This window comes from Zosterops lateralis (genome assembly GCF_965231275.1).
Source record: "Zosterops lateralis genome assembly, chromosome: 4".
Lineage (NCBI taxonomy): Eukaryota > Metazoa > Chordata > Aves > Passeriformes > Zosteropidae > Zosterops > Zosterops lateralis.
The window spans coordinates 26,640,455-26,701,136 of record NC_139765.1 but is presented as its reverse complement, the minus strand read 5'-3'; the positions used below and the strand labels follow the sequence as shown (position 1 = coordinate 26,701,136).

Below are 60,682 nucleotides of genomic sequence, written 5' to 3'. Positions count from 1 at the left end.
ACTGTGTCTACACTTTTCTGGGTGACTGGGGAGTGGGTGCTCACTGCTGCTGTCCTCATAAAGAGATAGAAGAGCCTCATCCCAGTCTGTGAGGAAATCCTTCTTTCCTTGTCAGCTCAAGATTAAAAAATGCATCAAAAAAGTAATCACTGGCAGGAGGTGACTTTTGCAGGTTGCAGTTTGAGACCTGCATCCTGTGGGAGCGTGCAGACTGCCTCTGATCTGGCCTCCCTGCTGCTCTTCACACACCTTATGCTAGGCACGGTCACTTAACTGTACATGCCTCAGTTTCTTTGTGAAGCAAGGCTAAACATTAAATAGCAATGGATAAAAACATTTATTAATACATAGCTAAGACCTTTAAAACCTTTAAAAAGTATAAATTACTCAACTGATACATCAAGAAGTACTAATGAGGGAAGGAGAAGTCAATGGTAACAAAACCACTTCAACACAGTGTCTCCACACTCTGCTTAGGGAGGTGGCTCACTGAAAGGGGTGAAGCCTCCTCACGTGCCTGGTGTACCTGGCAGTGCTGGGCAAAACAATAGCGGAGATACTGTTTAGAAATCTTCATCATCAAAGGTCTCAGTGCACCGCAGCATCACGGTCTCATGATCATAGTGAAGATCTTCTTCCTGAAAGCCCCCCCAAAGTCAAGCAGGATTAAAAACCAGAGGAGTTCATTGAATTTCAAATATACATGAGTTGGTCAAGAGCTGATGTACCAGTAAATGCAGCATGAGCCCTCCCTCCTCTCTGATTCACCCACCAGCACATGATGAGTTCCTGAGGTGCCTGATGAAGAATGGCTCAAATTTTCTGCCAATTTCCTTCTAAAATCACAGGATTCCACCCTGTGTCTATTTACATCATCTAGACAGCTGTTACTGTGGTAGCAAGTATGTCACATAACAGGCTCTGAAGGTATGAGAGCTTCTTTGAGGCCTTAACTTCTACCAACTTCAGGCTTTGCTCCACTTTTAGCAACAGAAGAAAATAGTCTTCTCTTTCACCAGTTTACAGAGAACAAGTGGCTCTTGAGAAATCAAAGTCTGGAAGATAAAAGTGTTCATGCCTGCAGTCCATCTAGTTCACCTTCTGCATTGATGAAAGACTCTTCAGTGAAATACTGCTTTTAAAAATAAGTGCTGTTTAAAAATGTATAGCTTAAGGAGCACTAAATACTATTTTCTTGTCAAGTGACTCATCTAAAATCCATAATTTTAAAAGAAAGTGTGCCTTTGATGACACAAAGGTGCTCAGTACTATTTAGAAAAAAAAAAACAAAAAACACTGAGTTTCATTTAGGTAAAACCTTTGGATCACAGTCTAAAATAACTCTTTATTGCCTGTGCTGCTAAGCTTCTCATGATGTGACCTTAGGACAACAACTCTTGAAAAATTACAAGATTGCTTAACTAATCTCATGCTCAGAAATATTTCTCTATCATATACTGTAGAAGCATGCTCCTGTTCTCATTTTGGGGTCCCTGCCCTTTTAAGAACTCTCCCTTTCCTTGTCCAAATTATTTCCCCCCTCCTCTTGTGTGAGTCTTTCTGAAGCTTTTTATTCCAGTGGGGTGCATGCCCTCGGCAGCCTTGAGAGCCAGGGCAGCAGCCCAAGAGGAGCTGTGCTCAGTAGCTCTGTGACTGTGAAACAGTCACCATCCACAATCCAACAGCAGTAGCTGTAGTTCGTACCTGGACAGTTAACCAGAAATGTCAGGACATGGCAGTGGCATGAATGACAGCAATAAAATCCGTCACCTCATCAGCTCTGCAGATGAAAGCAGACCATGGGCTGCCTTTTGTATTTCAGTGGGGTGCACATCACATGCCTTACCTTAGTACTTACTGTACTTGCTACCCACCTCTGTATCTTCTACAAGGTGTATGCACAGTGTACTGGGACACTGTTTTATCCTTGAGATAATTTATGCCAGCACTGCCCAAACTCCTGTGCTAGCATAGTGCCAGCACAGGTCCCACATCAAGGGAAGTGGAACAGTCTGCAGAGGTTCAGTCATACCCATAAGGTAAGCAGGATAGGTTCCTTTCCCTGTCAAGTCCAGGAGTCTCTGATGCTCTGAGTAGCCCAATTTCTGGGGTAAGGTGAGTAGCCTATACTGATCTCTCTGCTGCTGCCTGAGTTGGTGTGTTTCAAGCTACTGGAACATCTTCTATCCCTGCTCTGCAACCACTTTCATAACTGTCTCAATCTGTTTGCTTTGAGATGGATCCGAATTTCTGCTCTCAAAACAAAAAATATCTTGTCAGTCATATTTTCTTTTTTCTCCTTTTTTGCCTCTTGGCAGTACTGTCTAGATGTACTGTTCTGCACTCTAAACCAAAACAGACTGTGACCCTCATATTATCTAGCCTGATAATATCTAGATGATTTCTGCTCAAACTCCCTTTTTATTGTCTTATCACAGATACCTAGAAATTCCTATCTAAAAGAAGCCTATGCAGCTTTTTATTTCCTTTTGGATTCACACAGTACAGTCAACTGCCAATTTGCACTACTTTGGGCTCTTTTGCTGCTTGTCTTCCCATCACTCCCATTCTCTGAGTCTTATTTTAATGTGCCTCTTTAAACCTTGAAAGAGACACTATCTCTTCCCATACCACCTCATCTGGGAGCTGTGAGATGGACTTGAGCTCACATAAAACAAGGCAGCCCCAAGCAGAAGGACAAGATGAGACCATGCCAGGCATGACACTCACAAAAGAAATCTAAAACAAGAAAATGCAATATCTTGCCTAAAGCTTTTATTTCTTTTCTAGGCCTGCTGAGTTCATAGTAATTAACTTAAACACAAGAAGAGCTCTGCTCTTACACAGAACATAGCTATCCACAGACACACAAAGGGCTGTGTATCAGTGTCTGGTCTCTGATAACAGTCAGCAGGGGAAGTTTAGAAAAAAGTGCAAGAATTGGGCACACATTGTACTTTGTTTTACAATCAATGCCTGTACATTATAGAAAACTGTGCTGTGAGACCCACCTGCACTGGGAATTGAATGTGGACCTTCAGATTTAATAATTGCCTATGGATTGATGACCCTGGAGTCTAAATGTGGCAATTTGTACATGCAAATATTTTTAATATGTTGTTTGTTCATTTTATTTAGTGCTTTATAGTTCTTCTGGTGTTAGATACAATGAGTAATCATTCCATGTACCAAATCCACACCACGTACAAATAAAATGGTCTTGCAGTACCCCTCAGTCATTTTTTTGTAGAAAAGTCCTACTCTTAACAGTTTCTATTCAATGACTTTTCCTGTGCTTCTGTGCTTGCTGCCGTTCCCTGCTCCTTCTCTAGTGCTACTGTCTCCAGGATGGGGGAACCAAATGGCACACAGCAGTCTCTCTGTGATAGATTCAGATAGTGGTGCAACTCTAGTTTCTGCTTTGTTTTCTGTTGCAACTACCCCTCATCACAAACCTTCTATTTTCAGTCAAAGGGGCATCTGCTCAAGTACCAAAGACCAGGAAGGAGCTAGGAAATATAAACCAGCAAACCAATGGCTACTGTGGAGGTACCACTGACTCTGAACCAAAACAAGCACGCTCTGCCTGAGGAGCCCTTTCAGTCCTTCACCCACGTGCAAGCTCTGAGCCACCTCCATGGCAGGGAGACAAGAAGGGGAGGAAAAACAATGCAAACGCAAAGACTTCTGGCTCAGCAAACCTGCAAGAGTAGGCTGAAGTTAAGGGGAAGCTCAGGAACTTTTCATCAGCTCTTTCAAGAACACAAATGTCCTGCTTCTAGGGCCTGCCAGTGGAGGGCTCAGGGCAGGGAGCCTGGCACCCAGACAAGCAGAAGGTGGTTCTAAATGAGCTCAGAGTGAAGCAGCTGGGGGTTGATGGAGAACTGGAAAGTGAGCTTTATCTGCTCATAGGAGATCACCCAAGCTTTTCCACAAGGAAATTTAATGCAAATAATAATAATAATAATAAAAAATTCTTCATGTCATTTGCCATTTTGCATAATATTCAAAGCAATGTTCACTCACACTCAACCTCTTACAAAGGCAATCCTACTGGCCTTTTGGAATGATGCATCTAAAATGAACCCTGAGTTCTTATTTGTAATCATTCTGGAAAATATGATCAGAAGCATTGAATACAAAAATCCCTTTCTGACATTGGTCCTGAAATACATTGCTCCTTCTATAAGCAATTCTTTGGCAAGGCTTACCTGGCAAAACTGTGTATTAGTGAAGAAGAGGTGTTTTAGGAAGTCAGTGACCTGCAGATAGAGTCTCTGATGATCCTCTGGATTTTCAGAAGTGGAGCTTGCAAATGCTGAACTGAAAATGGAATCAGATACTGTATTTAATTTTTTGTTCTGTTTTCCTTATTTTCTCTCCTCCATATTTTACTTATAAATTTAAAAAAATAAATACTTTTAAGATGGTTCTGATATTAAAGACAATAGCCAAGCAAGACAGGGAGGAGTTGTGATGGATGTATTGATGAGATACTGCTTGCCAAATGCAAGGTAGATATGTAAGAACAGAGAACAGAAATACAAGAAACTGGTGTCCCAACAAGATCTGCTGATACATTACAACATAGTAACACTGCTTTGGGGAAAAATAAATATCCATTAAAACAGACAGCAACAATGGTTATTTGGGAGTGATTTTGGTAAGGTTGCTCAGAGGAACAGCTTTGACTTCTCCTGTAAAGTTTTGGAGTGAATGCAGTAACCTGTGGTCATGAAATGATGTGTTGGTTATAACTGGCAGGTTTATTCTCATGTAACTGTTGCACAAAGCTAAGCTTTTCATTCTGGACCTCACCTCTGTATTCTTCCTGGGATTTAAAAAGGTTCTGCCATCACACCTCTGTCCAGAATTACAAAGTGCAGAACAATAGGCAAGAAAGAGAAAACAATAAATGTTGACTATTGAAATACCAAACTGATTTGGGACCTAAAACAGACTTTAAAGATTATAGTAATATTTTGCAGTATTAAGGAATACCTAATTTTTTTTTTAAGCAAATGGAAATTGTGAGCTAATAAATGTTATTTGTTAAATAAATATTTGTTAAGCTTTTTCATCTATTCAAATATATTCTGATCATCAGCCAAAACAACCTTATTTTAATTTATTCTCTTCTGGAAGTAAAACCTGCAATGGTGGTAAAAGGAAGAGATTCTCATTAAAGAGCACTCTTAATGTTGAAAAGTAAGTAGAAAAGGGGATTAAAACCCCACAGATTCAAAACATTATGTGCAAAGAGAAACAATCCTGACAAAGACTAAGTAGAAAGAATACATAAAAGATGAATCCTAATGTGATTTTCCTCTTGAGGAAAACAACACTTTTCTTTCTTTGGTCTATTGGGAAAAAATCAAAGGCAGTGCCGGCTTTGTATCTGACGTGTTCTCTTCTATGTAACTCATCTGAACTGAAGAGGAAAGAGGTGTTATTATTTAAAAGGTCCTGTGTTTCTTTGGTGTTACTGTTCAGGTCAACCACACTTTAACCTATCACCTCTGCGTGACTGCATTAGGGTAAGACAAGAGAGAAAATGTTGAAAGATTTTCATTTTTGTCTCATTAAATGAGAGTACGGTTTATGATTAACTGATTTATCAGGGAATGCATCTTGGTCCTCACAGGCCTGGTAAGTGACAGAGAGAAAAAGAAAACATTATGAGTATTGCAAATTGAAAAGACAGAAAGCTGTGCAGAGTGGCAAAGAAAATCAGAAGGACCCTAGTTATCCTGAAGTGATGGGCTGCTCTTAATAAGTGATTCTTACTGATTCTGCTGTAAATGACCATTAGTCATTTTACTTTTTCCCCTTAAAATAAAGTATTATTGGGAGCACAGTTTCTGGAGGCTATTCTGACCATTTATTTAAAGAGGGATGTTTTCTTACTCCACAGAGCACTTGCCTTGGAGTACTAACAGTGGGCTATTAACGTACCGTGTCTACCAAAAGGGGGGAGTTTGTAATTTACCTCTGGCTGGACATTCCCTGAGCCTTGCTTCTGTCAAGGAAACCAGCAGCAACGTCAAATGCATCTTCAAACATCACCTATCAGAGAAATCACCTCAGATATCAGCATATCCAGCCAGCTAAAAGTTTTACCTAGGGCATAATTTTTAATAATGAAGTCTTTAAAAGCATGATATTCTTTCTTTACATTTAACAGGTATGGTAACAATTAGAGTAAACCAAGAGGTTTTGTGGAGACAGGAATAATGTGGAATAACTGTATTTCATGGCTAGAAACACAAGGTCAGTCTATGCCCTTAAGCCTGTGCTTTGACTCTAGGAATTAGACTTCACATTACATGTCCCAAAAAATCAGTAAAAACCATGAATTGTATCAGTGCTTTAGAGACTTGACTGTGGACTGCTGCTTATGGCTGGAGATCTCAGCTGTACCAGCCAATCTCTCCAAAACTCCTTTACAAAGGAGTTTGGATGCTCCTTGTGCCAGACCACTAAACTCATTAGTTCACTCTCTCATAATGCAGTTCATACGTTTTCTGTGCCAGAAATACCATACAGGGAACATTCCTAAGGAAATGAGCAATATGAGTTGTGTCCTGTGACTCAGAAAGAACTTGCCAATGCATTTTACTTGTATGCTAAAGGTAAACATCTGTCCCTTCCTTACAGCTAATGAAATTACACATACGTCTTTGAGCAGCTAGTTACTTCAGCAATTGGTGCTCCAGGAACCATTTATAGAACTGGCTGTTATTTAATCAATCTCTTATTAATAAATGCCCTGGTCTACTCAGTCACTGACTTGGCTCTGCAGAGGTGCAGGGTACAGGCAGTCATTGGCCCTGTACTACTGGGACTGGTCTGAAAATACTTTCTCTTTGCTACCAAGTGCTTTGATGAAAAAAACCCCATCCAACCCAAAACACAGCAGTCTTTGGCAAACTAGGTATCCCTTCTGGATTTAGATCATCTGTGCTCTTTGGAGTGTCTGTAGAACACAGTAACTGTATAATTCTTGTTCTTGCTCCGTGTCCCTGGAGCAATGTAAGAGCAAATTTGACTGTTATTAAAGCACAGAAACTCCACAAGTCAGTGGAGACTAGCAGGATTACTACCACTGCACTACTGTAGCTTGTTCAGTATCTTACCATGGGAAAATTTGGTGCAGACATTTACTGCAAGACTCACTTATGCATTCAAGTGATCTTGAGGAAGCTTAGTTACAACTATTGTATGTTTGCAACTAAAAGCTGCAGAACCAATTAGCATCTGAAGGCTTGGAGTTTCAGAGGCAGACTATAAATGTTGCTGAGCACTTACTTCCTCTGGTGTGGAGACTGAGGAACCACTGGCTTCCTCACTGTTACCTCCGCTGTCCCTCACACTACCTTCAGTGCAAGCAGGCTCTGGGCAAGCAGCCTTGGGTTCCATGAGGAAATCTCTCTGGCTACAGTACTGCAAGATGCTGTCCCTGCTCTCTTCAGAAAGCTCTTGCCAGAGATGGGAAATAGCTGTTGAGACCTCAGGAAGAGGCACCTCTCCAGTGCAAACAATTCCGTGCTCTATCAGCAGGTCCACTGTGTGCTTATAAAAATACAGGTATCTGGAAGGAAAGGAAAGGGAGTATCTCTTAAGAGCAGGCTATAAGGCAGCCATCTACTGAAAATTAGCTGGACACTGGGGGGTAGCTCTGATCTGTAACTACTTCACTGACTCTGCCTCCCAGACTTCATACAATTACTGAATGACGCCCAACACTGAAGATTTCACCTGCAAAAAGCAGGCTCCAGCCTCAGCAGGACTGCCTCACAACAGAAGCTCCAGACACTGCAGTTTGTAAGAGTTGCATGGGCAAACCTCATTCTGGAATTCAATAAATTTTCAGTTACTTGCCTTTGTATCCTGAACCTTTTGCACTGCAAGTCACTTTTTATACATTCACTGGCATCGCACTACACTTGAAACACTACACTACACCACACCTGGCTGAGGTCATATCCTGATGCATTAAGTATTGTACATGTAGACAGAAAGACACAACCTCAGGTCTGAATGCTCTGACTTAAGCATAGGAGCTCCATTTCCTCCATTTTACATCTAAGGAAACACATCCCTAAGACTGACTTCTATGCAGTCTGTAGTGAAACTGGTGGTGGAACATAAGGGTCATAATTTTAACCCAGTGACTAAATCTCAGAACAAGCCTGCTTCTTATGTTAGCACTGTGTGGCACAGTGAACCAAGGATAATAATGTCTACTTCAGAAAGCACCACTGAAGGTTATTTTACATTAATTAAATGCTTAGAGAGTCTCAGATGAAAATGAAAAGATCAAAGGAGTACAAACCCAGAGTTCTATAAACAGCAGTCATTGTTACTATGTTTGGGCTCAGAACGATTCCTTGGAAGATGTCCCAAATGAGCATATTTCCTGATTAATGGAACAATATTGCATGAGAAAGTAACTCAAAAGAGATCATTCTTTTCTTTTTTATTTGTAAATATTTGTTCCAGCAAACCAATATTGAAAATATAATTTTGCAGGCAAGCATAAACCTGTTTAAATTCCAGTTTCCACACTCTGGAGTATTTTCCGCGACTGCAGGAGACAAAATACCAGAAGGGGAATAAGCATTCTCATGTGAGGTATTGCACTCACTAAAGTTTCTGGATATCCAGCTCCAAACAAAGGACCTGGAATTTCCCAAGCAGAAGAACATGAACCACCATTAGACTGCTCTGCTAAAGAAATTAAGCTTGAAGCATGACTCAATTGTTTCCTTCCCAGCTGGAAGGAGACAACCACATTTTGCATCGGACAGAGTACTACCAATGTGAAGTCCTACCAATTTATCTCCTGCTACCTAACATGGGAAAAAAACCCCAGCCAGCTGAAGCTCAAAGCATTTCTTATGCTTCCCAAATAAGGTGATCAAATGATCACCAAAAGGGTGTTGTATTCTTTGCTGAAGAGTTCTGGTCGTTTTATGCCTGTTATAAAGGGTCATTTTTTGGACAGGAATTAGCTATAAACCAAATGCAATCTGCCCTAGGACTACAGGATAAGTGCCAGAGTCTACACAGTACAGGCCCTGGTCTACCTCGTCAGCAAGGAACATGAAAGTCAGGTGTTTATGGCTCTGTCGTGCAGTCTTTGATGAAGCAGATTTTTCTAATCCTGAAAATCTTGATTCAGCACATTTCAAGGTCTTCTAAATGATAGCTTAACAACAGCCACCTCCAATTCTAACAGGAGCAAAAGCAGGAGCAGGTGCGGAAAGCTGCTGCCATCTGCTGGTCCAGCTGCAGTCTCCTTTCGAGGAAAAACCCGGTGATCGAAGAGGTTTTTAGAAATACACAGCAGTTCAAAGCAAAAGAGAAGAAGCAACTGCAGAAGTGTTTGGTTACAGTGGTGATGCCACGGAAGAGGATGCCAGCTGCAGCTCTGGATTCTCCTGCACTGCATGTTGTTAACTGTGGGATAGGTTAGGGTAAAATCGACTGCTTGATGGTACAGGATAGATTGCACATGCATCTATTTCTCATATCCTGGCAATCAATCGTTTATCCTGTTGGAAGTGCAGAATAAAACCTCTATGTACCTCCTAGTGTTGTCTGACAGGAAGGGGAAGAACATGGAGTATAATACTCACTTTTAAGGTGTCAGTAACTTTGGAAAAAACCAATAATTTTACCATTACGACTTCCAAATAAAATACATGGACAACTGACATGAGAACACTGGTCTTTGACTTTTAGGTCCTGCATCAGGCATGTAGCAGTTTAAAGGGTTTACAGACTCACATCCACTAGCTCTAAGTGTAACACAGAAGTGTTTAGGTTCTTCCCCTACCCAGTGATGCAAACAATTTTGCATTGTTGCAGAATGCCTTCTGGTATCTTCCAGACAACTGCTATTCTGCAGCCCAGAGGCTGAGGACTACAAGATCTTCTTTGGTTGAACCCAGCCTTACCCTACTCTGATCCCACTAAAAAAAGTACTCCAAGCTGGCAGGAGCTAAGGGTCTGTTTCTGGAACAGTTCAGTGTTCAAGCTCCTCATAACAAAGCCACTGGAGGAAGGATGAGTATCACTGTGAGGAAAAGAATGTGCCTACCTCTGGTTCCTGCCCTTCCCTGGAACACATACAGCTAGACTCTTGGCAAATTTGTCTGGTGCATCAATTCTTACCCTCCTAAAATCTAGCTCTGTGGCAGGGATACAGTGGTAAAGTGTGGCAACACAGGGACTGACACACTTGAAAGAAATGTTCCTCTTCTTAAGGGGTGAAAAATCCTCAGGGATTTACCAAGGCCTGAAAAGCTGGGGACTGCTACAACTCTAAGAGTCCACTCATGTGCAAGTTGCAGGGACTTAGGAAGTGATCAGCTTCATCACAGCAGGGCCAAAGTTGCTGGCACAAGGCTACTGTGAGGCAGATGCAGGCTCCAGAAGGGCTGCATGGATGGCAGTGCCTGGATTCACAGTGATAATGCAAACAAGTTAAAAAAACTGAAGGTAATGCGGGATGCACCTACCGTTCAAATTCCACTAGATCTGGGGATAAAGTGTCTGAAAACTGGATCAATTCTGGCTTCCCATATTCTTCCAGTGTTTGTTTTTCACATTCTTGAAGCAAATACCAGATGGCAGAGTCACATTCACTCATGTCTTCTGAGGCGGATGTAGTGCTAGAAAGAACACAATGGAAAAAAAAGCCACATGAATAATTTCATAACTGGATTAATAACACCTTTGTCATGGTCACTCCAGAGCCTAGGGCCATTCTTCCCAAGCCGTGTTTTCCTCCTTCCTTTGCTTTTCAGGCAATGGGAAATCCTTGCCAGATATCAGCTACATAGAAGAGAAAAAAAATACAAGCACTGACTGGATGTGAGACCAACAACACGCTTAGAATGTCTGTGCACTGCATGGGATTACAGTGGTCCAGGTGAAATCTTTTTGTCCTCTCCTCATGATGAAAACCTCTCCTTGGAAATACAGTAGCAATGACAAAGAGTTTCAGAGATGTTGGGATGGAAGCAAGTGAAAAATATTATCATCTTTTCTTGACTGGTATAAGCCCTTACCTGTGACTGCCAAATTGCCTCCTGACATACTCCTCCCTGACTTCCTCCAAGCTGGATGGGCTCCCATCCTCCAGACTGCAGCTCGCTGTTTTCAGCAGAAAGGTTATTGTCACATCAATTGCACTTTTGGCTTCTCTCTCACCCTCAGCCCCAACCAAGCAGAATACTGTCAACAACGGGTTCTTCACAAGCCAGAGCTTTTCATCAGGCAAAAATTATGTGAAAGAAGAAACATCTGCCTCTCCTAGCACTACTGGGAGTTTATGAACACTGAGGAACTTAGAATCAATGCCTTCTTCCTAACATAGATTTTACAGAACTGATGGTGAAAACAACCTGCAAATCAAATTCTGGGCATGCACTAGTCAATACAGTAATTTTTTGATTACCTTGTAATGAACAAATTGTATGTGAAAAACCCTGACACCCAACCTGTGATTCACAAGCAGTACAGATTTTACACATATGCAAGTACATACAAGGGGAAGCTTGCCTCAAACTTCCCTCAACCAGCCTCACTTCTTGTGATCCTTTCAATTTTGCTCAGTCAAAGTATTCTTTCTACCTGTGACTTGCTTTTATGGGTTATCCAAGCATGTGGGGTCAGATGAGGTTGTTCATTTTAAGCACTGAGACTTCTAACTGATGCAAATTATTGGAGGTGCAGGTGACATGAATAGCAAATTTTCTTCTAGCTGACAGGAATCTGGACACTTGAAGGGACAAAAAAAATATGTCCAAAGCCTCTATCCTATCAGCCCCTAGTCCTGCTTGCTGCCAGCAGAGGCAGTGGCCAGCAGCACTATACAGAAGGCACGTTTTTGGGGGTGTGAGGCCCCGCAGCAGCAGCTGCCACAAGTGCAGACAGTACCTGCTGACCAGTGTGACTGACGTGTCACAGGCTGTAACAGTGCAGGGCGTAAGGATGGCCTGCCAAGCTGAAAGAAAACAAAACTGTACCACCTCTCTTAACCATTTATATCAGAGTACACTCTTAACCAGAGGGTTCCATTTCCTACCCATGGGAATCCTTTTACTTCACACCACTGCATGCTGTTGTGCAGTTTAAGCTCTGGCAGGGCTGGGTGCTGGTGACAGCTGTGACTTGCACTGTGCCACACTGCTGCAGCCAGGAGCACACAGCTCCTGCAGGCTCCGAGGGGGAGCCCAAGGATCCAGCCTTGGGACCCATGCCAGCACCACGCCTACTGGGATACTCAGCCTGAATGGCCTGCTGCCATGGGATAGCAGGAATTGCTTGTTTCCTTTCTTCACCTAGGCTGGGGAGGGGTAGGAAAGACTGGATCAGAGGGAGGTTTCTGAGATACAGTGCTCAGTGGATTGACAGACTTCTCACTATCTGTTACTTTTTGCTACAACTAAAGCCACAATTGGCTTCAATGCTTTAATGGGCTCGGCTGTGTACCTCTGACTCTATTTAACAAATACATAAAAACCAAGTCCAGGCTTTTTGTCCAAGCAAATACTTGCAAACAGTTACCTTTCATCTTCAGCAAAGAACACAAGGTTTGCTCCAGCTTCTGGATAGATGTCTTAGCCTTATGCAAAACCTGATACTAAATATAAGAAGAAAACAGAACTGATTGTTCTCTGCTCTAACTAGATTAATGTTTTAACATGCCTTCATTGCTTTGCTTTTCCTTCATTTTTACCTTCAGTAATTTCCATGTCTCTGTGAAAACAACTGTGTTGTTTCACTAGCTACCCTTATACATATGAAAAGGGGAAAGAATTAATAAGATAATAAACTGCAATACGGAATGTAAATATTTGGGTATATATTATGCAATACATACACATAACACCCAGTCACACAGACATTTGCTACTTAACTCTGATCTTTTTTCATCAGCAAATGGTCTTGTTTGGATCGTTCTCTTCTTGGAGCATATCCAGAAATACCATGCTGTGAAGTCTTGGATGCCTACCAACTTAAGGCATAAGATTTTACTAATGATTTACCATGAGACTTTTGCTAGGAGAAGCCTTTTCCATGTTCTACATTGCTGTAATCTGGATTACAGCAGTGAAAAACATGGCAAAGGCTTCTCCTAGCAAAAGTCTGGATTAACAGGATTAACTTCAGTGCTGCACATCATTCCTTCATCATCTGTACTAAGCACAACTGAAAACATGGCCAGTGCATTTAAACATATGCATCTCCAAAATATTTTGAGATTTTTGTGCGTGGTGATGCCATCCACATCTACCTTGTAGAGCTTTCACACTGGACATTTCAGCCAGACACCAAGTGTGGTGGTGCAACCAAGCACTAGGATTACAAGCAATCTTCTGTAGTAAGGCTTTTTAAGATATCAAACTTCCTTGTCTCCCAAGAGTCACAAGACACTATGGAAAAACAATTTCAAGAACTGGCATGTGAACACAGTCCCCTTAGACCAGGCAAAGGAGGTAGTTGTTTAGTCTTGGCTTCTGAGATTGTGCTGACTTCAGGTGAGATTGAATCTTCCTCAGAACATGGCAAACTGAACTCTGACCTCAAATTACATGAGGGCTAAGGGACTCAGCAGGCACAAGCCACATAAAGTGGTATTTAGCATATTCGGGGGACAATTCCTACTAAACAATCATTACTACTTCCAAGTTACAAACTGAAAAATTGAAGGTAACCAATGCAACTAAACAAATCAGTGGCAGAATTGAGAAAATACTCCTGATGTTTACTCCTCTGCCCTAAACATGGTAATTTCAGTCTTTTCAGTAGTATTTTGAGTAAATTTCACCTTTATAAACAATTTTACTTAAATAGTTTCTTCCTTTAGTAGAGACCAAGAAACAGTACTGGTGCTTATTTTTATTCCTGAACTTATTTTTCCAGTGTCTTGAAGACAAAGTGCACCTCATAAAGCTGAATTAATTACTCCTTCCCCTCTAACTCCTTCTGTCCCTAAACTCACTGTTCTGATTTCAAAACAAAATGCTGTGACATCATCTTCATCATGGGATCCCTTGGTTTGCTTCCAAATATCATAAAAGAAAAGCAAAGCCATAAAAATGCTGCAAAAAGTCTGTAAGAAAAGTACAGATAAGGCACATGATAAACCCATGACCCAGCAACTACAAACTGGACAACTCGCTTAGGCTGAGTTGGCAGCTTTAAAGAGATCCAGGAAAGGTGCATACAGTGAAATTACACACATCCTGGCACCCATAAAGACACAGTGATAATCCTCATAGACTGAACCTAAAGCTGGTTAAATTTGAACATACTCCTGTGCTATAATGATGCAGAGAAATAAGCACTGTTGCGCACCTTTGAGGCACAGTTGTCTGACTGGGATAAAACTCTTCCCCGCAAGCTGCTGAAGAGTCTTGCCAGAGGAACCCAGTGGTGTGCCTGTGGCAAGTGCTGCTTTGCCATGCAGTGTTCTACCTCTTGCAGGTGTCTCAGGGGATTGAGACTCACTTTGGCATATGTCTTCCTACAATCTCCAGCTGTGCCTGTTGAAAGCTGCAATGCAACATTTATTTATACTGAATAAATATTTAAATGACAAGAAAGAAATCTCACAGCCTGAATAGTGGATAGACAAAAACTGGCTGACTGACAAGAGCTTATCTCTCTGTAGAAAATCATGGAGTTTGAAATATTCTCTTTGCCTGACAGATACCTGCCTGTTAAGTACTTACTAAAACCTAATTCACCACTAACAATAAGCAGCAACCCAGCTGAAACCAGCCTCCCATCTCCTGCACCCTTCCCTATAATGATTTATGTTTCATTTCCATGGAATATCAAGGGTTTGCCTTCACAAAGCACTGAGACTCCTCTGCTCCCACCGATGTTGCTAAATGACAGGCTTCTTTACAACATTGACTTTTTTTTTTTTTTTTCCCAATAAACTGTGACACAGTGGTGTGGGCAACGACGACGGACATACTCTTGCAGGAGAGGGCCAGATCCAGGCCCAGCAGGGCCTACTGCAGCTGCCCCGCGGGCCTGACACAGCCTGAGGCGTCCGCCTGGAAAAGCCCTTCCCGGCCTTCCACTGGATTAATGCCCCCTGCCTCGCTACCGACCGCAAGCACACCCTAGAGGTAAGAGTGCCCGCCCCTGCTGCTCCTTTTGAGGCCGGGAGGGACAGGCCGGCCGGGGGAAGGCCGTGAGGCGCCGGAGCCTCCGCGCTCGCTCGCTCTATCAATCAATCCATCAATCAATCCATTGGCACCGCCCGGGCCCGCCCCCGCCTCGCCGGCCGCGCCAAGCAACATGTGCCGGGCGGCCAATCGGCTCGCAGTCGGCGCCCGGCGGCGGCCAATCAGAAGGTGGGATAAACGCGGGCTGGACGCGCCAGCGGGGTGGGGCGTGGGGCAGGGAAAGAGAAAAGGCGGGCGGGCAGGCAAGGCATGCTGGGAGTTGTAGTCTCCCTAGCGCTGGGCCGGGCCGGGCCGGGCCATCCCCGCCCCGCCCGTGGGCGGGCGGAGCCGCGGGGCCCCCATGGCGGCGGCAGCGGAGCGCACGGACGAGTTGGTGCGGGAGTATCTGCTCTTCCGCGGCTTCACTGCCGCCCTGAAGCAGCTGGACGCCGAGATCAAGGCGGACCGGGAGAAGGGTTTCCGGGTGAGCGGCGACTGCGTCCCCGTTCCCGGCGGGGCGCTGGGCGCGGGTGCCCCCGGGAGGACGCGCTCCCCGGGCGGGCCGCGGGCGCCTCTCCGCGCTCCAGGGCTGGGCGAGGGGAGCGGGCCTGGCGGCGGGCAGAGCCCTCGGAGTGCCCGCACTCCCCCGCCAGAGCGGCCGCCCCGGCCCGGTGGCTGGGCTGGTGCCGGGCCCGGCCGGCCGTACGGGCGGGATCCGCATCCCGGGGGCGCTTTGGGACGCGCAGCTCCTGGCGGGGGCTGCAGCCGGTTGGAGGCTCCCCTCCCTCGCGGCCCCGGAGCTCCGTCAGCGCAGGACGGGGCGCTCCATCCCCTCCCCTGCCTTCCGAGCCGGGGGCTGCAGGTCCCAGGGCCAGCCCGGCCCTTTGTGGTCCCCGCGTCAGACCTGTGACCGCCAGCGGATTCTCCGCTTCCAGAGGAGACCTGCTGACCGAGAGGGCAGGGAGATATTCCTTTGCCTGCATCTTTTCTCGGTCATGAGATTTTTATCCAGCGGCTTTAGGGCTCAGCTCTTTAGTTTGTATGTCTTGAGTACTAGCTGCGCTGACTAACGTGTGGAGATCGGCACGGAATCTGCCAGTCTCAAAAATAGTTTCAGTCCTTTGTGTGAGCTTCATATTCCTTCGCTAACAGTTTTGGACACCAAATGTAGTGCTTTGAACAGTCCGATTTTTCTTTGACCAGTGTCTTAAGCACTACTTTTATCATTAATAAAGCATGTTGCTTTTATTTTTTAAAACACCAGCACTTGGCTAATGTTTAGAGGTCGGCAAAGAGCTGACTTAATCAGAATTGTTGTCCAAGAAGGGTCTGCTGGGGCCACAAACTTCAGTTTTCTATATCTGTAGGAAGCCACAGGAATAAAACTTCGGTATGTCCTAAGATGCTAACTGATGAGAGGAGAGCAAACCACATATTAAACAATCTTTGGTTTTATACAGGATGCAGTTTTTTCTTTTTCTAATGCCTGTCTTGGCCATCAGAAACCACTGAACAAAACATCTATTCCCACACCACCATTCTGCCTTATTCATGTTGTGGAAATGATTTCCAAAGAGATAAAAAGACAAGAAAAAAAATCCTTTTGCAAAATTTTATGCCTGCCCTGTTAGTAGATGATGTTATAAAGATAAAGGTGCTTCAAAGGTTGCAATGGAGCAGAACTGACTTGCTCTTTCTATTGGCTAAATGCAGTTATTTTTCCTTTTAGTCTAAAAATATTTTTTAGGTGCACTTGAGTTTTCAACATTAAATCACTTTTTTTTTATTTATTATCAACTGACTCTTAAAAGAGGTAGAAAGTTTTGCTTACTTGCAAGAAAACCCATCAATTGGGTTCAACAAAGTGATATTTCTGTCAAAATCTGGCTATGCTCTGTCATATTTCTTTTTCCTTCATTTGCAAAGTGCTGCAGAGGGAAGGATGCTAATGCAAAATGCAGAGTGTTTCCAGCATTAGAAAATCACTAATGCATAAGGATTGTACCATACTACTTATGCAGCTAAAGCTTCTCAGTTACAGAAAAAAAAGCTAAGTTACAGAAAGTCTTGTGCCTCGAGAGCCTTCACATGACTGAAGTCTTCCCTGTTTTGCCCTCTCTAGGTGGATAAGATAGTGGAGCAGCTGCAGCAGTTTGTTCAGAGCTATGATCTGGCTGCCCTGCGGGATTACTGGAGTTATCTGGACCGACGCCTTTTCAGCCGTTTGGAGGACGTGTATCGGCCGACAGTGAACAAGCTCAAAACCAGCCTGTTCCGATACTACCTTGTCCACACTATTCAGGTAGTGTTTGGCTTTTAGGCTTCTACTGTATAAAGGTCTTGGTCTTTGGAAGCAATAAACTACCCTTGTGAACCTCTGCCAGGCCTGCTGGATTAGGAACAAGCAGTTAATGTGTCATGATTAGGAGTGTGGTATGGAGTTTGATGCAGACTCACGTGACAAGCTTGTGTGCAGGATAGGGGAACTTGGGCAGGAGGGAAACATGGTTTGCTGGGTGCAAGATATTTGCACTCACATAAAGACGGGTATAACAGTACTGCTAACTCCAGCAGTCCTACTCAGTCCTACTCAGTTAACTTAGATACTGGCAGAGAACACAAGGTTCAAGCCGGAACAAGGAAATGTGGGAGAGAAAATGAATGTCTTTTTGCTTGCTTTGAATAGAACAGAAAATAATGAGCTTAAAATGGAACAGATTTTCTGTTCAAACCTTGGAAAGTCAATGGAGTATATTCTCCCCTTGGTTCTTCTTGGTTCCATTCCCCAACTGAAGATCTGGGTATTGGTGGAGGAGGCAAAATCTAATGCATCTTCCTGAAGCATGTTTTTTCATAGTTTGTTTTACCACGTGCTTACCCTGAGGCATGACAGCCCTGTCTGAATAATGTGTCAGATGGAAACCTTTTCAAGCAGCATCTGCTGTAGAGTTGAGCAGTTTGAATTATACTTTGGTCCTGCATATGAATGCTCATGTCTCACTGATGTCAGTGCACTCTGCACTGTTTAATTGAAAATCAGTGTGTTTGGTTTGGTTGATCTCAGCCTTTAAACAGGATTGTGGTGACTAGAAAGAAGGTTGGATTAAGTGCATTTGTGAGCTTCTCCTAGTGTATTTGGGATTCTTTTGTTTCCTGGTGAATCTGTAACCAACCACTTGTTGTGTCAGGGTGGTGAAAATAGTTGTTATTGTGTTCATAACAAAAAGCAAATGCTCCTAGACCTAATCTGGTGGCATTAATGGAACTGTGAGCTCTGTTCTTCTTGCTGTGTTTCAGAATGGCCGCAATGACAAGGCACAAGAGTTTTTCCTCAAGCAGGCCTCCGAGCTCCAGAACCAGGCGGAGTGGAAAGATTGGTTTGTCCTGCCCTTCCTCCCTGCTCCAGACTCCAACCCCACCTTTGCTACCTATTTCTCGCGCCAGTGGGCAGATACATTCATCGTGTCTCTGCACAACTTCCTGAGCGTCTTATTTCAGTGCATGCATATCCTTTTTTTGCAACTAATAGTTAAATCTCCCTTGCTCCGGTGTTATACTTTAAACAATCACGCCAAGGATATAGTACTAATGGAACTTCCTGCTTTCAGGTGATTTTTTTACAGCCAAGGCTTAGTAGAAACTTGATGTTTACCAGAGGATGTTGGAATAGTTACTGCTCAGTTATCTGATTATATGTTGTATTCCCTGGGCAAAACAGTTGTGGTCATTGTTGATGTTGAATTTTCCTGATGTTAGTGACTAGAAATCTTGTGCATATCTTGTTCTGCAATGGTTTTACTCTTTGCTTAACATAGTACAAAACAGGCATACAACCTTGGGTCGTGATCCATAACTGTACTCACTTCTTCTTTTAGATCCTTCTTTGGGTACATTATGTTCACAACATTGCCTAGTGACAGCTCATTATAATAGAGCAGTTGATTGTTGGCAGAAATAAGTTTTTTGCCCTACGCTACAGAGTACTATCTTACTTGTTTGGTGATGGGCAGGCTTATGCTGCAGCTGGAATACAGCTTGTCTTGAACTGTTTCTTCTGTGTACAGTAAAGCAGTAACAGAACCTGTCTTGCCCTCCACTTCTGACTCTAAAAAGAAATAATCTAAAAAGCCTTGCAAAGTCCACGTGAAATAGTTTGTGCAACAGCAAAGTAAAAAGTTGACTTAAGTAGTTCAGCTGTTGCTAATCTTCTGGTCATGCACATACTTTTTGCTTATTGTATGGACTGGGGAGCTTTGTTTTTACAGATAAATGGCCGGTATGGAGTGCTGGCTTTTAGAATTAAGCCAGGTGCACACAAGTTATTGCCTTGATTTTCTTTAACATTGCTTACCAGTTCCAGTCATACTGAACTTTGAAGCTGAATGTCTCAGGAGCAGTCTCATACAAGAAGAAAATGAATCGTTGCGGCATAAGGTCAGAACTGAGGTCACTCTTTAGCTGCTGACTGTGTAATGTGAGTTTTGTAAAATTGATTCCATTCATTTGAGAATGTTGTAACAGCTCAGTTTGGTGCGGTTATTCTAAGGCAGATTCTTTCAGTCTTTTGTTTTATTTTGATTTATATTTCAATTGTCTCCAGCAGACTTAGGGTTGTGATCATATTGTGAAATGTGTGTTTAGGATATTCCTGTCCCTCTGCTGGAGGTGATTATCTCCCCTCCTTCTGCTGTCTGACAGGTGACTGAATACTATACAAACTCCTTTTCAGTTACACTGCAAAGTCAAAACAAGGTGAAACTAGTGGCAGGTTAAGGGTATATGTCGTAGAGTTATAGAATGGGTTGGAAGGGAGGTATGGCTGATTTTGTGAATAGTATTCAGTCACTTCCATATTTTAGCTGATAGAGCACTAAATTCTGGCAAAGAGACAGAAACTGTTACTTCTGAGATGGCCCCTTCACCATGTTTGATGTGCTCTTAAAACAATTTAGACCAACTAATGGAAATGTGCATGTCTGTTTCCCAGCTCTAGATCTTACAGTAAACTGTAAGAAGGGTATATTGGTTCAGACAAAATGTTGCCCAGGTCCATGTCTTGTGTTTGACAGTATCATAAGCAGATACTTAGGAAAAGGGTGTAATAAGGGTCAGTCATTTCCAAGTGTAGCTTCCATTAGAGAAATTTGTGAAATCTGCAGCTTAAGAACTTTCTAAACTGTAGATTACATGTGGATGATCACATACAAGTAGGACAGCCTGTTCATGTAAGGAGAACTTTAATTTCACTTCCTCAACCATATCAGGAAAAGCTCTTTCTATATGAATACTTCAGTAAAGTTTGTTACAAAACATTGTTGTATGTTGTGTTTCCCGTTTGTACTGTTTTAATAGCTGTTCAACACTGTCCTAAATATTGAAGTAAAATAGAAAAATTGATTTCAAAAGGGAGGCAGTTTTTGGGGAAAAACACCAAGATTTGTCACTGTATATGGTATGGAGTTAGTAGGTCAATCAAACATTGACAGGAGAGTTCTGCAAAGATGGTCAGTGAATAGAGACAGAGGATAAAGTATGTTTTGAAATAGAGCTCTTTTATTTCCTCAAATTTTGTATTCTTTACTTTTAGTCAAAGCTATGGTTTGTGTTGCATGTTGGCTGATATCATTTGCAGTCTGGATAAGATTTTTCTGGCAAATCGAGAGAAGTAAAACTAGACTTTCCCATTTAGTCAACTATTCAGGTCAGAGGGGGAGCCAGCTACCTCTAGAATACAGGTTTTAAGAAAGGATGTCAATAAATAGCTAGCTGAAATTAAGTAGTGATTCTGTTTTATGCTACTGAAACAATGCAAATACAGAAATAGCAAGATAGATTTCTAAAGCTCATTTTTCTTCCTGTATTTTCTTTCTTTAAATACTATGTTAAAAAAAGAGAAATATATCTGAAAAATAAATGTACAGTAACAGAAAAGCTGGAGGAACTCTTTGTATGAGTAAGAGTCACAAACATAAACCTCATCTGTTCCAGAAAGCTGTGTCCTGAGGTTCCTCTCTGCTACAGGGAAAAAGAGATGGCTTCTTTCTCCATTATGTGGGAAAAAATCTCACTGTCATGCTTGGGAGGGGGTTGCACAGGGTATGGAGCTGGAATTCAGGGTGACCTGGTTTCACTGACCTTGGTGCACCCTGCCAGTTCAGCAAGCCCTTGGCTGTGGGAAGAAAATTACCTTCTAGGCTCCATGCCTGCATTGCCCTGGCCTCAATCTGCCTTCGCAGAGAGGGACTGGTAAGCTCTGCCCTGCCCAGCTCTTGTTTTCCCAGCACCACTTATGTCCCCACAGGGACAGCCTGAGGAGAGAAGGGTTTTAAGTAGGCTCCAGTTTCATGTGAGTGAAGTACTGATTGTTTTGAGTAATTGGACTAATGTGGTGCTCAGCCAGTCCACAACGTTTTTCCTTCCCCACCCTTCTAGAGCTGTTGAAATAAAAGGAGTAAACCACTTCAGTGAGTGGGAAGGAGGTAAATATCAGTGACCTTGTGTTTACTTGGCTCTTTTCTCTTGTGGTAGCTGTTTGCTCTGCAGGCTGAATCCTCCCGCATGAAGAAAGAGGAACTGGAGATGGAACAAACAGTTATGCATCACAAGTTGCCTGCATATGTGGCCAACATGGATCGACTAGGGGACTCTGAACTGTGAGTGCCTGCAGGAGAAGAGCTGGGGACAGGCCATGCTGCTTTTGTTGGGTCAGGGAGGTTCCTGGAGGGTCATTTTCATGTTCCCTGCCCTGGGATTCAATGCAGAAGGACATCCAGGTAGAAATTACCTAAATAAGTTTAATGGAATTCATGACAGGTGTCTCTGCCATCATTTGGGGGGTTCTTGCAAACCAGTGAGACCCCAAGCACACATGGAAGTGATTCTGCTCTGCTGTCAGCATTGCACCAAGGTGTTCTGGGCACCTAGGGCACGGGTATTGCTCCAATGAAATGGAGTGTCTCTTGATTCCAATTTACTTGAGCACCTGCAGTGCCATAGGTGAATGCCCTGTGTTGTTTTGTAGATACTGTTACTGTATGACCCTAAGGGATTGTTACACAAGGATGTTTTCTTGCTTTTGCGAAGTTAAGGGAAAAGGAGCTTCCCTTCTGTGAGGCTCAGTTATGTGCAGAATTCTGCATGAACTTGCTGCAATTAAAAGTGCATTTTTTTGGCTACATCTATTTTATTCCAGAAATTAGGCAACATACACAGTGATACAGCTTCTTTAATTGTTATTTTTTTACCCCAGTACAGGATAGGAATAGGATTGATTAAATTATCCTGTTACCAGTGCCAGATAGAAGTTGTACTAGGTATACACACAACATATTTTAATCTGAAATTTGTCTGATTAAATAGAGTTAAGTGCTTAATGTCTATTGAACTGTCTTGATAACTGCTCTGCAATCTTTGCACAGGACAGGCTACAGAGTTTAGTTTGTGATATGTTTTTTTTTTTAACTATGTGGAAAGCCCTGATGCTATCTGCATGTATGGAGAAGTGTGACATGAGGGATGGAGTAATTTATTCCTGTATTTATTTTTGTCCATTTGAATTAGAAAAACATGCCTAAGAAGTGGCATTTCTTGTATGTGCAACTTTTCTCTTAGTCTGTGGGCCAGTTCTCGTGGCTTATTTTCATGTCGCTGCTTAACACAAAGCCCAGCTTTGGTAGAACTTTTGAAGAGTGGATAGAGACAGTGAAGATTATTGTATTCCCCTTGCCCTTACTGCCACTCTGCTCTCAGAGGAAGCTGTAGCAAAGTGAGGTCACACAGTTATGTTCTGGGAAGCAGCTGCTGCTCTTGTCATTGTGGACTGAGAAGGGAGGTGTTTATAATCACAGAAATGGGCTGTAGCTCTTTTAGTTTCTTTTGTACTGGATTTTGAGATATTGAGGGCCTGTGCTGTAAAATTGTTGCACATAACTTGCTCATTATAAAAGGGTGTTCTGTGAAACATTGGATACTGAATGTCTCTCAGAGTAGGTCTGTTTTATTCTTTGAATTGGGAACCTCATCTGAGTAAGTTCTACAGAAATCTGACTTCCCCTTAGGGTTTTTCTAAACAAACCAGATGGAGTGGAAGGAGTTTTAGGTGGCCCTACAGGGGATTTAGCAACAGTTTGAGCTCACTGTCTCAGTGGCATCTCTGAGAAGTGAGCTTTTGGTTACAGTAACTATAATGACTTGCTCCAGGCACTAACAGGGTATTTTCAAGTAGTTTTTGAGTACATAGTGGTTCACTGGCTTGGAAATGAGCATCTGTCTTCCAGTGGTTCAAACAGCTGTCACTTCACTTAACTGGGTGGTCTTTGATCAGGTTGCCTTGCTACACTTTCATACTCTGGTGGTGTTTTGTTTTTCTCACTAGTGATATGACCTGCAATCAGAGGAGTACAGCACATTCTCTTCAGTCCCGGGGAGGCTTTCTGTCCTCTTTTCTCTCCCAAAGCAAAAAGGGCCCTTCCAGACCAACCCATTCAAGTGGGGCTTCTCCACTGCAGACTGGCAGTATGCTGCTGGGGAAGAAAGAACCAACAAATCACCAGGTAATTCTCAACTGAAAGTTGCTCAGTCTCCAAGGAGTTAACTTGCAGCATGGCACTGCTCCAAGCTTTTACTTCCACCTGAAAAATTAAATGTCCTTTCCTGCCTTGCAAATGTATGCTGCGCCTGAATGCAGCATAAGAACAGCTGTTGTTTTCTAAGAGCTTGTGGAGCCCTTGCAGGTGTTTGGTTGCTTTGCTGCTTCTTTTGCTCTTTGTTCTATGGCCTACTAGGAGCATGACTTTTCCCAGTCACTTCTCTGCCTTCCAGAGTGCCAAAGGAAAAGAAGGAACAGTGAGCTGTAAGGATGGGAAGAGCCACTTCAGTGGTTTAGCGGCAGGCGAGTCCAGTTCCCTGCAGCAGCGGCAGAAGCGCCTGCAAGAGCATGGGAAAGAAAGGAGGGAACTGTTGTCGAAAGGGACCTTCCAGGTACTGCACTGCAAGGCTGGGAAGCAGAAGGCTTGTATTTCTGTAAAACTAAGTGGTAAAACACGTGCAAGTGTTTCATTTAAGCTTTAGAATTGCTAGTCAGAAATAACTGTATCAAAGGTTAATGTCTGTAGTTAATCAGCTCCTTCTGCACTTGGTTTATTTATGTCCCTGGAAGTTAATCAGTATTGGTATTTCAAATGGAGGAAGAGTTATCTTTTGTCTTCATGTTTTTCAACGGCCTGGTCCTGAGGCTTCATTAAGGTTTCATTCACTTTTAATGGTTGTGTTCAAATACCCTGTTAAAATCCCCATTCCTCAGTGGTAATGGACTTGGCTCACTCATCCAGCCGAAGTGAGTTCTCTTCCTGTAGGTTCTTATGCTGATTTATGCAGGCTCTGTGTGGGGCAGTGATAACTAATAGAAAATTTTCCTGGATAAGGAATGGGAATTGCTTTCCTAGCAAGATTTGCTCTTGGGAGTGTTTTGTACTTATTATTGCAGTTTTGCCTGGGGGTGTGCCCTGCTTTAAAGTCTAATAAAATAATAAAACTGTCCTGGATTTTAACTGCTGAAGGTCAGCACACTACTTCTGTTCACCAGTGTGTTGTCCTGCTTTCAGCAGCCATGTTGTCAAAAAATACATAGCACAGGCAGCATCTCAGCCATTGTTGTTTTGTCTGTATGAGACATTCTGCCCTGTGGAGAGACAGTGCTGAGGGACTGTTGCCTGTTGGCCAGTGTGTGGCTGTTCTGTGTGTGGGAGCGCTGGTTAAAGAGATGTTACTCTATCACTGCGCATTTAAGGCCTTGAGAGAACGTTTTTATTCATGGTTCATCTAAAACACTTTCAGCATTGATTGGAAAATTGCAAAGCCTGATTTCCCAGTAAGTTTCCTTCGACTTTTCCTTTTTCTGTGATGTTCCAGGTTAAGGCAGTGATTTTTGGGCTGTGTAAAGATTGGTCCTTATACTCTTGGGGGCGCTTCATACTCTAACTTTCTCTTGTACTCAAAGAGTGTGAGCAAAAAGGAAGCTGAAAGGTGGCACTGTTCCTTTCACATAGTGTCACTGGTTGTTACCTCCCCACATTAACTAGCAGAATTCTTGGATTTATATCCCAATCTTTTCCAGCTCTGTAAGTTCAGATGATTTGATTATGCAATTCTTGATCCATGGTCCTGATGAGAAGCTACTATAAATTAGGCAAGCATGTGTTACAGAACAGGAATTCATAACCATCAATACCAATACCATTTTGGGGATACTTAATTTTCACAGGGTGGTTTATTAAAAAAATGCTAGCAGATGATTTACCACCTTATGTGCTGCATCTGCTTCTTGTTCAACTTCTGGTGGCAAGGGAAGACTAAGCTGCTTCCAAATATTTCTGCAGTGCAGATCTTGTCTCATCCAGATACTGTCACCTCCTAAAACTGCATTTGTCCTGTCTGCCCTGTCAAATTAGATTGTCAGCTTTTGGACTAATGTGTTGGCTCTATTGTTGTCATCAGTCAGTTTGCTGCAGTGGTAGCTCCAGTGTGCAGTCTAAATCTCTGGCAGATGAAGATAATCCATCCACTGGGGCTTGAGAGCCAAGCTTTTGTGCAGGTTTGCTGAACTGCATATTATACAGGCTTAACTTATATTGCTGAATGCAAGAATTCTTGAAATATGTTGATTTACTTGTGAACTTGTGCTCTAATGGCATGTAAATGGGCCTCTGATGTTGGCTGAGGTATGCTAGAAATTTTGCCATACTTTTAATTCTTAGAGGAAATTGTATAGGCACGTGGAGGGGGATACAAGGGACTCAACAACTAAGCATATCATATTAAATAGCGCATTTGTGCAACACAAGGTCCTTGTACTCCTGGCAGGAGTGTTGGTCTGACAATGTTTCTGTTTTGTTGCAGTTTCTTTTGTTTTTCTCCTAGCAGGCTGGGGTAGCTGAGGAGCTTGATATGGAGCTGCTTCCTTGTATTTCACACAGGATTTCTTCCTTCAGGGACAAAGTGCTGAGAAGAAAACAGATACTAGTGTAGCTGAGGCAGAATCATGCTCAGAGCTGCATGCTGAGCAAACAGAGACTTCAACCAAAATGCCTGGCAGCAGTGCAGAGGCTGTGGGGGTTCGGCAGGAGCAGCCTTTCATCGTCCTGAGCCAGGAAGAGTATGGGGAGCACCATTCATCCATCATGTACTGCAGGTAATGCACTGGCAGAAGAGGGCTGTCTTGTAGAAGCCTCTGCAGAAGGATCAGCTGTGTCTGGCCTCTTTTTCCCAATGTTTGTTCTGTCCAGCACGTTGGATGTGCACTCTCAGTTGCAGGGTAGTCAAGTCGGTGTGACTGAAAATAGCGTGTAGCTTGTGCAGTGAGAATGGACAGAGATTTTTTGGACAGACATTTTTGTGATTGGGCAGTGCTAGCCAGGAAGAAACTACTTTGGAAAGCAGGTATTGCTTAAGGGTATTATGCTTTGCATCTGGAGCTTAGTGTGCTTCATTGTGCCAGTTACTGTGAAGCGAGCAGGAAGTAGTGCAAGAAGTTCTAATTCCTGCAGAACGAACTGGTGTGTGGCCAGGACAGGAAGGATTAGTGGGTTGCATCTAAGAATTTGAGGGAGAAAAATATCCCATCAGTTTCATTCTACACCCAGGGTTGATTGTTCTGGACGGAGGGTGGCCAGCTTGGATGTGGATGGGGTCATCAAGGTTTGGTCTTTTAACCCCATAATGCAAACGAAAGCTTCCTCCATTTCCAAATCTCCACTGCTGTCCCTGGAATGGGCCACCAAGCGTGATCGGCTGGTGAGTAGTCTGCGTGTGGAAGAACAGAAGATGATTTGGGGCTGTGTTGCTACATGTTGCATGTTCACTTTTAGACAGCTGCACTGTGGATAAAACTGGGGCAGCAGTTAGTTTCCAGTTTTAGTGGGACACAGGGAACCAAAGCCTCTAAGGTCTAAGAAGAACCAGAGTGGGGAGTGTATGCTTTGTATTGAGCAAGGACATCACCACCACTTGCCCTGAAACAGAAATTCCCAAGCTGCAGTGTGGGTACAGCTGCAGGATAGAAGTAGTGCCTTTGTGGGAAATGCCCATCTTGACACAGATCAGACAGCAACTAGTAAAATCAGGCAGAGGAACAGCCTGTGGGAGGCCTGCAACAGAGAGCTGTGGAGCTTTACTCATACCCTGAGCCAGCAGCAGAAAAGAGGTTGTGGGGGTGTCATTTTACTTGTGTAGGTGTGAAAAAAGCTCCACAGCCAGTTTTAGGCTGGACTCTTAAGAGCTGAGGGTCTGTGTGTACATAATGAGCTTGGAGCTTTTTTAAATAACATGGCAGTTTAAATGTTTCCTGTATCCCTTTTTCTCTAGTTCTAGTATTAGAGAGGAGCCTTAAATTATATGCATTCCTCTGAGTCCTAGAACTGTTGCTAGTGTTTCATGCCCTCCCTTGGCAGATACGGGGTTGTATGAAGAGGCTGGCCTGCAAATGAGGCAGTATTTTTCACATTTTGGCACTGACAATGTGTGGCTTGCTAACCCCAAAATGCCACCTGTGAAAAGCTGGTGCTACAGCTTGTCTTTTGCTTTTAGAAAGCAAGTTGTAGATCCAGTTGTAGTGCTTTGCTTATTGTGATGATGTTTCCTTTGCTTTGTGGAATTTATATACTTCTTGCTAACGGAAAGATTCTTCATTCCCAAGTACATGTAGGATTTCACCAGCAAATTAAGCACTGAAGTGACAAAGATCTGGCTTGGTCAATTTTCTTTTATAATGCATCTCTCAATACCTTAAATTTTAATTAAAATTGTAACACCTCTGATAAAGCATGTGTGAGCTCTTCTTGATGATTTCATCCTCCAGTGGGTGAAAGGAGTTGGCTTCTGTTTGATTTTCTCTTTAGCATGCAGTTAGCAATCTTCAGCTTCTCTTTCCTTGGACCCCTAGATATTGAGACTCCATACATGTTTTGCATCCTATAGTGTTCGAGCTATGTTCTAAAAAGCAGTGTTTATGCCACCTTGGTGCCTATTAGATCTTTTTCTCACTGGGAAGCAGGGTTTTTACTCTGTCTTCTGTGGCTTTGGGGTTAGTCCTACTCAGTGTGATTGCACAGGAAGACAGGATGTACCATAATGGAATAGTATTTAGTCTGAATGCATAAATAGAAAAAAATTACCAAGTCTTGGTGGCTGTTGGCCAGCATCATTATACTGCTCACTTACACTCTTTCCATCTACTTCCTTGCTGGTTTCAAGCTATTGCTTGGCAGTGGGGTTGGAACAGTTCGTCTTTATGACACAGAAGCAAAGAAGAATCTCTGTGAAATCAGCATTGATGAAGACATGCCCAGGTAACTCTGGAATACTGATTTCTGTATATAAATATAAATAAATGTTGTTGGTTTTAATAGTGAACATCTCAATGTTCCTTCTGCTTTTCTGCAACTGGACTATCCAGCCTTCGTCTAGAGGGCAGTCTCTGCCTGAGCAGCATAAAACTGCTCAGTTAAATGGGAGACACTCAAAACCAAGCACATGAATCCTGCCCTCCTTTAGAGTGCACTGTGTCTTGCAGGGTCTTAATAGGAGAGCTCATATGTGAATGTTTTGCTTGAGGCAGCTGCAGGAGAGAGGTGATTCAGACCATGTGCCTGTGTTTCAGGATCCTCTCGCTTGCCTGCAGCCCAAGTGGTGCCTCCTTTGTCTGCTCTGCAGCAGCCCAGAACCTCGTCTCCCACATTGACTTCTCAGTTATCAACTCCGGGGGCAAAAGCATGAACCAAGTTCCTGGGAAGCTGCTACTGTGGGACACTAAGACAATGAAACAGCAGGTACTTGCTGGGTTTCTTTCCTTTCTCAGTCTGCTTGCTAAGAATGAGTGAAGACACTCACTTCTGTTTCAATGTGTATGAGCCCTCTTTCTAAATTATGCTGACTTTCTTTCCAACACCTTTCTTTATCCTCTTTCCTCCTTTCCCCTCTGTCACATTCAGGATAAAAATAATGTAAGTAGCTGCTGGATTGGGTGAAGTTTTTTTGTTTTATTGGGGTTTTTCTGAGGCATTCTTCACAATAGTCCACAGGCTTGTTTGTATCCTGGCTGCACAGTTTGTGACAGGAAGTATCCCAAGTGGATTGAATGATGCTTTGCTCAGACTTTTTCCAGTTGAACTGTACTGAAAGGTTTTCGTTGCTGCTCTTTCCCTTGCCTTCCCTGTTTTTAAGTGAAGTGCTGTCCCTGACATGTAGGAGAAAGCAATGTACTCAAGCTGATGCCTGCCAGAGGCTGGTTTTGCAACCTTGAGGCCATTGCCAAGAAAGCTGTGGCTTGACTGAGGTGAATTGCTGGTTTAGTGTCACAGTAAAATGCTGCTGCCAGACCTTGCAGTCTGTAGTCATTAGAGGTGTAGGGCTCCAAACCAGAATTCTTGTTACTAAATACCATCTTTCTTTCTTCCTTCCTTCCCCTGGAGTTCAGCTCTTCAGCACCCCCATCTCCATTTCTTAGCATTAATGTAGATTTTCCCTTCCAGCTGCAGTTCTCCCTGGAGCCTGAGCCGATCGCTATTAACTGCACAGCCTTCAATCACAATGGCAACCTTCTGGTCACCGGGGCTGCAGATGGGATCGTTCGTCTCTTTGGTACGGTGGAAAGGGACCTGAGGGTATTGGTGGATAGCCATTGGTGAGGCCAGATGGACAAGACTGGCATCTGGGCTCGTATCACAAATAGTGTGGCCAGCAGGATGAGGGAAGTGATTGTCCCTCTGGACCTGGCACTGCTGAGGTTGCACCCACCTCAAACAGCGTGTTCAGTTATGGGCCCCTCACTACATGAAAGACATTGTGGGGCTGGAGCATGTCAAAAGAGCAAAACCAAAGCTGGTGAAAGGTCTGGAGCTGCAGGAGCTGGTGTTCTTTAGCTCATGGAAAAGGAGACTGAGGGGACACCTTACTGCATTCTACAACTACCTGAAAGGAGGTTGCAGCCAGGTGGGGGTCAATCTCTTCGCTCAGGTAACAAAGATAGGAGGAAACAGTCTCAAGCTGCATCAGGGAGGGTTTAGATAGGATATTAGGAAAGCTTCTGTCACCAAAGGGATTGTCAAGCACTGGAGCAGGCTGCCCAGGAAAGTGCTGCAGTCACCATCCCTGGAAGCATTTAAAAGATGTTACAGATGGGGCACCTAAGGGTATAGTTTAGTTGGCAGTGTTAAAGTAGTTGGGCTTGATTATTTTGGAGGTCTTTTCTAACATAAATGTTTCTGTGAAACTGAGTAGTGAGGTTGCCCCCAGCAGGGAGAACCTGACTGGCTGCCCCTAGCAGGGAAATAGCTGTAGAATATACTTGGAGACGAAGGTGGAAGGCACTGTCTCCATAGGAGCTCTCAGGAGTGAATTGACATAAGCTTTTTCTGGAGGACATTGGCTGGAGTGGTAGTGCTGCTGGATTTGTTGTTTCTCTTCTGCTGAAGAGGAGAGTGAATTTGCCCTTAAGCCATGTGGTCTTATGCTGTGCCAGATAGCAGTACCACTAGAGGCTAAGTCGTGAGGAAAGCAATTAATGTGAGACCTTCCATTTAAGTGCAAGGGCTTCATATCAGTCCTCCTTCTGGGAGCAATTTCTGTTTCTCAGGTTTTTGTTCTCTTCAGCCTGTTCTTGCAATAAAGGCAGTTCAGGCCTCCTACTTTGAATGGGGAATCTGCTTCTGGCACAGGTGAAGGCTGCAGTCCCAGGTCTTTGGGAGGACAGAGCTGTCAGCAGCTGGGAGGATGAGCAGGATAACAAGGGGAGGAGGAGTGCCAGTGGTGCTTGAATGCAGAATGCCTGCAGTTGACAGTGGAGTGTGTGAGCAGGCCTGTAAAGTTGAGTAGTTACAGAGAATGATTTTTGTGGCCAAAGTGGAAGTGGGAGTATAGGCACAGGGTGCTGGGACAGGATTGGGCTCTCCCAGGCTGGTTTGGAGGGCTATCAAGGAGACCTCAGGAACATAAAAGGTCTCTTTTATGTCTTTTTATGAAGACATAAAGACACCTTTTATGTTCCTGAGGTCTCTGTGTGAGTACAAGGAGTGTTCAGTACTGGTTCTCCCCTCAGATATGCAGCAGCATGAGTGCGCCATGAGCTGGAAGGCACATGATGGGGAAGTCTACTCCGTCGAGTTCAGCTATGATGAGAACACAGTCTACAGCATAGGTGAAGATGGCAAGGTAGGCTATAGGTGACCTCCTACTGGTCAACTGGCAGAGAGATCACTTCTGGAATCTTCTCCATATGGTGGAGACAATTGTAAAAATACGCTCAGATTCTGGATGAAATGTAGGCTGCTAATTGCAGTCTTAGGTGTGCAGTACCACCCTGCTCCATGCAATTTGCAGAGAGAGTGGCTGAAAAAATGTGTTAATAGTTGGAGCTGTCTTGGACCTTGTGTGCAAATCCTACTGTTGGTGACATCCCTTTCTTAGATAGTCCATGTGAGGATGGCCTTTCTCTGCCTCTGACATCACCACATTTGAGATCTGGGATTCACAGGGAAGCATATCTTTGACCACTTTGCATAAATCTCATTAGCAGCTTCCTGTTGTTTATAATAAACACTCAATTTCTGCAGTTCCTCAGTCTTCAGCAGTAGAGGTGTGGCTCAGGGAAGGACCTTGGCTGAGGAGTTAAGTAATTCTCACCAGAGTTCTGCATGCAGTGTGGAAGGACACATAGGCAGTAGTGCTTGAGGAAGACAGGGCATATCTTTACCTGGATAGAAGGCACTCTTACAGCCTTTGCAGCCTGTGTTTTATTAATATAGCCACTTAGATATAGCTACCAAAATGCCATCTTCTGTTTGTGAGGAATACCCGCTATTTTGCTTAAGAGCAAAAAAAGGCAACTCTACTTGCATCCCAGTTAATTTCATTATATGCTTTCATCATCTGTTTTTCTCATTCTAGTTTATTCAGTGGAATATCCATAAAAGTGGCTTGAAGGTGTCTGAGTATGACCTTCCCAGGGAAGCAACAGGTCCTTTTATTCTGTCTGGGTACAGTGGCTACAAGCAAGTCCAGTTTCCACGTGGAAGGCTTTTTGCTTTTGACTCTGAGGGCAATTACATGTTGACATGTTCTTCTACTGGGGGAGTAATTTTTAAGGTAAGTCTGAGAAGTGATGGGGAGTACTCTTAAGTATGTATACAAGCTCCTGTTAATTACAAGGGTGCAACAGCAGCCACTGTAAGTTCTTAAGCAGCATGTACCCATCCTTGCTCTGTCAAAGTTGCTGCTCAGTTTCACACACTGTGTATTTTAGCAGTGTATGGTGTACAGCAAGTGTTTGAGTCCTGTGTATGTAGCTGGAGTATTTGTGCTCCTTCTTAAAGTTTAGTTTTTAGTGTCCAAGTGCGTAAGACAAAGTTTTAATTACATTTTTAATATATGGATGCATGCCAGTTCAGTGCAAAATGACTGGTGCTTATGTTCAGTCTGCCTTCTGTGCTTGCTGATTCTATGTTAGACCCTGCCTGATTCTCTTCCCTTACCATCTACTGAAATGAAACAAAGGGTAAGGCTGAATGGTCCTGAGTGCCCAAATTTCTGTGCTTCAGTAACAAATTTTACTGATCACATGCCTATGCTCTTGCAAGGCACATTAGATGGAATTTTTGCTTTGTATCTGGGGCACTCAGAACACCTGAACTAACCTGAGCTATAGCTTAGGCTTATGTAATTCCCATCAGTGTATGCTCTTAGCCTGCCTTGTTTAATTACTGCAGTTCAGCTAATGTCAAAAGTTGAGCTGCTTGAAAACACATGCTTCTGTAGTGAGACTGGAAGCTTCCTTTCATGTATCTGCTACACACATGTCAGTATCTCCCTGATTTTCTGCGTACTTATGCATGCTCTTAGAGATACAGAGTCTCTATCAGGCTTTTGGTTGTCTTGTCGGGTGCATTGCCCCCCACTAGAAACTTACCTCCTTAAAATCTTATGCTTTCCCTTTTTTTAGTTAAATGGTGAGGAAAAGGTTCTGGAGAGCTGCCTTTCCCTGGGAGGACACCGAGCTCCAGTTGTCACTGTGGATTGGAGCACAGCCATGGACTGCGGGACATGCCTCACTGCTTCTATGGATGGAAAAATTAAATTAACAACCTTACTGGCTCAAAAGTCTTAACCTGGACAGTACTGAAGGGGGAAAGACCAATAGATTTGACAAAACCAGTGTTAACTCACAGGAACAAACTGCATGGGAGAGAAGACAAAGTCCCTCTTCACATTGTAGCTTTTGCCTCTTGATAAATACATTTGCCAAACCACTGTGCAACAGAATGCCAGTATGGGACTGGATCAGTGGCAGCACTGAAAAATAAGTCTTCACTAATCCATTGTGGCAGCTGGACTTCCCTCTGTTAGGGACTCTTGAGTAGCACGTGGCTAAAAGGCTGTGGTCACGTCAGGCTTCTGCAGAAGAAGGTGAGGCTGAAGGAAGCAAACATGAGGCAGCACAGTGCATGGCCATAAGATGACTCGAACTGGAAAGGCTGGTGAGAAAACAGAATATTCTTTGGGTATAACATTTGTTGTTATGATTTTGTTAGTTTTTTTTTTTTTCTTCTTCTTTTTTTTTTTTTTCCATAAAAAGAAAATATTCCCTTGCATTTGAACTCTATGCTTTGTTCAGCAGTTGCGGCAAAACACGGAGAGTGGTGAAGGCACCCTCATGTGCCAAGTCTCTTGCATGCAAAAAAGCCCTTGTGTTTTTACCAGGTGGTTCCACCACACCTGCACACCAGGGTGAACCCAGACATCCAGGAACAAAAACAACTGTCTTTGCTTGGATGTATTTTGTTACCTTGCCATATGTATCTGGCTACCAACCAGAGCAGAAATCCTGAGTCAGACTTTGAAATGCTCATGCTGGAGTTCAGAAGCTATGTAATGCCTAGCAGCTGGTGGACAGGGGGAGGGAGGCCAAGACTAGTCTGGCCCTGCTGTATAGGGCTCTCTGTCACTGGAGCTGTCTCTCCCCGTAAGCCTCCCAACATCAGGGCAAGTGCTGTGCTCATAGTCTTTCAATGGACTAAGCAGATACATTTCACCTGTTTACACATTGCCATGGAACTTTCTCCTGCTTATGTCCTTGGCCTGTATTGGGAGATTATGGTACTGTTGTTCCTTGGCAGAGCATATGCTGCTGGAAAATAAACAGCCATTCAGGAGCTGTATGGGTAGCCATGCACATAGACAGCTGTTAAAGGGCATCACTGCTGGAAACTGAAATCCTCACTACAGGCATATTCATGCTACAGGTACCTGTTGTCCATGGAGTAACTTGCTCCTGCTGGCTACACTCATCAGATAACCTCACCTTCCATTTCAGGGGCCTCCAAGGTTGACAAGTCCCCTGCCGGACTGGCATCGAAGTACAGGGTTTCCACCTCAGTTGGATGTGATACTAAATGGTGCAGCTGTTCTTCATGCCAGTCTCAGCTAATGTCTCCCCAAATACAGTGCTGACTTTGAACTGGCTTCAGGAATTCCCAGGGTTAGTCTGTGAGTTTAGAGAGCTCTCAAATGGGAGCCTTTGTTGGCCTCTCAAAAGGCCAAGAAAGATTGTGGCTGTATTCTGAGCCCGGCAGGGTTGACTACATTGCATAGGTGTTTTAGAATTTAAAATCAGAAAATTATAGAATGGTGCGGGTTGGAAGGGACCTAAAGCTCTTCTAGTTCCAACTCTCTGCCGTGGGCACGGCCACCTTCCATTAGACCCGATTGTCCAAAGCCCCATTCAGCCCGGTCATGAACACTAACATGGATGTTACTTTTTTCCAGATGTTTTCTTCCAGCCCTCACAGAGGGTCGGTTGAGATTTATGGGGAGAGACTACTTGCAGGTTTGCTTCATAAGTAGGACTGAAGCAGAACAAAAACTCCCAAACAGGGGAAGTATAAAAAACGTGCGCTACCCAAAGGCTGCTAAATTATGCATTAGCCTAACATTGATACCGTGCCAGAATCCTGGAGGGAAGGAATGAACATGTTGTTTTGCTAGAACAATGCAGTATTCCCGGAGGGGCTTCTCCTCCATCCTTGGCCCAGGCTCCCCTCTCCTCGCTCCCCGGCACAGTCCCCGCGGCTCCGGCAGAGGGCGCTGCCCCGGCTGGGGGCGCCACCGCGGGGCCCCAACGGAGCGCTGGGGGCGGCGCCGGGCCCGGCAGCGAGGCCGCCCCGGGGGCTCGGAGTCGTTCCAAACGACGTTCCGAACGACGTTCCGAGCTCCGCAGCTGGCCCAGAGCTGTGTTTACTTCTTGACGGAATCTCGAGGGGCGCGCAGCCTCACTCGCCGCCCGCTGCCTGATCAAACACGGGGCTATGTCGTGACTTGGGTTTCAGGGCGGCTAGGGGTGCTTTTCCCGTTCCCGGCACTCCCGGTCGGGCGGGGAAGCGCTCTGGGCCGTGACGGGCGGACGGCGGCCCCGCCCCTGGTGCGCATGGCGGCGGGCGCGCGGCGGCGGCGGCTCCCGGCGTGGATGGGAGCGGCGGGGGACGGGCAGGCGGCCCCGGCTCCGGCCCCCAGCGCCGGGCGGCGGCGGCGGGCGGCGGGGCGCAGGTAGCGCCGCTGGGGCGGGCGGGGAGGCGGCCGGGGCGGCGGCGGGAGGGCGGGCCCGGGCGCTGCCCGCACTGAGCGGCCCCTGTGCCCTGCCTAGGCCGGCGGCGCTGTACTGCATGAACGAGGCGGAGCTGGTGGAGGTGGCCCTGGCGGTCCTGGCCGAGGTGAGGCGGGACCTCCGAGGGTGGGCCCGGGCGGCAGAGCTTGGGAGGAGGGGCGAGGAGCGCTGCTGCCCGCGGTGCCTGGAGGGGACAGGCGGGAGGGCCCGCCGGGTGCCGCTCGGCTGTCTCGGGCCCTGCTCTCCGTGCCGGCAGCGCTGCCGCCTTTGCCCCCTCCCCCGGGCGCTGCACGGCCGGACCGCGGGCCGGGGCCTGGCGGGGGATGGGGCCTCACGGGGGTGGCGGGCTGGCCTCCACTCGGGGCGCTCCCGCCGGGAAGGCACGCACTTGTTGTGTTCCCCCTGGTCAGAATCTGCAGTGCGAGGAAGGTGAAGAGAAGGCCCGGTCCAGGAGCGAAGAGGAGCAGGAGCTCCCGCCAACACCAGACGAGGTTCCTGGAAGCACGGCCAGCACGGATGGAGGCACTGACCGCGGTCCGGCACGTCCATCCCCTCCCGGTGCTGGTGCTGACGCGGAGAGGACAGGCGGGAACGACTCTGAGGACGATGTCCTGAAATACGTTAGGGAGATCTTTTTCAGCTAACAAGTCTTCTGGCTCCCCAGAAGAGGGCATAACGGGGAGGGTGTCCCCTCCCGCGGCCCCGAGAACGGTGGCAGGAGGCCCTGGAGGGGGCTGTGGGTCTGTCTGCCGTGTTGGTGTCCTGTGTAGCTGGTAGGACACCCATAAAGGCCAGAGAGGGAAAGGAAGGAGGTACTCAGTTCTCCCACTCTTTCCTGAGCTCAGTGGGATTTGGCTCTAGATTACGATGCATTTGTTTCTGTTTCACATTTCAGAGCACGGACAGATTAAAGAGGACGTTCAGATTTCTGTGAGTATCCCTTTGGTGGGTCGGTGTTGGGCATGGAGAAGAGCAGGGAGTTGCTGACCTGGAAGACCTTTGCTGGCAGAGCGACATGGTTATGGTTCAGCCTTGAGGGTTCCCTTGTCCTTATGGTCCCTCTGTCACAGCTGCAGTGGCAGGCTGTTCCCTGGTGCTGAATTTGCCTCCAGACTCCAGCAGTCCTCTCAATGCTGAGGAAGACGTGCAGGAGCAGACTGGCAGGGGCCAGGACTGCCCCGAGGGGGCAGACCCCATGGCAGCGTGCATGGGAGTCTAGGAAGCGATGAAGATGGCTCAGTATCCTCTTCCCAATCCAAAAAGGGGATGAACAAACCACTTGAGGCCAGGTGTGAAAGCATGTATTGAAAAATCAGTCAAATCAGCATCACCAGCCTCATCCCCACCATGGCTGAAGCAAGAGAGAAAACAGACCCTCATGTCCCTTGAAAAAAATTCACTCATCACCAAAGGATATCACTGTTAAGCAGGCATTCTTTGTTTACACAAGTTTTCCCAGCCATTGGATGAATTCATGCAGTGTATATTTACAAGGCTGTTGCATATTCACTACACAGACAAATCAGTAACATAAAATGCCTATTTTGAAAAATGATTATACAAACAGGACTTACCCATTTCCGTCTTTTCTGCCATCTAGTATCCTTTAGGGATTATTACAACCCCTTTCGGGGTTTTGGTGGTCGTTCCATTGTCTTCGTGACTTGTCCATTTATTGCACCTTCTTAATTGGTGCATGTCTGTTACCTTGTTTCCAAACTACAAAACTGATTCTTTCTTGGTGTTATTTCTCTATCGTCCTAGATGGCTTTCTAAATAGCCTTGAAGGTTGCTTGTTAATTGGCTGCTTATTTAAGTGATATATATCCTGTCTACTTACAAAGAAATTACGTATTTGGTTACATTTTCCTGAACATTTATTCTGTTTTTAAACTCCCTTTATCTTTGTCATATTGTAGGGCTAAAGGTATTAAAAGCATTTTGTTAGTTAATTACAGATTTAATACATACTATGAAATACTAGCAACATTTTTTACTTAGACTAGGTATGGACTGAGGGCTATGCCTACTCTGTACTGGTTCTGCTACCTTCACTGCTCTTTGGGGCCAGAAGTGCTGTCACTGATGCTGTGCCCCAAACTGAGGAGTGTTACAGAGTGTACCTGGGAAGCTTCTGTGGTGTGCTGTGGCTGTTGCTGTCTGCTACCAGCTTGATGCAGGACTGCTGCACACAGCAATGTGCCAGAGCATGGCTCGACATGATCCTTTGGACTGGGAATCAGATTTTTTCTCGGCAGTAAAGCTGTATTGGGATTACTATTTTAAATCATGTTACTGATAGCTCTTGCATCTTCTTCACTGTCAAATGTTAGTGAGCAGTACCTCCTTACTTAAAGGCCTTGACACATTTGTGTGCTTGGCCCAGCTGAGGTACACAGTGGCAGTGACAATCTGGAGCAGTAGCAGAGCCTGAGTCCCAAGCAGTGCCAGGAAGCCTCCAGTGAAATCAGAGGGATGAATCCACTGTGAGGTTTGCAAAAGAAACATACCCAGGCCTCCAGACAGTATTATCATCTTGATGAAGGATATGATGCGGATCATCTTCCATTCCTCTCTCTGCCCTTCACAATTCCCAGTTAAAACATAAAGGAGGTAGAAGGGAATGAAGACGAGGCAGATATACACACAAACTCTGGCTAGAGCCATTTCTGGTAGACTGATGCCTATTGCCTGTAGATGCTCATTGTCCAGGCACTGTAGCTCCCCAGCTGTATCATTCCACAGGCAGAAGTTGTAAAAGCCAATGCATTTGTCAGGGAGGTTCACCAGGTTTCCCGCTTCGTACAGCAGTGCATAAGACATCAAGACCAAGGTCCCAACAGTCAGCATGTGGAGCAGGTTCTTGGTACATCTCTCTTGCAGCAGACCCATCCTGATGCCTACATGCTTTCTTGCTACCATGGTGAAAACTGCTGTGGGGATGCCTGTGGCAAAACACAAAGGGAGGACTCCTCAGTTATTGCCTCTTATGGCACCCTTCCCAAGATGGGCTCTGAGCCTTATGGCTGGGGTCTAGGGATTCCCCTTGCAAATAGGCGTTGTCTCAGTCCTACCTAGGACTGTGCTACACATGTGTTACTGGGTTGGGGGGGGGGGTGCATTTGGTGCACTTCTGGTAACAGCAAAGGAGGCTTAATGATGTCCATGCTCGGACCAGTACTGGGAAGAGAGTATGACTCAGCCCCACACATATGCCCTTTGCTGTTGCCCATGGTCTCGCTGGAAAAGAGGCATTTGTCAGCAAACTGCAGGGACACGAGGAGAGAAAAACTGCTGTCTGGTAAGAAGCAGGATAAGAGCTTTTCTAGAATAATGCATTTCTTTCAGTTTTTATGAGACATGGACATCCCTTGTGATCTTTGGACTATTGAGTAAAAGAAGTAGGGGTTAAGAGCTATTCTGGGAAAATGCTTTTCTTTCAGTTGTGATTAGACATCCCTTGTGATCTTTGGACTACTGAGTAAAGTGCAGACATGACAGGATCTGAACTGCAGGGCTGCCCTTGCCTCCCTGCCCTTTTCCTATAGCTCTGGGACACCCAGTGGCATTGATACCACCCATTTCCAGCATCTGAGGTCCACATGCAGGTCCTTGCATGCCTGTAGATTTCTGAACACAGCAGGACAATACATGCAGCTCTGCTGCCCACTGAGGCTGGCAGACATGGTGTCCTGAGGAGCAGTGCCCTACACAGACAGGCAGGTGCCCAGCTCAGAGGGGCACCCTGGATCCACCTGCAGCCACTCACCTTCCTCTGAGGCCTAGGGACATGGGTGCTACTGAGACACACCTGTGATTGCCATTCACCTTGCTCCTCTCTCAGACTGGTTGGCAAATCTGACTCTGCTCCTCTCCCCAGAATGTATACTGTCCTCAGTGCCGTCTTGCAGGCTTCTGCTTCACGCTGTAAAACAGGGAAGTGGCATCAGGAAAGAGTATCACTAGCTGCACAGCCACCTGGCAGTGAAGCACTGTTCACCCAAGTCTGCAGAGAGGCATAAACACAGGATTCAGAGACCTTGGCTTCAAGCTCAGCCTCAGGCCTGAGTCTTTGCAAATAACTCTTCCTCCCTGTGACAAGCTTTATCTGCTAAGATTAATTTACCACTTTCCTTCAAGAAGTTCACATTGGCCCTACTGTCCCCTTCCACTGCCTATTACCCAGTGGTATATCCTTCAATCCTATTGGGCCATTTACTTAAGAATTGGACTCTGGGTCCCTTCCAGTTCAGAATAGCCTGTGAATCTGTGATACCTTGGATGTCCTCCTAGACCATCACCCAAAGCTGATGGTGAATTTGGTACAGCCTCTGAGTTTTTAAAGTGCCAGGAGAGACTCCACTCAATCTGTACTCAGCACCTGGTGGCAGTGCTGGTGATCTTTCAGCATCCCTCTCCCACTCCTCATCTCTCCTTGGAAACTTGGAAGTAGAGCACCTCTGTTGAATGAGCACAAAGATGAAGCTTCTCAGTCCCAAACTTCTCCCAAGAGCAGCACACACACAGCATGGAAGGGGGGGTCACAGCGTAGACACCAACCTGTCCACTTCCCCTTGTCACTTCTCCCTCACTTCTTGTAGCATCCCTTGGAGGGCTTCTTCACAACGGGCTTCTGGAGAGACTGGAAGGTCACATAGAGGGTGCCCATTGTTCTGAATCTGCAATGAAGACACAAGCAAACAGGAAAATATCTATGTTTGGGCACAGACTGTGCTGCAGAATGAGACCTCCATTTCACCATGGTTTGTCTTGCCCTTAGTATTGCCCCTTGATTTGTCTGTCTTACACATGATCTCCTGCACCCAAGCATTGCTTCTCTTCCTCTCCCTGTTCCACAAGGGCTCACACCACTCATTGTTCTCCCTGCTGTCCTGCCTCCCAGCCCTCAGAGGAAAAACAAGCTGCACTTGGAGGGAGTTCTTGGCTGGCTGACCTGGTCTCCAGGGATTTCTGTTAGACCTCAGGGCTGGGACCACTACAGCCCAGCTGACTCTTGTCCCTGCTCTCCCACCAACCCTTGCTGTCATATTTCTTTAGGCAGGTTCCTGGGGAAGGCAGGCTTGTAGAAACATGACTTTTTGTTCAATCGTCTCATGCTCACCCCCTCAGCATCCATAGAATATAAAAGCTATTAAAAGTTGTCCTATTTGCACATGTTTACTAGAGAGGGGGCAGAGAATTAAATTCCTATCAGGGTTGTGGTAAAATATGGCAGGGATGGAGGACAGCCACCTGAGAGGCCCTGTGCTGCTGTGTGATCTCTGCATGTATGAGGACATGGGGAAAGTCCATGGTATCTCCGCCCTCTCCCAGAGGGCACATTTTCCCAGCGATGTTCCTCTCTTTACTGCCAAATTGCTTGCATCTTTGCCTCCTGTTGCCTCCCCTGCCCAGCTCAACCCAGTAAGTAAATCCCTGTCCCTACATGTGACTGGTAGGACCAGAAATATGCCTAGGATGTCCCTGTGCCAGCTTGGATAGAGAACTCGTGACTAGTCTGGAGGCAGTGAAGGCTGAGACTTGGCACCCTGCTACAGTGCAGCCACAGATAGGACATTTGTGAGCTCTGCAGCTCATCACTGAGGCAGGTTTGGCAGCAGGTTGGCTGAGAATCAAGGGGCAGACAGGAAAGGGCTCTCACCCAGTGTACAGCTTGGGTTTTTCTCAGACAGTGCCAGCCTCGCTGCCTCGAAGGAGGTGTCTCTGCCTTTGGATGGGAGACACTGAGGCCTTCCTCAAAGGTGCAAGAAAGAGGAACCTGAACATGGCACAGCGAGCCCTAGCCTGGATTCAGCCTTCTTGTTCCTGGACTGGAATTGATGAAAACACTGTGTTTCACCATAGGAGAGCTCTATGTCTCAGTCTCCCCAGCAGAAAGTGGCCCTGTGTGAACAGCTCAGGCACTCCCTGAGGTCTCTGTGTGGGAAATAAGGCTCCTAGGCACCCTCTGTGTTTTGGGGCTGCACAGCCCTTTCCTCTGCTGCTCACAGGCAGGTGGGCAACCTTCCCAGGCTGGGGCTGTGCCTTCCTCCAGCAAGCACCTGGCGGAGCACCTGGCTAAGGGGACAGGAAGGCACACAGCTCTGGCACAGAATCTGGCCTCTGTGCAGGGACAAGCATCCCTGTGAGCCACCGGATGCCGTTTCAGTGGGGCTGAGTGCAAAGGGGCAGGGGAATGGGCATTTCCTTTTGCAGTGAAGAGCCCCCCAGACAACGTGGACTTTCCTGCATCCTCTCTCCCTGGCTGCTGAGGAGAGAAATGCTGTACAAGAGTGATGGGAAAGTGTCAAGCTTTGGACATGACACTTTTCTTTCCAGACATCTGTCCTGTCCCTTCACCACTTCCCCACCCCAGCTAGCCAGATCGTCTTTCCCCCTCAGGCAGGATCGGCTGCAGACAAGCCATGGGTGAAGATAGGCCACTGACAAGCTAAGGATTTCTGATAAACAGAAACCAACTAGTGGCAAATGGAACTAACTGGGGGAGAACTGCCCTTAAAGCATCTTACAGCAGGAGAAGGACCCTACAAGACATCTGCACCCTACAACACCACTTCTCCTAGCAGTTCCTCCCAATGCCAGTGACATTAAAAAAGTGGCGGTCTCTGGAGGATACTTACAGGCTGCCCATTTGGGTGGGTGTGGAGCTGAAACGCGCTGGAGAGGGCTGTGGTGCCGTTTGAGGAGCCAGGTCGGTTGGTGACTGCTGTCAGTCCGGTGCCGGCTGGTGTCTGTCACCACAGCCTGTTTTGTCATGTACAAATAGAGTTATCTGCTTTCTCTTTCGGTTCTGAGGGCCGTGCTCTTTACTGAGTCAGCTGCATATGACCACGTAAACAAGCCAAGCCCAGCTCCACAATCTGAGCCAAGGTCAGGTTTGGATTTGCTTTCCTTCTCCCTGCTGTGCTAACCAGCACAAATAACTGACCAGGGTAAGCTCATAGATTGTTGTGCTATTAGAGTAGCTTGGGTGTCCAGGAGGGCTTAGATGAATTTGTTTAGTTTTGTTTAGACACTTCTTTAGAGGTGACTGTCCCAGCACAGACCTCAGTACCTCAGCAGTGCCAGAGTTCACTGCCAACATGGCTGTTACTGCACTTTGGACACTGATCCCCTCCCTCTGCTTCCCAGACACAAGGCCACCCAAGTTCCCTTGCCTGCAGCCACCATCCCTACACAGTCACAGTGCAAGGTGCCAAGGTGCCTACTGCTACAGGGAACCACTGAAACCTCAAGTTATGTAAGGGGCAAAACTCTCCTTCCTTTAGTTCTCCTGGGCAGATTTGTATGTCATACTAGCAATCTTTGTGGTGGGTCTGTTAGGAGGGCTGTGTGTTGATGCATGTGGGACACCTAGCCACGAACCTGTTCACAGATTTTCACCTAGTAATTCCATGTTTAGGCATGGTCTAGAAATCTCCATGTGGTACAATGTATTGTGAGCCTGTAATACTGGCTCTCACATCCAAGAGCACAAAGTAAGTGGAAAGAAAAATGGGAGGAAGTCCTAAGAGAAGCTTAGTGGACAGAGACATGCAAGTGGCCGTGGGGCATTGCCTTCCTATGTGCCTCTGTGTGTGGAGGCATAACTTTAGCATGGAGAGGGACAAAGATCTGGATCAAGGGAGTTCAGATCATGGGTGGCTTAGATGGGTTCTGGTGCGTGGGCACAGAAATCCTGCAGCAAATGAAGCCCAGCAGTCCAGGGCTACTGAGCTGAAAGTGGAGGAGGAAGCCTTGGAACTGAACATGGCCATCTTCTAGCATTGTGCCTGATGTCTGGGAAATTAAGGAATAAAAGACTTCTGAGGCAAGACCTCTGTTCCAGTGAAGTAACATGCTTTGGCAGGAGGCATGTTTGTGGTCCCAAGAGGAGGGTCATGCAGTTCGGCAGCATGCTGTTCATTTTTCTGTCATTCAGGAAGAAAAAGGGTTTATAATTTTGATCTGGTGATCAACAAACTCCTTTAGCTGATCTCAGCACCACAAGTGAAGCTGCTGTTTCACTGCTGTGGGCAGAAGGCACAAGCAGCTCCTTCAAAAATATCCTTGCTTCTACATTGGGGTCCTGTTTGCTGGGGTAATCAGGATGACTGTCACAGTGGGCCTGCTCCATCATGCCAGAGCATTTCTCCCTAGAGCCACTGTCCCCGCAGAGGGGCAGCTGTTCCAACACCATGTAACCTGACATTGCTTCCACTGAGCACACACCTTCCTTTTTTGGCCTTTTTCTCCAAGAGAAGATCCCTGTTCAGCCAAGCTGGTTTGCTGCCGCACTTGCTTGACTTCCAACATTTTGGAATTGCTGGCTACTGTGCCCTTAGGAGGAGATTAAATAGTTTAAATGTTTAAAATACACAATTTGGGAATGTTACTCTTGGAGTGTGACATCCCATTGGCCAGACCTGGTAGCTTGATTGTGCACTGTGGCAGAAGCACTTTTCAGTGTTTCCTGACATGCCCCATGTCTCCTCCCCAGCAGGGTTTCATTCTCTGCTGCTTTTAATGCCTCCTGGGATGCCATAGCTACCAAAAAGGAGAAGTACAGTCAAAATTCGACTCAAGACTTCCCCTTGATTCCAGCTGACCTTCTGATTCTGGAGGCTTCCTTCCACACCTTTGGCTGCTCCTTTAGCAGGTAGTTACCCTTCCTTCTCCTTCCAGGTATTTGGGCAGAGAAGATTGTGCCCAAAGGCTGGGCAGGATGCAGTATGCCTTTCCATTCTCCTTCCTAGGGACATTTTACAGGTATGCTCTGACTGCCACTTGGGCTTTCGCTGCCAAAGTCTGTCTGATGGTGGAACGGTTAGAAAGGGTAAGTCTGATGGGGATAGGGTAAGCAGTGGAATGATCATCAACATGTATCATGGAGAAAGAATGGGAAGGGAGAGGATAAAGAGAGCAGGGCTTGTACTTGTATATGCCTGGAGATAGAAGAGACTGGATGGAGTGCTTGGGCTGCTGGGTCCTGTTTTCTGTGGGTGGGAAAGAACAGCATGTTCCAGGAGCCAGACTCTACTAAATTCCTGTTGGGAGTGTTGCTTCCTGGAATTGTTTACTGAAATGGGCACCATTTTTTGCATGCATTAAGAGGGTTAATGTGGCTTTAAAGTGGAATTAACTGCTTTTGGTTTTGATTCTCATTGTGCAGTTAAAGCAAACACTTAGCAGTTTAATAATATTAACAGTCACAAGGAAAGCATGAGATGAACTGGGACTTCCCAAAATTTTTCAGTATTTAACCCTCCTGTTTTAAAAGTAAACTACTACACCTTATCCCACATATCATTCTGGGGGATGATACTCCAGTTTGGCTATAAAACACAGAAACAAAATATTAAGAGCCGGGATAGTTATTTATTTGTTTGTTAAACTTCTTCTAAGCAGTGCCAATTCCAGGAAAGCCTAGCAGAATGTGGTTTGTTACAATACACATTATCTAGGAATGAAATGCGCAGCTGAGGAAGGAAGTGCCAAGCCTGCAAAAACATTTAAAGAGACATTCTTTGTTAATCACCTCTTTAGCAGCAAGCTCTTACTGATCATAACGCTGCAATGTACTCAACTGTACCACACCTAAACTGTACTTGAACTCAACTGTCCCACAGAAGACAATTACAGCTGTAATGATCTATGCCCAGACTCAGAGGCTGGGAAAAGGGGACTCCCTTTTAACTTCATTTCTTCCTGCATACTGTGGGTGGCTGATTTGTCTTTTTTCTTGAGACCTGGATCTCCAGTGCCTTGGCTGGCATGACAGGCACAGCCCCCACACTGATGGCAGGTGAGCGCCACATGTCCTCTAGTGCCCAAATCAGTGCTGCAGGCCAGGTCTCTGGGGTCTCTCTCAGCATGAGCTGACCCAGCAGATGTGTCTCACCAGCTGGACATGGGCCAGGTTAGCTGCAGCTGCTTTAGTGCTGCATGGCATGTACCTCCCCTCACAGAACTACTGGGTGAGGTCCATGATCAACAGGTGAGATGGACCAGATCTGACAGTGTAAGTGGTGGTGTGTCCCTTGAAAAACAAAGAATAATTACAACATTTTTAAACACCTTTTATTCTAAGCAAGGAGGTGGCTTTTACAGTTGATACTGAATTCCATTATTAATATTTAACCCAATGAACACATTATTACAAATACATACCCTACTGCCAATAGGGGAAAATATTTTTTAACCTCTCTGGAATTTGCCCTGGGTTAATTTTTTTCTCCAGTGAGATTATTGTCAATCAGTAAATCATAGTGTAGCAATGTGATGAAGACAGTTTAAATTACAGAAAAATGAGCTCTTCCAAATGCTGAGATTGAGGGAAATCCCAGCCAAAGAACTCCATACTTGTCTTTGTGGAACATAATCTTTAATGAGGTTTGAGATTACAGAAAAAAATGGCTAATCGGTATTTAAAGAATTAAACAAACCTGTAATGTTTATGTTTTTTCACTGTGTGAAAAACGAGGTTCACTTTTTGGTAAATTTTAAGAAATATGTTTAATAAAATAATTAAGACAATTAGGAGATAAAAAAAGCCAAGTACGGCCGGCATTCAGCCAAGCCTACACTTTGCTATCTCAGAGACATTTTTAAAATACCCTTCTTATCACAACAGTTTATGAATATTCATATAATTCCATAAACTAGTTTCCATATTCCAGGAACTGTTTTGCATGGCCCCTCCTTGGGTCGCCTTTTTAGAGCACGCGTGTTTCGTGGCTGTGTCTTCATAATCAGCTCCAGCTCAGGCCTTGGTCCATACTTTCTTCAGGTGGTAGATGCTGATAGTTGGTATATCAATAGCAGGGTCTTCTTTACATGTTCATTGGATGTTTTCCTAACCAAACAGACAGTTTAAGCATACTTACATCAACTACTACCACTATGCCTAATCTTCTTTTACTAATAACAGAAATAAACTTATATCCTGTATCTTTACTATGTTATTAATCATATAGCACACATCTTGTGAAAAGCCAATTTTATAATACACAGTTATAACAACTGGCTCAGGTACCTGAAATATCTTAGGTTGAATATCAGTGCCTTGAGTCTGTGAAACAGAATAGTTCCTGGAGTTTCTGAAAGAGAATAGAAACAGGAATGAATTATTACTACTAACAAGTTCCAGAAGACTGGTTGACAAAAAAGTATTATCTATCAGTCAGCCTCTTTAGGGGCTGTTCAGGGAGTGTACACCAGGCTGGGAGAGAGGAATCTCGGTAAGAGTTCAATAACTAATGGGAAAACGGTTATCATGTGAAGGCTGACAAAATTGTTTGTGTAAAGTTACAGTGATTAAATTAAATTGTCATATATTTGTCTCTCGTCAGAAAAAAAAAACCAAACATGTTCCTCCTGATGTAGAGATGTAATTCCCACACCCTGCAAGTATTTTCCATATAGAGAAAAGTTTAAGACTCACCCCTTAAGGTAAAGAAACCAGAAACTTCAATACCCTCCTGACAGGGATTGGCTGAGCACCAGCACAAGGTCATGGATTTGGCTCTGAGAGTGCAAGTCAAAGCCTCTTGGTGATCTTATTGGCAACAAGTCAGATGGTCTCCTAGAACATTCAGTATTTCGGAAGGAGCACTAAAGAAGTAGAAGGGCTTTTTTTGAGTGTTTGTAGCAGGGTGTCTGAGGTTTTCTCTGACATCTGTGCTTGGCTTATCATTTTGTTTTCTGTAAAGTTTGTTGTTATTTTTCCTTATTAAACCTTTTGATTTACAAAACACCTCCAAGTAGCAGTCTCGCTCAAATTAATAATAGCCAATTCTCTGCAAAGGCTGGACCCTTAGAGATTGATATATTAGCATGTGGTTTATTAGACTCTGGCCACGTGTTAATCTGTATCAAATGGCACCAGAACAGGGATGCTTACATTAAGTGGACTTGTTTAGGGTTTTTTTTTGCTGACAGAGCCCTCAAGTCAGTTAAGCCAAATTTTCCCCTTTGTTTTCGTTTTATAAATCTGGCCCATGCCGAGCTTTTTTGGCCGTTAAAAACAACTTGGACTTTTGGGGCTGAGTGCTGAAGAGGAGGTACTCAGCTCGAACTCCTCATGCTGGTGAAAGGGAGTGTTAGCCAGAGCACCGATCCTGGAATGCGGAGAACAAGCAGTCCCGGGGACTGGCAGAGCCAAGTCGGACAAACAACTTGGGGAAACCAAGGGAGCTGGGAATAATCATAGAAAGTTTCTGGTGAGTGAAAGGCATCCCCAGCAGTTAGAATAAAGTGAGACTTTTTTTTTGTTTTAAGTACTTTAATTTGAGAAAAAATACCTCAAAAGACTTTTAAAAATGTGTCTATTAAAAAAGTTTTAAGAGAAGCTGACACAGAAGTAGCAAAAAGGGCTCCCTTTCCCCCACACCCCACCGGCCACAGACACCAACCCCAAGCAAAAGACCTTGCATGCAACGATGAGACAGCACCAAAGTGGCAGCAAAAAACCCAACCCAGCGATCAGCCCCAATTCCCACAGTGAAACAAAAAGCAGTAATTTCTCCTCAAGCCCTCCAAGAGAAAAAAAAAAAAAAACAAAACAGCACCCCAGAGCCATCCCAACCCCAGAAGAGAAAAAAGACACAGTCAAGTCCTATGCACCAAGCAAGAGAACATGCATTTAAGTCATCACAAGAAATCACCAAAGAAGCAGCTCAAACATACTGTTAAAACTCTAACCTAACCTTTTTAATTTTTTTACACCTTTAGGACAAAATCCCACTTTGTAATTTGATCTTTCAGTGAAATTTGGAGAAAAAAAATCTAATAATTTTAAAATAAGGCTTTTTGTTTTGTCAATTAAGTGAAGTTGTAGTAACGTACCCCAAAATCCATATTTCAAGCTAATTATAAAGGCTAATTCTTAAATAATTTCTCCTTTATAAGAAAAGTTTTTGCAAAAATAATTTGCTAGCCCATATATCTATTTAGAATAGTTGCTTCAAAATTCAAAAAGTTTTTGCAATTACCCTTATAAATATTATAAGAAAAATCTCGAATTATCAAATTCATCTTTTAAATTAATTTGAAAACCTTTTAAAATTCATACACCCCTAAACCCAATTTGTTTTTACAAATAGGTCATAAAAATTTAAAAACCTCATAGTCATATAGCAAAATCCAAATATCAAAAGATAAAAATCAGATTTTAGGAAAGTCTAAATGCCATATCTCAAAATCAAAACAGCAGTTGCAGTCTGCATGTTTTTTCAAAATTCATATTTCATATTAACAAATTCTTAATATGTTACAGGTAATAGAAAAGACAAGAACTCTCTACTCAAGAAGAAATTCTAATAAATTGTAAAAAATGCTAATATTTTTTCTTTTTCTCAACAGCAACTCTGTTTTATCAAATACTAAATTCCTAAGTTTTATAACAGGTAGTAATGCAATAGCAAAGTTCTAACCATGCATCTGGCATCAAAATACATAAGCACTTGTTGTAAGTATCTCACATATCTCTAAATCAGTCGAAAGCAACCATGCCCAAACTATTAAAAATTAGCTGTGCCATCAATAGCAGCAAAAGCTAATCTCCAACATTAAAATCAAGCAAATGTAGCACAGTGTCAGTCATTTGAGCAATTCAAACAAATTTGTTTGTCTAACTACACACTTTTAAAAGTAAGTTCTACCCCAACACATAAGAAAAAAGACCAAACATACTATTGAAACATTTCTTGTAAACAGTACAGTTTTCAAAATAACACAAATGTCTCATCATGTAAAACATCAAATTTACCACACAATGTAACTATTTCATTCAAAGACCAAGCTATTGTAAAAACCCATTACATAAAAAAAAATGGAGGAGTCGGTACTTCTATAACCTGGGATGAAAAATCGGGTATTTTTGCTTTTATGACTTCTGTTCTTAGCAATGCTGTGGAAATAGTCTCCTGATATTTTGGGGATTTTTTCTGGTGTCTTGGTAACCATTTTGATTCATACGGGAATAATGCAGTTACAAATTTAAACAGCCCCCGCAAACCAAACCAACAATTGCAAATAAACATGATAACCACAATGCCAGAAGCAGTACACGTAAGAAAGCTGCTCAAGGTTTAATCCCTTATGCTGTTCTTTTTAGCAAATATTTATGAACCTGGATACAAACATATCATATTGACAAGGGAGCTCACTTCCTACATGGTTTGTTTATTTTTAGTCTGAGAACCTGGACAGCTATGCTTTCTCAGTAGTATTAATTGCCACTGCTCTGTTTTTCATATGTTTGGGCTTCTGAAAAGACTTGGTGTGAAATGCAAAAAAGCTTGAGAAATGCTGGTCTACTTCTTGTACCAATGAAAGCATTAATAAAGCAGTCAGCATTATAAAGTTTATGTACATTAAAAAAAAATACTACCCATTGAAATATCAGTGTGACTTCTTTCCAAATAACAGTTTGCTTTCTCTAGGCAACAATAACAGCGCTCCTATTTTACATCTTGGGGCCATGTAATTTTCTAGGCTAAACATCAGCAAAGTGTCATTGAGGGCTATGTTCAGCTCCAGCATGAATTTCTGTCAAAAATTCTACTGCAGCTGTGATATTCCTTCCTATTCACCCTTTTTCAAATGCCTTTAACAACTTTCATCAAGATCAACAACAGAAATTTTGTTAAGTCTTTTGATCTAATAAACTTACTTAGTCACTGAAGTAGATCCACATGGGAAAATGCATATAATCATGGGAGGAAGATAATTAAGAAGATTCTTGAAGGGATTGTGATCCATTTGAAATTGTTGTTTCTTACTTTACATGGTAATAGCATCACCCTGACAAGTTTTGCTTCTGGTACACAACCAGCAAAAGAACTTTATTCCTTGCATGAAAGATGTGTGAATGCAATCCAAACAATTTCATTGCATGAAAGATGTCTTCATATATATTTTAGCACCAAACTGACTGAACAGAACCTAGTGAAGCTCAACCTGACAAATAGTTTTGCTGTGTATACTGGTGTTTATAGGTCTTGGCAAACCTAGCCTTACAGGGTCAGGCTCTTAGGTGGCCAAAGCGGTGTTCAGTCCTGAACATCTTCTCCTCTGCTAAGTTTACCCTTTTTTTTGTTGTTTATTTACAGTATTTATGTCACAAACAGGAAGCAACAATTTACAGGAACTATTATTGTTGGCTAAATTTCATCCCCAAGCTTTCTAAAAGTAGTTCACTCACAAGAGTTTGCGTGTCTATGGGAAACCTCTTGAGTAATAGTATGTCAATCACAGGCACCAAAGAAACAAACACCAAGTAAACAAGGAGAAAAACATGCTTCAACCCTTTTTTCTCAGCAAAACAGTTAAATATAGGTCACAGGAAAATAAAATGTCTTTCTGTCCTCCTGTGAAATCGCTCTTTTAAATCTGAGGCTACATTTGTCTATGAGCTTAGATGTAGGTAATAGGCCCGTAATGACACTGTGATAACTCTTCTGTATGTGTGAGAAGAGGACACAGCTCCTCAACACTCTGAACTGGGTGTTGCAAAATATGACACCAGAGTACATGAGCATGGTACTTCTTAGGCTTAACGCTAGTGCCCTCCCCATCCCTGTGACTGCTTATTCAGCTGTACTGCAGAAGCTGACAGGTGAAAGCCCCCTTCTTTGGAATAAAAACTGCCTTCTGGATGATCAGGCTTAAGCTACAGGGACAAGAAATGCTTCTGGTCTGCACTGCTCATTTGACCTAGTTCTCTGATAGTACATCAGGATCATAGAACCATCATAGAATCACAGAGTGGTCTGGGTTGGAAGAGACCTTAAAGATCACCTAGTTCCAATTGCCCTGGTATGGGTAGGGATACCTTCCACTAGACCAAGTTGCTCCAAGTCCCATCCAAACTGCCTTGAACACTTCTAGGGATAAAGCATCGCCAGCTTCTGTCTTCAACCTGTTCTGGTGAGTCTTCACCCACTTAGTGAATTTTTTCCAAACATCTAATCTTATGCATGTGTCTTTTTATTTCTTTGCATTTCAGCACCAGTTGTGTAGCTCAGATCTTGATTTCTATACAAAGGACATCTTAAATTTGATGAGATAGATCCAACCTAATAATGTTTTCCCACAAAAAGAAATGTACAAAAGTTTTATTCCCTAATAATGACCACATTAGGGCCACAGCTCTTCATAACACACAATGCTCATCTCTCTAAAATCACATGCACCTCTGATCTCCCAGTCACTCACAGTCTACATAGGTAAAGCTGATGGTGTTTCGTAGGTATATTGTTTGGTTGGAGTACAGATCCTTGCTCTGCTGTCAGTTACCGTGAACATAACCACTTTGGCTTAAAGCAATCAGTGTCTTCCATGATTAATGAAATGAGATTTACACAAAACCAAATAATACACCTTTTATTGTGCCTAGATTGATCTGCAAAAAGTAAAGCTACAGAAGAAAAAAAGCATATTGATTCAATGATGCAATAAACCAAACTCTGTATCACCACAGTTTTTTTCTCTACAGAAAGACCACCTGGTGTTGATGCAGTGTTTTGCTTCTTCCAGTGAACTTCCAATTAAGATTCGACTCTAAGGTTTGTGTACAATCTTTTAAAAAGTGTTAAATTAAATAGTGTGACTCTTGTAAATCTAGTTTAATAACATTTCTAACATTTAATCTAGTGTTCTCTATTAGATACAGAGAAGATATAATAAATTGTGACATATCTGAATAGTTCTAAGTTAACTGGAATTTCAGTTAAACACATCAGAATTCAGGACCTTGGAATTTACCCTGGCTTGTTTCACTACCTTCTCATATTCCTTCAGGTATAGATAATAATAAGAACTACCACAAATTTTGTTTATTGCTTAGAGAAAACCATTATCAAATTTATTATTGCTGTAAACCTACAGACTATTATGTTTTTCACAGCTGGACTAACGAGGCAGGAGAAAAGGCCTAGGGGAAACTTCCATCACCTGTTTGTTATTTACACAGTAGTCCAAGAATACCTTGTAGAAATACTGTCCTATGGATTCCAAGGCTTTTGTATTGAAAGGAGTGTTTTGTCTGCAGCCTGAAGCATCAGTCTCCTATAAGTTAGGGATCTATAGGCCAAAACATTCATTTGAAAGAACACAAACATTATTTAACACAGGCTGTAGCAATTTGAAAAGCATTAAATGTACTAATTGTGACAGTGGCTTTCTGTACAAGAGTCTTTTTTTGTGTTAATTTGTTATAGAAGTTAAACTGGAGGGATTTAGTTTACTGGTTTAAAGTTTAGTTTCATACTCAAAGGCTTAATTTTATAGTCAAAGGTTTAATTTTATATCCAGTGTATCAATGTCCTTGTGAGGGAAAGTCTGCACAGGAAATCAAAGCCATTTGTAGCAAAATATACAGCAAACTTTGCTGTGAAAAGGACATCTGGGATCTATTCTGAAACTAATTTCATTCTCAAAAGTGGTTGTATGCCAGAAAAGAAGAAAATGAAAGAAATAAGGAATTTGATAAGTAAATTTTTGCAGAGGACATGGGGAGAAATATGGTGAAAATGTCTTGAAGAAAGCTCTTTTACTTTGAAGATATTACTAGAAAGGAGAAAATATATTCAAGGAAAACCTGCACGATATTGAAGAACAAAACAAACCACTCTGAAAAGAAACTTAACCTCAAAAAAGCAATCAGAAAGGCTTGGATGCAGTGCAAAGGTGTAAACAATGCTGAAACAATAAGGGACATAGAGACATCAAACTAACAAAGATATAGTGGAAAGGAGAATAGGGTATTCTAGAAGGAAAGAAAATGAGGTTACCTTTTGACCATGCTTTGGTTATACCAGATGGAAGTGGAACAGTTCTTAACAATAGATCTGTATCTGAAGTACAGCCTCTGGCCTGTTAAAATGCAGTTGTGATTTCCCACAATCAAACCATCTGGATTCGACGTAGGCTATGATCAGCTTTCAAGACAAAATCGTCCTGCAGGGGTTGAGCTTTGCTTGAGTCACCAAGAATGAAATCCATAAAGCCCTTTGTTATCCAGGAATTTTTAGTTTCTGCTGGATGAACCCTCACCATCAGTATCACAGCCTTCTCAGTGCCCTTGCCACTTTTGGAGGGAGCTAGTGGTGGTGATTGTTAAAACATACACTGCGTTTCACAGCGAAGGGTGTAAGATGTGAATCTTGAAGAATTTAGACACCACTGGACCTTTAGAGGTGGCTACCAGCTACTCCTGCAGGTTGTTGTAGGTGTAAGGACAGTAATGGGCAAAGTGGCAGATGTCTTGGTCAGGGAACTGGAACATCCACGTGAGTGAGAAATAATGATGTCTGTCTTGTCCCACACTGTTTTTGTAGTACTTGATTTATTTCCAGTCCTTCCTTATGCTGTTCCTTAGTGCTGGTTTCTGAGTACAGCAGTGTCCACAAGCCATGTTTATACAGGGTTTTTACTTGCTAAAGTTGTCAGTAGTGTCAATATCCCTGCCTGCATATTGCTTGGAAGTAGTATACTGTGTGTGTCTGCTTGTGTGAAGCATTGGTATGGGGTCAGCCAGTACTCAAATACATAATTAGTAGAGCAGACAAACAGTGTGATGCTGGTTAGCACTGTAGGATGAGGTAGTGTCAAATAATGTGCAATGCCATGAAAAGGCACCCTGCAGTGAATCAGGTGTGAATCTGATTCACGGTGTTATAAATCAAAGTCTAAGTAACTGCCAGGAAAAGATGCCTAATCTCACCAAGCATGTCAGTAATGCAACTGGCATCTTGGTTAGAACTCCTAGTAATAACTAGAGCTTTGTAGTAAAGCATGCCCCACCACCTAATGAGCATCTCTGTATAAGGAAAGAGTTTCATTTTACCTATAGACATTTTAGGAAGTTTACTGAGAACTTTCAATACCCTTCTGACAGTGATTGGCTCAGTACCAAGAGAGAAGCACCTATTGAACCTTGTCACTGTTCCTCAAATCCTGTACCTCTCCATGTTGGCAGCAAGCCAAATTGTCCCTCCTACAACATTCAGTATTTAGGAAGGAGCACAAAGGAAATAAAGGGCTTTTTGGAGTGTTTCTAGCAGGGTGTCTGAGGTTTTCTCAGACACCTCTGTGCAGCTTTTGTTTTCTGTAACGTTTGTTATTTTTCATTTATTAAACTTTTTACTTTACAAAACACCTCAGAAGAGCAGACTCGCCAAGATTATTTTAAACCAATCTGCAAGGGCTGGACCCTCAGAGATTGATACATTAACATGTGTCTCATAACACTCTGGCCACGTGTTAAACTGTATCAGAGTTTCTTAATACATTCTCCACGCTATGCTTTAAAGAGAGGTGCTTAAGAAATGTGTTGAGTTTGTGTGTTTGATTATCACCTGGAGAGCACCTTCAGTGCTAGGCAAGCACACATGTTTTACAGCAGCTTGATGCTTGCTATCCCAAGAATTGCTAACTGCTTTTATCTGCCTGCATGTCATTCCTCAGGAGCAGGAGGGACAACTGGCCACAGTTAAGGCAGCAGTTTTCTTCTCCTTGGTTGGAAAGTTTCATTAATGAAAGCTGAGAATCACAATACCACAATGCCCACTTTGCAAGAGAGCTGTACAGGCTGAAATAAGGCAACTTCCAGTTGCCTGTGCATGAAGTTCAGGTCAGTAATAAAAGATATGCAAAGTTGCATTTTTAAAGAACAGCAACTAAAAGACTGTAAGAGAAATCCCTGTCCTTGTATACAAAAAGGCAGGGAGCTGGGATTCCAAGTGTTCCTCCACATCTTATCCCTTGCAGTAAATTAGCATGTCTTGTTGCAAAGGACAGAGGTTCTTTCCTACATAGCAGTTATCAGTTCTTCTGGCAACCTACTCATGACAGGTAATATGTCCATACTGCAGAACTAATGTCAAATTGTACCAGTGCTTTTCTGTGTATTAACAAGCCTTTACTGTGTTTGCCTCAAGAAAGGTAGCAAACCCCTTTCAGTTTTGTGCTTCTGAACATTTTGTGGCCACAACTAGTTATCCTAGGATTGCAAAACTATTATAATTCTTTCTTATCCATGTAAAAGTATCCCAGGACCAAAATCAATGACTGCCAGAAGTTCCAAGTTCATCCAAGGCAACTGGATCAACTTAGCAAACATAGGAAAGAATAAATAGATCTGATACTCAAGCAGTGACAGTGGAATAAGGCAACTAACTCACTTCAACTCTGTCCAATTAATCCTTACCAGACAAAGAAGCCTGTATTCAAGAACTGATCCAATCTGACCAGGTTTTGTTTATAGATTTTGATAAAAACAAAATATTCTTCCAATGAAGACTTGAGTGTTGATGTTGCAGTTACACAGCTCTCATATTTTTCTCTTTTGGCTCTTAATTTTCTTTGCTCATATTTTCTTAACAAACTCATTTTAAGCGGGTTCATATTATTTTTCACTGAGAAGAATGGCTTGAGCTGAGCTGGACCTCTGGGATAAGTAACAGGACAAGCAGAACTTAAAGAAGATGAGGCAGATGTGTAACCATGTGGCTAGGTTCTTTCTCCATCTATAGGATAATAATTTATTCCCAAGTGCTTTATAATTACATGGAAAATCACATTGATTTATCAGGCTTTGAATTATATTTGTGAAGGAGATCAAAGCAAGTGCTTAATCCACCTACATCTGACAGTAAGATTTCTTAGGCTGTCCCTGTCTTCTCCTAGATAAATCACTTCTAGATAAAAACTCCTTTGTCAGGAGCTATGGCAGCTTTGTTTCCAAACATGTGGTAGTGTACAATGATTCAGGGGTAGTGAGTATCCACTCTGAAAAAAGCAGAAGAATAAGGGCATAGATGTATCAGACCCACCTCTATGCATTTCCAATTTTTTATTATTTCTGAATTGCAATTTGTTGTATATATAAAGGACACAAACTGCCTTAGTCTTCACTATCTCAGAATAGGCTTGCACTAGGACTTCTGTACTGACTGCATAAAATCATTCATTAGCTGACATTCCTATTTAGCCCTATAGCCCTGAAATATAGTGCTGACATTGCTAATAACCGGACATAAGATTTGTGCTGAATCTGTAAGACCTCAAGACTGAAGTCTGAACTTTATCTGCCTGCACCTTTGTTTCACTTAATTTAACTATGACTGCAATTTCTCTAATTGATATGTGATAGAGGTTAACATGTGGCCAGAGTGTTATGAGACACATATTAATGTATCAATCTCTGAGGGTCCAGCCCTTGCAGATTGGTTTAAAATAATTTGAGCGAGACTGCTCTTCAGAGGTGTTTTGTAAAGCAAAAGGTTTAATAAATAACAAAATAACAAATGTTACAGAAAACAAAAGAAAAGCTGCACAGAGGGGTCTGAGAAAACCTCAGACACCTTGCTAGAAACACTCCAAAAAGCCCTTACTTCCTTTGTGCTCCTTCCTAAATACTGAATGTTGTAGGAGGGACAATTTGGCTTGCTGTCAGTAGGGAGGGATACAGGATTTGAAGAACAGTGACAAGGTTCAATAGGTGCTTCTCTCTTGGCACTGAGCCAGTCACTGTCAGAAGGGTATTGAAAGTTCTAGGTAAACTTCCTAAAATGTCTAGAGGTAAACTGAAACTCTTTCCCTGTTTGGAAACACCTGCTGGGTGTATTGGGTGCATGCCAACAGACGTGTATGGCTAATTTGTTTTATTTTGTTTGCCTTTGTGTGATACAAATATAGGCTTATACAGACAGTAGTAACAAGGAGGAGTTCTATATAGAAATGCAAGCCTACAGCTGGACAAAACATGTTTTAGGAGTAACAAAGAGACATCTGAGGCCAGTGGGGGGGTTAGTTGCTTGTCAGCAAGGAATTCTTCCAACTTGGGAAAAGCCACTCTAATGAAAACATGATAGGCAGAGAAAGAGCTTTGAAAAAAAACTATTAATTGGATGATTGGGACTGCTGGTACTGTGCACTGACTGCAACACTGCTCAGAGTTAATTACTTGTCATAGGATCATAGATATGAAAGGATCCCCTTTCAAAGCATTCCCTATCCTTCCTACTGTCTCCTTATATCAAGCCAAAAGATAGAAGCTTGGTTTCATGCAACTTTTTATTTGCTTTGGGTCTGAATCAGATACCAGTACCAGTAGTACTTTTTTTTTTTTTGCTAGAAAAAGAATTCTCATTACTTTAGGCCTGATTTCTAGATATAATTTTCTTCACAACAGACAAAACCCCATAATAAATAATAGTTTTTCATCTGGAGGATCTGGTTTCAAGTGAAGATGACATCATATATGAGAAGTAAATGAATTAAACACAAAACTGATGAACCCATTTTTAAACTGCAGTGGATACCTAACTGTAAGGGATGCCTGGGTCAGTAATGGGTGGTTAAGGGTGAGCTGCAAGGTGAGACTGAGATAAGTACTCACTTAGGTCAAGAACCATTAAGTATGAGTAGATGAATTTCCAATTTTGCTCAGAGCTTCACAGTAATGGGATCACTAATATGTTTTCCCTTGCTTTATCTTCCATCCTGAGGTTTTAGAGTGAAAATGCAGAGGAAAATTGAAAGGGTCTTAATATGCAAGAACAGTGCTTGTCTTCTGTCACAAATTTGGGGGAGGAGGTCTTCATCTTAAACCAATTAAATTTAAATACTAAAATAAAATTGAAAGTCTATAGCGGGATAGTTTGATTTTGTTTATTTTCAGAGAAAAACTGCCTCTTTTTGTTTTTTTATGGCCTGCAGAAGAATTAGACCTAGTGTCTGTAGTTTGTGTACTCCACCATTACCCCATGCCTGGAGCTGTTTGAAGGGGCATGAGCAGGAAAGTCTGGTGGGTTATACAATGAAGGCCCAATAGAACAGAAAGGTCAATTTGCACAGGAGTTCAGGAGTAACTGTGGCATTGAAGGTCATAGCCACCTAAGCAAACTGACTGGACTCCTCCAGTTTCCTCTGTTGTTAATGAAGGTATGTACTCATGAGGAACAATTCAGAGCACTCAATTTTGGATCTGCTTGGGTTTGCTCTCTGGAAGACCTGCTTTTCCTCCACTGGTTATCAAGGCACCAGTGGTAAGTTCCTTGGCTAGCACAAGATTCCAAGTTGGTTATGTGTGAATATACATCCCCAGGATTTCTCTGAATCACAGGTAGTCATGACAGTCCAGCCTCCTGGACCTTGCCCAAAGCAAATCACAAAGGGGATACGTGGCCACAGAAGGGGCTGTGGGTGGTGTGTTCTTTACTGAGCAGAAGAGAGGGAATTCAAACCTTCTTAGGGTGCTCAACTTGTTACTGTGTGCTCTTGATCATGGATATAACAGAAAACCTACGAGCTCCACAAATAGTGTCCAGGGCCAAACAGTCATAGGAGTTCTGCTGTTAGCTGCCACAAGACGAATGCCATGACCTCTGTATCAGCAATATTTGTTATGATTGTATCTGTATGTGGCACGAGGGACTGACCAGTGGTTCTTCATACAGGTAGGAAAATGTCTTCCTCCCTGTCATAAACACACCCCATGTACATCAATACAACTCCCCCTAGGGTCAGACTCTGTGTCTTCAGCACTAGAAAGCAATGGATGTGTTTCTCTCTGTAGGGAAGGTGGTCCTGAGAGGCAAGCAGGTGTGGAACATCTGGGCCATGCTACTAAAATATGTGAAATAAATTATATCTCTGAGAAAAGAAATTTTAACCATAATGTTTCCCTACTTATAATGAGATAAAATGGTGCATTTAATACAATTGTATTTAAAGTACTACTGTGTGCTGCAAGAAAACCTTTGTAATGTGAGCAAACAGTGGGAAAAAATCCTTAAACTGGCCTTAAAATTATTCTATTTTGCAGGATGAAAATTAATATTAACTGATCAATATCCCGTGATTTCCAGAATTATTTTTTTCTTTTCCCAAAATGCCAGTTGAATGATCAGATTTACTTCCTTTGTATAAGCAATAATTTCTTCAATCTAATCACAATTGAAATAAACTTAGTCATATTAGTCTTATTTCAATTGCCTAATTTTATTTCTATCATCATGATACTAAAAAAATCATCATCGCAATCAGAATTGTGTAAGGTGCATTGTTTTGCTAAGAGTCCACCCTTCATTTAGAGAATTGAACAGGAGAGGCAGAGAGGGCAGGGATAGGAGGCAGGAGTGACTGCCCAGAGTTTGGAGTGGAAGAACTGCCAATGAAAACTATGTCATAAATCTGTCTTGTCCACTGGGCAGCATTGTCCCTTACACGAGCTCCAAAGTCTGCTGCTGACAGGGGGAACTTCACAGCCTAAACTTTAGTCTGGGATCCCCAGGAAATTTGGTTAAATCTGGTGAGAATTTTTGTATTCTTTCTTGGGAAAAAATGCTTGTGTTGATATGATAAAAATTCTTGATTTAAAATGTTTTCTTTAAGCTTTATATTGCAAACTGTTTTTCTCTCTAAGTCTTAATTTGTTTCTGAGTGAATCAAGGATGACAGGAATTCACAATGACTGTGCTAAAGCTTTGTTTTATATTGAAGAAATCATAATTTGCAAATTATTAATTTGTTTTTAAAGGATCTGCATTGTATTACCTAAAAAGAGTTTTCTTTACTTTTGCAAAATTTAGTGATAAGTGCTATTTTAGATCCTTGCGTAAACTTTCTGAAAAATGTTTTGGATACGTTTTTCTTTAATCTTATTCCTTTTACAGTGTCACGGTACACCTAATGTTATTTGGGTTTGCTACTTCTTTCCCCAAGAATCCTTTATTTCTAGTAGAACAGCTAAGAGGACATGGGAAAACAGAACTGGCTTTTAAAGAGGTCAGGTGCTGTTGGAACAGAGAGAGCAAGAATGGCCACGAGA

The 60,682-nt window shown here is 43.5% G+C and overlaps 4 protein-coding genes across 8 annotated transcripts; 1 reads left to right on the top strand and 3 right to left on the bottom strand.

Annotated features, from left to right (window-relative positions):
* Positions 1–253: 253 nt before the first annotated feature.
* STRA8 (stimulated by retinoic acid 8) lies at positions 254–14,481 on the bottom strand (the record flags this gene model as incomplete). The annotated part of the gene is made up of 8 exons (XM_083860607.1): positions 254–638; positions 4,212–4,323; positions 5,990–6,066; positions 7,309–7,591; positions 10,527–10,679; positions 11,079–11,163; positions 12,580–12,655; positions 14,374–14,481. 8 exons carry the CDS (start codon positions 14,479–14,481, stop codon positions 564–566), a joined length of 969 nt encoding a protein of 322 aa, XP_083716733.1. The 3' UTR covers positions 254–563.
* A 1,056-nt stretch (positions 14,482–15,537) lies between these two features.
* On the top strand, positions 15,538–33,806 carry WDR91 (WD repeat domain 91). Its single transcript, XM_083860242.1, has 15 exons — positions 15,538–15,681; positions 17,320–17,499; positions 18,495–18,702; positions 19,549–19,631; positions 21,726–21,850; positions 23,572–23,749; positions 24,018–24,176; positions 26,186–26,385; positions 26,837–26,987; positions 28,446–28,540; positions 28,852–29,020; positions 29,723–29,831; positions 31,288–31,400; positions 32,136–32,333; positions 33,187–33,806. The coding sequence occupies exons 1-15, from the start codon at positions 15,559–15,561 to the stop codon at positions 33,349–33,351; spliced, it is 2,256 nt and encodes a 751-aa protein (XP_083716368.1). The 5' UTR covers positions 15,538–15,558; the 3' UTR covers positions 33,352–33,806.
* Positions 33,807–36,892: 3,086 nt separating this feature from the next.
* On the bottom strand, positions 36,893–42,788 carry TMEM140 (transmembrane protein 140). Of its 5 annotated transcripts, none has more exons than XM_083859793.1 (5): positions 42,486–42,788; positions 40,405–40,523; positions 40,226–40,304; positions 39,610–39,769; positions 36,893–38,789 (listed from the first exon to the last, which is right to left on the bottom strand). In XM_083859793.1, the coding sequence occupies exons 3-5, from the start codon at positions 40,271–40,273 to the stop codon at positions 38,167–38,169; spliced, it is 831 nt and encodes a 276-aa protein (XP_083715919.1). In that variant the 5' UTR covers positions 40,274–40,304; positions 40,405–40,523; positions 42,486–42,788; the 3' UTR covers positions 36,893–38,166. The 5 variants fall into 5 exon arrangements, with proteins under 5 accessions (XP_083715919.1, XP_083715921.1, XP_083715920.1 ...); XM_083859795.1 differs by having other exon boundaries at positions 39,673–39,769; positions 42,486–42,787; XM_083859794.1 differs by having other exon boundaries at positions 39,652–39,769; positions 42,486–42,785.
* Positions 42,789–49,253: 6,465 nt separating this feature from the next.
* Positions 49,254–54,818, bottom strand: AGBL3 (AGBL carboxypeptidase 3; the record flags this gene model as incomplete). The annotated part of the gene is given in 7 exon segments (XM_083860606.1): positions 49,254–49,815; positions 53,758–53,946; positions 53,948–53,983; positions 53,987–54,055; positions 54,059–54,195; positions 54,198–54,205; positions 54,811–54,818. Coding segments are annotated over 7 exon segments (633 nt in total). The 3' UTR covers positions 49,254–49,629.
* Between the last annotated feature and the right edge of the window lie 5,864 nt (positions 54,819–60,682).

Excerpts from the sequence above, each read along its gene's own strand:
- WDR91 (XM_083860242.1), top strand. The coding sequence starts at position 15,559 with ATGGCGGCGGCAGCGGAGCGCACGGACGAGTTGGTGCGGGAGTATCTG. Across the intron at positions 15,682-17,319 it reads ACCGGGAGAAGGGTTTCCGG|GTGGATAAGATAGTGGAGCA; the intron begins GTGAGCGGCGAC and ends TGCCCTCTCTAG. Across the intron at positions 26,988-28,445 it reads CCACCAAGCGTGATCGGCTG|CTATTGCTTGGCAGTGGGGT; the intron begins GTGAGTAGTCTG and ends GCTGGTTTCAAG.
- TMEM140 (XM_083859793.1), bottom strand. The coding sequence starts at position 40,273 with ATGAGGAGTGGGAGAGGGATGCTGAAAGATCACCAGCACTGCCACCAG. Across the intron at positions 39,770-40,225 it reads ATCACCAGCACTGCCACCAG|CGTGAAGCAGAAGCCTGCAA; the intron begins GTGCTGAGTACA and ends CCTGTTTTACAG. Across the intron at positions 38,790-39,609 it reads TAGGCCTCAGAGGAAGGTGA|GCATCCCCACAGCAGTTTTC; the intron begins GTGGCTGCAGGT and ends GTTTTGCCACAG.